Below are 72,089 nucleotides of genomic sequence, written 5' to 3' on the forward strand. Positions count from 1 at the left end.
CCTTAAAAAGCACCAAGATATTTTTGTTTTGATGAGCAAGTTGAACAGAACAATTGTGAAGACCATGGCTAACTGATTTGAAACTGGTCACTGCACACAGAGTAATGGTTAATCTTTTTTTTTTTCTTTGTTTAAGGGTTGTCTAGTTACTGACATCTATCACAATATAGTGCCCCAAGTAATACTAGTCACTACTTCAAGATAAAAATAGCTGGGTATCACAAATACTGTGTGAAAGTTTGTCGTTTTTGAGATACATAGGGAAAGGCCGTTTAGTATATACAAAGATCTGCAATTTTACAGGCACTTAATAGAATCACAGAATCAGTTAAGTTGGAAAAGGCCTCTGAGATCAATTGAGTCCAACCTATGGATACAGACTTTAGCAAGATTTTAATTTGGAACATGCTTGTGCTAAACAAGACCCAATTTGCACACCTGGAAATGGACTCTCCAAATCACCATATTATTGGTAAATTCAAGGCAGTGAAACCAAATGGAAGTATAACAAGGAGACATCCATGTCTGCACCCACAGCTACGCTGGCATGCAGGAGCAGTGAAGCCTTGGGATTCCCATATGTCAAAAGGGGATGACAGCTCTTACTCAGCTACGAGGAATTCTTGGATAACAAAGGAATTCTGCCAAAACTCTAAATATTCTTGTTTTCAAAAAAGTTTTGACAAAGAAAGTTTTCTCACATTTTAACTTTCAGTAATAACTGGCATGCAAGTACTTTCCTGACAGAAATCCCCTACTCATACATTCATCGGTCTTGTCCTCATTAGGATATATGCATACCTTCCTTCTCAATCCAGTTGATATGCCCCAAAAATGGAAAGAGTTTTGGTTTTTATATATTTACTTAGTGATCATACATTTCAGAATTATGCACACTGAGTTGCTGGCAGGTTAAGTTTACATTTGTCCTAAGTAAGGAAAACATGAAGCAAAGGAGACGAGGTAGTAATTATTATAATGACTTCTGTGTGTGGGAACTGGGAAAAGACTTGAACTCAATGAACCATGAGTTTTACTTAAATTACAATGTAAGTAGAAGTTCCTGCACAAGTAGGAGGCACGGTATTATGCATACAGGTATGTGCATAGGTGCCTGCAGACACCACGCCATAACCCCAACCATCAAAGTGTCCATATGTGGTAAATCACCTCAATGGTCTATAACCTTCTATAACTGAAAAAGCACAAACTTCCTCTCTTTCTCTTCATTTCCATCCTCCATTAAGTCTAAATAGAAACCATAAGCTGTTCAGAAAAGGCTACTATGTTTTCTACTGTTTTTTTCACAGGCACTAGGCAAATATTCAGGATTCAAAATCAATTTTTCATGAGCCATCCCATGGCACAATTCATGCATGGAGTTGTCAGAATTCTCACAAGCCATGTGATGGGAATTATTTTTTCAGTAGCAAGTACAATGCAAGGAATAGGCAAACAGATTTTCTGAAGGATGTTTCATTTAAATAGGGGCGAGGAAATTAAGGCAAAGACAGGAGGAAAAAGAAAACACTATTGAACCTGACATTACTAGCAAGGCAGAATTAACAGGAAGGCAAACAAACCCAAAATATTACAGCAAGGAAGTGATAGACGGCTCTGAAAGCAAACACGGGACACTAATACTGTGGACCTTACCCCCCTACATTTTTGATCCCCCACTTACTTTCATTGTACCAATATTTTATTGTAGTTATTTTATTTTAGTGATGTTTGCTTTGGTCCTTCCTCTGTGGTTTGTGTGAGCTCTTGGTCCCATAGAAGGTGCAACAGTTCTGCAAACAGCTATGCTACCACAAAACAGCTTTGAGACCTCAATTTTTTAACATTTCATTCAACATTTCTGATGCCAGGATTTTTTTTAAAGATGTGTAAAATTTTGAAATGAGAATTGTTAATAACAGTATGAGCCAGTGAAAAAACAAACACAGAAATCAGCTGAGCTTTAAAAGAAACATTTTATTTGGTAAAAAATAAAGGTAATAAATTATTTCAAGGCATATTTTGGTTTGTATTTGTACATACACAGTATACCCATAACATAGCTGCTATGTAACCCAGGAGTTCCATCTTTGGAAAAAGGGATTTACATATCAAGTAGTTTTAAATGAAACCAGCACAGTCCTTTACCTCTGTCAGTATTGAAACCAACTTGATGGAATTCCTTTCCCATGCTCCCCACCCCGCAAAATTATGCAGGAAAATCCATTCTGGGTCTTGTGTACTTGTAACATCCCTCATGCATCTTTTGCATCATCTAGATTACTGTCTCAACTTTTTTTAATCAAAGAGCAACTGATTATTATGTTTCCTGCCATGTTGCTGCACTAGCTTTCATTTTAAACTGGTAAAATGTTCAACTAGTAAAACATTACAAATATTCATTTGTGATTTCATCTTCTGATTTTACTTGTTTCCTTTGCTGTGTGTGAAGATACCTGCAAAATGCTTTTTAGTTTTGTCTCTTTGTCTTTTTAGTAATTCAAATTCACATCCATATCCTCTTCTGAAATCTTATGGAACATCACAGATCCATATAGTCCACTTTAAAGAAGATTGATCAAAACTCTGAAATCAGAATATTTTCACACCAGCACATGTGACATTTGAAAGAAATGTATCAGGCATGATGTCTAAATGTGGTGTTGCCATGGGTCAAAATCAGACATGACTCAAACAAAACAATATGTAGTCAACAATTACCCACAATACATCAGCTAGGATTGCACTGAGAGTTTTACTACCAAAATCTAACAAAATATGTATGTGTGGTATGCTTTACCCTGGGATGGCCTAATTTAAAAATCTAAGCATGTTTTTAATGCCTCATTGAAATAGTTCTTCAGAGTAACATTAAAGAGCTTGGGAAGCTGTAGATGACCAGTCTGAATTTTGAGTACGTTGATTGCTAAATGAGACAAGAACAGACATAGAATAGACATGTAGGAGTCCTGTGTTTGAATGCTAATTAATTAGTTGCATTCATTTCTCAGACACAATAAAATATTGTCACTGGTGCTCAGTTTTTCAAATATTTCTACTTCAACTGGCATAAATACCATGTGTTCTGGAGAGAAAAGAATTTTTTCTCCCAGCTGTATTTACATATGGAAGGAACACAATCAAAATAAGCACATATCATGGCCCAAGCATCAGAAATTGGCTTTCCCTCCAACTATCTTTTGCACTTAACCATTGAATTTTTAGATATTTTAACGCATATGGTGAAAGAAAGATGCATAGCCATCACAGAAGCTTCTTCTGAAAGGATGCCAAGTAATTTTTAGCAAACCAGATTCTCCTCCAGAAATACACAGAGATATTTGAAAAAATCAAAGATATATATATATAAAAAAATTATTTATGTCTTTTGGAAGGGACAGGCAACTCAGGACAACCACAAGGATATTGTGAGGCTTTGTAGGGAGAAAATTAGAAGGGCCAAAGCCCATGTGGAACTCAACCTGGCCACTGCCAAAAAAGACAATAAAAAAGCCTTTTATAAACACATCAGCAATGGCAATGTTGAGGAGAATCTCCATCCTTTCTTGGATGTGGGGGGGAAACATAGTCACAAAGGATGAAGAAAACACTGAGGTACTTAATGCCTTCTTTGCCTATCTTTACTAGTAAGACCAGTGTTCTCTGGGTACCAGCCCCCTGAGTTGGAAGACTGGGATGAGGAGGAGAATGAATCCCCCGTAATTCAAGGGGAAACGGTGAGAGACCTGATACACCCCTTAAACAAACACATCTATGGGGCTGGATTGCATCTACCCAAGGGTACTGAGGGAGCTGGCAAAAGTGCTTACCGAGCCCCTTCCATTTACCAGCTGTCCTGCTTAACTGGGAAGAGCCCAGGTGACTGGAAGTTGGCAAATGTGATGTCAATCTACAAGGACCAGAGGAGGATGCAGGAAACTACAGGCCTGTCCACTCTGATCTGGGTGCCAGGGTCACCATTTCCCACAGCATTCTCCTGGAGAAACTGGATGCTCATGGCTTGGATGGGTGCACTATTCACTAGGTACAAAACTGTCTGTTGGTGGATGGAATCAATTCCCATTGGGAGCTAGCAAAATGGTGCTCCCAAGGGCTCAGTGTTGGGGCCAGTCCTGCTGAGTACCTTTACTGATGGATCTGCATGAGGAGATCACATGGACCCTCAGTCAGTTTGCAGATGACACCAAGTTAACCAGGAACGTTGATGTGCTGGAGGGTAGGAAGGCTCTGCAGAGGGATCTGGACAGGGATATTGGATCAGCAATAGTGAGGCCAGCAAGACCAGAACAGTGATTGTCCCCCTGTGCTTGGCACTGGTGAGGCCACACTTTGAACACTGTGTTCATTTCTGGGCCCCCCACTACAAGAAGGACATTGAGGTGCTGGAGTTTGTCCAGAGAAGGGCAAGAGAGCTGGCAGAGGGTCTGCAGCACAAGTTTTATGACTTAATTAGTCAACATCACAAAAGTAAACTCATAACTACCAGCTTTGTTTAACAGCAAAGGAGCCCTGTTCTGAGCTCTTCAAGAGCAAACATTTTCTTCCATCCTGCTTACAAGTACAGAAAAGCATTCAGAACATGCAACATGTTTAGCATCATGTGAAATGTGAAAATTGTAGACCTAACTGTAACTCTTAGAGCTGAAAATTATGAAAGATTTCAGACACCATATAAAGGTACCCAGACATCAATCTGTAGGCACCTCTCTGAAATAAGGGATGAAATGGCAAGACAGTCTTTTGGGCATTGCAGTTTCTTCTCTTGTCACTGGGGTGCTAATGGTGTATGTACTTGTGCAAATGAAGGCAAAATTGGAGAAACATGCTTCAATTACCCATGAACTACTGCAGCTTTATGTTGCTCTAACTCTCCTGATTTAAATGAAAACAAACTAAAAAACCCTAAGTACTGTACTGTGCAATACAACATTGATATGGAGAATAAATTACACTAAGTACCATGGTAACTCTACTGATCTCTCTGCATTACACACTTGCAAAGCTACTTGTGGATTGCACAGCTTACCCCACATAATGCTACAAATGAAAAAAACATATGTATTTATCATACAGCTTAGTAAAGTAAATTTAAATTTTATTTTTATATTGTCCTGCAACAAATTTTGGTATTTTTATGATGTCTTATAAATCACAACATGTTTTAATACATTTCAGAAAGCTGAAAAATGATCAAACAGTTGTTGTCTTTGAATAGTATTTTTTCACCTATGCACATGCACAAACATCTAGTGCCTGATAAGCTTTTTGTTTTTCTCAAGGTTTGTCACAAATACTACTATCCTCATTTATTAGACAGCCGGCAATTCACTCTTTCTTGATTTATAATCTTTCTAGTTTGTGTTTGTTATCATGAATAAAGAAGGCAGTGCAAGGTCATTAATAAGAGAACAACCAACAATTCTGCAGTCTGGGAGGTAGCAAAAGCTGTTTATTACGAGGCTGAAGAAATGAAGCAATTTATTCACTGTATATTATGACTGTATGTAGGGGTAGTTTATTTATGACACAAATTGAACAAGCACTGTATGGAGCCTGCATCTCCCACCTGCACTGCCCTCTGCTCCCAACAGTGCTCCTGAGGGAGCACTGAGGGAGTTCAGCTCCCTCAGGACTGCCTAACTCCGACCAGCTTTCACAGAGATGTGTGACAGTGCTAATGGAGTTTTATTTAATGCAGGAATGACATGACATTTCTTATGGATTTCACAACTCCCAAGCCACGTGGCCAAACAACTGTCATGCATGGCAACAGCTATTACTTCACAGCCTTACAAAACTGTGTGTGCATTGGGTGTGTGCACACTGTAAAACTTGTAACATGCAATGCAATTTTAGGACACTGAATGAACTGCATCTCTTTGAAAAGCCAGAAACATCAATACGAGCTTTGGGAAAAAAGAAGTTCAAAAACACAAATTCCAACTTTTCTCCCCAGAAAACTGCACATCCTTTTTCTCTGCTGATAAAAGGATTTTTTTGCCCCCTATATTTTCCTTTTTATTTTATGGACAACTGGGATCCCATGGAGACATGAGGCAATCACATCAGGTATCAGTACATTAGACAGTACTGGGTGAGCATTTTCCCACTAACACACGTTCTGGAGAGAAGAAATGAACACTTGGTCCTTGCAGCACCTGTGGACAATGTGCTTCCCAACCTTCAAAGCTGTAGCTGCAGGCAGGGCATTAAGCTGCTCTTCCCATAGTCAAGCAGAGCCTTATCCTCCCCAAGCAGCACTGGGTCTTGTTACATTCCGAAAATAGTGATGTCAGTACATTAAGAGTCTGATCCTACTTCCCCTGAGGTCCATGGAATTCATTTTAATTAACCTCGGATCAAGTTTTAGCACAGACCATTCCTATGTGGGAACTCTGAGAAGAGAGCTGAAAATGAAAAAAAAAATGCTACTTCTACAGAGATTTTTTTTTTTTTTTTTTTTTTTGCACTATCAAGTCTATGAGCAGGCTCCACTGAAGGATCTTAATCTTCTGTGCAGGTAAAAAACAGCAGCATATACCTACAAACACAGGTGATTTGGTAAATTAAAATATCTGCCTTATGAGGACTCTTTAATTAGCAATCTACTTTGAAAAATACAGTAAATATTTCCAAATTTCACGAGTGTAGATTTCCCAAAGCTTATTACAATGTGGAAAGCACTTGCTCTTCTAAACTTGCCCCAAGACCCTTGTTCTCCCTCTCTCATTTCCTTCCCAAATATAGTTCTGCCTACAAGCATATGTCACTAGAGTACAAAGGAAAACTAAAGATCTTCCTAAAACTACCCCCATCATTTTTAGCATCAACTGCACTTCAATTCAGGTACTATCCTGGACAAATTTCCAACTGGCTAAAAATTAAGTGTTTTAAAAAGTACAGTATGGCAATGCTGTTGTCTGTGTTGCTGTGGAAGTACGTTGTGCCTAGGTTGAAAACATGCCTTGGGAACTAAGACACTCCTTATCTTAGGTCTGAACATGTTGCCTCTGTTGGGACAGAATACTTAAATATAAATGTTTGTTTGGGAATAATATTAACTATGGCATTTCATCAAGGAATGAACGAAGTGGTCACCAAGAAATTTATAAAATCTTTTGTGATCACAAGCAATGGAGAGACTTAAACTTTCAGCAGAGGATTGAGATGCAAATCTTTGTCAGTCATATAAATAATTAGCATCCCCACAATGGAACAGTTATTGTTATGATGCATGAGCCCTAATAAAGGAGCCTAAGAGATTGAATAAAAAGCTGACACTGCTTCAGTGAAATCACTGACAGTAACTGCAGTGACTTCATGGGAACACAAGCAGGTTCTCAGTGAGAAGTAGATTTCCATTTAAAATCCATTCCCAGGGTCACAGGTAGATAAGATAAATTGACTTCAAGTGGTGTATTTTTGCCTTTTTAGTATTTCTTTGTAAAGAATGATGCCAAGACCTTCATGGTGGACTCCTCCATAGAACACTGTGGGACCTTTCAGATCTAAGACTAAAGTTTTCTCTTAAAACTCTTTCCTGAAACACAAAGATCTGTGTAAGAATTCTAAGCTTTCAGCAGTGAAAATTTTAAAAAAATCTGAATTTTCAAACAAAACTGTCACAGAATATCTTACAGCTAAATGGTTATGGAGTCCTTCTAAGACACGAACTTCACACCCAGGACAGGGTAAGCCAGCTGAATGTTCTGGCTGCGCACTGCAGATGAGAAGTGGATGCCATGCTGCTGCCCAAACACATCACCACACCTCTGTTTTTCTACGCACTAACCTGTAGTCACCTATTATTGAGAAATTTTTCATGATTCAGAGGCTCAGATAAACCAAACATGTCCCTTAGACTGCAGTTAGGTGCCTCAATCCCTTCACTGAAGTTTAACACTTTCTACTATCACCCTTCACTGATAGTTCTTTGTCTTAGGAAAGGTGCCTTGTAATTTGATGTGGTGATTTTTACAAATCTCACTTTCAGCTGCCTAATTCCTCATGAGCTTGTAATAGTCATCCTGACATACGGCCATTAAAGCAACAATACCTGGCCACACTTAAAGGCCACAGTTGCAAAAATATCTGGCAACATTACAAGAGACTGTTACATGTGAAACTCAAAAACTTACCTGAGAAATGGAGGTCCACAGAAATTTTCTTTTTAAACACCAAAAAGAAAAATGTAATAAAAAAGCTTTTTTAACAAAGACATTACAGAATACTGGCATGCTGTACAAATGTAATTAATCCATTGAAATTTAAACTAATTGTAGGTTATGTTCAAGGCACCTTTTATATAAATAGGTTTTTTCAATGTTCATTCTACATTCACACTAGTTTAACCATGTAAACAAGTCCGTGAAAACTCAGATTAAGGTCACTTTCAAATCTGTGTGTCAAATACTTCAGAAAAATATCATATTACACAGAAAATTCAATAAAGACAGATCCATCTACTGCCCAAACAGTTCAATAGATGCTAGGGGGTAAATTATTAACAAGATGAAACCTAAAACAGGTTTCCAAAAATTAAAGATAAGTAACATGCAATGCATTAACATTTGTGTTTATCATTTGAAAGTGTACATAAATGCTGAAAAAATACTATTTACTATTCCTAGTGCTATCCTATTTTTGAGGGGCAAATCTTTGGAGACAGTATTATCTGAAGTTTAAAAACATCCCCCATCTTTTTTACCCCATGTTTATTAATCTTAAAATATACTAGAATGTATTTTCTTCACAAGGAAAATGTATAAAATTAATCTTACAATATCAACACTATATATAAACAACTTCCTTGAGACATCTTCTGGACAGAGAATTTCTGTGAAGATTTAAGTATAACAATTCTAGAATAATTATTTTTAAAAATATGTACATTTGTTCCAACGTCCTAAACCCAAGAAGAAATCCAAGTAACTCTATAAAAGCCACGAGTCTTTGTCCAGTTAAGATTATGTCCAGCTTTGCCATTCTTGTTGTATTTCAGTATAATCAACAAAATTATAACATTACTTGTTTTTGTGTAGGAAGTTCCCAAACTTTTGCATAAATCCTCTCAGCTTGTTTTCATTAGGCTGCAATGGATGGTAGGCAGTTGAGTTGTAGCTGACCATGTGATTACTCCTGCCGTAATTATTTCCTAAGGTCTTGCTTTTGATATCTGATAGATGAGAACTGCTGTTGGCTGCATTTCCTGCAGGTTGGCTGGCATTTTCCATCTTACAGAATGGCTCAAAGCGACTATAAACACGCCTTTCACTCAAACGAGATCTCAGCTGTTCTTGGTGCTTTGAGCTTGTCATCTGTGGTGTCACTGAACTTGCTCTTTGGAGAGCAGAAACAGGAGCACTTTCAGAAGTAGCATTTGTGGAGATGTCCTTTGCATCTTGATACTGAATCTGTTCTGTATTAAATCTTGGAGTAGATGGATCTCCTGCAGTTTCTATGAATTTACTTTCAAGGGGGCACAAGAGAGGACACTTTTTATTGCTCTCATCAGATGGAGGTTTTAGAGATTTCGGTGACTTCGGAGACTTCGGAGACTTTGTTGGACTCCCGGTGACATCTTCTTTACTTCTGTTCAAACTACCTTGAGAATTTGATGATGAATTTCTTTTTCTCCTTGGGGAAGAATCTGTCTTGTTTTCAGAAATCTTTGGTTTTTGATTCTCATCTTCAGAAACCAATGTGTCAGAACTACTACACATTCTGTAAAAGGCAGGACCTTTGTTTTTTGACAGGTTTTCCTTCTTGTCTGGTGTGAGATTAAGAAGTGACCGCAGTTTCTGGGATCCTTTCTTCAGAAAACTTGGGGAATTCTTACTTTCTTTCTTTGATGTGGAATCCTTACTAGAGTCCTCCCTGCTAGCTTCAGTGAGAGCCGCCATGGAGATTGCCTTGCTAGCAGTCGGGTTCTTCAGCTCTCCTTTCAGGTCCTTTTCCTCCTGTGGTGAGTGGTTGGCTACACTATGCAAACTTTTAGCACTCTTCAGCATGTCTTCTGGAAGTTTTGGACTAACTGGCTGCTTAAGTCTGTGCCTAGTCAATGTGCTGTAAACATAATTGGATGCATGTTTGTTGGTACCAGGATCCAATATGGACTTGGAATTAAACATGGGAAAACTTCTCCTTTTGAGCATATTTTCATTTTGAAGGTTCTTCAAATTTTCTGCATGTTTGTCTGTGCACAATGTTGTGTACAAATACATTGATGAGTCGCCAGCTGCATTTGAATTTACACTAGGTTTTGCGTCGTTTGCAATCTGAATTCTGTGGCCTGTTGGTACATCTGATTTAAGAGGAGACTTTGTGCCAAGCTCCTCTAAATTATTATCCGTTCTATCTTCCACACTCGGAGCATGGTTAGATGTCCCTTTGGGTGTTGCACTTCCTTCTGACCCAATTATAGTTGAATTTGAAGAACTTGCACAGCTGCTTACTTCCTGCTGTTCTGGTAAAGTTGGCTGAAACACCAGTGACGATCGCAAGCGAGAATGAGAGTACAGCGCGTGAGCTTTAATATTTTCAGTTGTGTCATAGCTATCATATCTGTCACCCAAGGCTGACCCATTTGACTCTACTGGATAATCTGACTGGTCATTCAAATAGGACTTTATTCGCCAGTTACGTAGGAATGATTTTGTTGTGTGCTCAAGGGTTGGCATCCTCTGCTGCAGATGGCGGATATGATTATCTGTCCCATTAAAAGACCTCCGTACAATTGAATTTCTCTCTGCAAGATTTACCTTTGGTCGTGAGAACTGATCAGCAAAACTTTGCTGGGGAATATTGTAGTTATTTGCATATCCTCCTCGTAATGATGAAACAATACTAAGGCTATCAGATGGCATTTTCCAAGTATTTTGTAGATTGTTTGCTCTGTTAATAGCTCTGTTGAGCAATAGGTAAGGTGTCCTTTCTGGTTTCTCTCCAGCATAACTATGTCTCTTCCAGTGCTCATTTTTTTCACTAGGTTGATACTGCTGGATTGGATTTTGAACATTAAAAGCTGGATTAAATGGTTGCTTATTATAGGCTTGATTTCTCAAGCCATATTTATCTATTTCATTTACTGCATATCTTCCACGAGATTTCCAAACAGTATCTATCTTGAGAACATTGTCTTGCCTACCAAAAAGGTTTCTTTGGCTAGAAACTGAAGCCAAGGAAGACACTGAATGTTGGTATGTTTCATTATCCCAAAGTGTCTTGCGACTGTTTACCCGCACTAATTCTGGGGCAAACGAGCTGGGAACGGAAGAACGGGCATACAGTGTCCTGAACTCTTCATCAAAGGATTCAACAAGCTGTCCTGTGATAACTTGAACCATACTGAGGTTGGTTTTTTCAAATGACCACATAAAGCTGAAAGAAGAACAAAGGACCATTAGATACAGTTCTTTTGAGCTGAAGTATTACACTGGTCTTTCTTGAGAAGAAAGCTTTTACACAAACCTTGTGTTTGTAAAAGTACCTTCTAAATAAGTAAGTTGACGGCATGGTTCACGTAATTTGGACTCAGAAGGTCTAATCTAACACCAGTTAAATTCAGATGGAGATCTTCCACTTATTTCAGTGGGAGCAGGAATGAGTCTATAAGTACCCTTATAGTTGCCCTTATAAAAGTATTCTAAAACATGATTCACAAATGTAGAACTGTAAAGTATAAATACCTAAAGGAAACAAATCACTTCTACAAAGTCTATGGCAGGACTAACCTATACCCACTGTATTAACTCTTCAGTCAGAGAATGTTACAGTGTGATTATGTTGTGAAAAAAATACATTTGAAATAACATGCAGGAGTATTTCAGCAATTTTGAATGTACTTAATACTAAACATTTTCAAAAAGATGCATCTTAGAATTTGAAAAAAGTTTACATTTTCTAATATGCACACTGCATTGGATATGAAAATTTCTTTTAATTGCAATGATAATGTTTTGATAATACTTTTTCTCTTTTCTGCTGTAAAACACTGACCACCTACTCAAAGCTAAGTAGCTGCAATTAATTTACAGCTACAAAATGAGATAAAATACATTAACATGTACATTAAGGATGCTGCAACAAGACTAATATCATGGAGTGAAAAACATACAATTTGTATGTTACAACAAAGAAAAAATTTGTTTTGAAATCCTATTTCAAAAAATGAAAAAATAAAGAATTTATTTATTTGCATTTTTCTTCGAGATGTTGGAAAATAGGTTAGTTTTGTTCATAAAAATAGCTTACTGATTAAGGTTTTTTTTGCTGGTTTTGTATTTTTCAGGAAGTTATAGTGTATCAAGATTAAATCAAATCATGCTGCATAAGTTTTTTCCTATTACTTCTCACACTTAACATAAAGTATCTGAAAAAAACCCCTGAACTTTAAATTGAGTTCAGTGACAGTGTTCAGAAAGACTTGTTTTTCCTGTTACAAATCACTTGATTCTTTTACCAAGAAGGCCTAATTTCTACAGAAATGGATGATTCCAGCCCCTGTGGGGCAAGGTGTTCAAGCAGTGTTGTTTTTCAAATTGGAATGAGAAAACCTCTCCCATTCTCACAGACTATGACACTGTGTGTAGATGTCAAAGCATGCAGGCTCTCCCTGCAGTCTCTTACCCTGAGTTATTTATGAACTAATCACTTACCTCACTACCATTTATACATGTCAGTCTGAATTTGGGGATGGCTGAGTCTTGGAGGAAATAAAAGGTCAGATTTTCAAAAGCTTATAGTGGTGGAAATCTATGAAAGGCAGTGGCTGTGGATCTGGCACCCAGGCACTATGCTGGCAGAAACTAACTCACTCGGGCAAAAGAGAAAAGTGTAGTGTGAAAAGAAGGAAAATATTTAATAATGTGTGAGTTAAGACTGTCTCTGCTTAAACTTAGGTTTTTTTCCAACTCTGCAAGGCTCTTCCAGCCTGTTTTGCTCACATACACTCGAATTAAAAGGAAAACAGAATACAGAAACTTAGCCAAACACAGAGACAGAGACATGGGCAATTTTTAATTTGACCATCATATACTAGAGAGCCATGGAATTAGTCTCTAATGTTAGCTTTAGAAAATTATTATATGGAGGAACTATCTTATGAAAAAAATTTGACACTCACTTCTTTGGAGTGAATGTTAAACAAGAATAATTCAGACAACATAAGAGAAATAGGATTTTTTTCTTCAGCTGTAGCAAAACCTATATCCTTTATTTCTTATTTGTGAAAAATGAAGAGAAGATCTCTTAGGCTAGTTAGCAATAAGTATCCATGAAAACTTGTTAAATTACAGAAAACATGATCAAATTTACCCATGTGATTCCCTAGAAGAATTTTCACAAATACAAAACCCCAAAATTTGCTGTAGCAGCAGTATTGAGATAACAGGTTTGCTACAGACACTTCAGTGATTGATCTTACCTGTAAGAACCATATATGACTTTCTTACAGTCAACAAGAATAAATTTTTGTTCCATTTTTCCATGGAATTTTGCTCCTGTTTTAGAATAGTAATCTTGTCCTTTCACTGTCCGCACCCTCATATTCTGAAAAAGACAATCAAAACATTTTACTTTGTCTACCATAGTCCATGTTTAGCATTCAAGGGGCTAAAATTCAGAGGAACAGTATGAGAAAAGTTAAATTATTGCATATTAATAAATTCTACAGGGAATGAAATGCTGATCAAACTAATTACCAGGGACCTAAAGTGGCCAGTTACTGTTTTGTCTTCAAGACTGATGAGATTCCCTCAGAAAATTAAATTCCACTTTTCCATAGCCAAAACTTCCGAAAAGAGGTTCTGGCAGAAGCTATCTTCAACAAGGGAAAGAGGTTTTCTACTGTAAAAAAAATTCTTTCCATCAGCTGATGCACATGTTTATATGATTTCCAAGTATCTCAGCTAATCATAGAGAAACTTATAAAAGCCAGGATCACTTTTATTTCAATTGAACAAGACTGTGTCTACAAATACATATACCCTACTCTGAGATCATCCACTGAATGATACCACTTGGTGCTAGAATCCCTTGCAGATTTACCACCAATAAAATTTATCTATCAGCTTTGCACCATGAGATCAATCATATTTTTAAGTTCAGAGACACTAATACAATGTGCATAGGTAGCACAAACTCAATGCAGCAGCTAATTTTGAATTCTATTAAGCTTTATGCTTTATTCATGCAAACTCAGTAAATGGCACTTGGGAAATTTTCCACGCTGGATCTCAAAAATGTGAGTTTTCATCCCAGACTACTGATGAAGCTGATTCAGGTAAGTCAGCATCTTGTAATTTTTCTCTCTCTATTGTCATGTGGGTTTTTATGCTCACAGAAATAGAAAATTTGAAGGAAGTTGTTACTATACCTTATGGACTGTACTAATAACGATTTTCAAAAAGTTCTTATGGGGATAGAGAAAAAAAGATACATTTAACAGAAATTGTTACACAAAAGGTGCTTACTTATAGAAAAACTAAAATTTATATTCAATGCAAACCAACCTACAAGCATCTACCTCATGTAACTATGAGACAAAAAATACTTCACAAGACATAAAAGCAGCTTGGAATATAACTGTGAACCATCACAATATTTACTGTAGTTTCTAGCCTTGGAATAGTTTTTCTAGCAACCCTAAGTTTTCCAGTGGGAGTAAAATCCATAATTTAGCATTGGCAGTAAAAACCAATAATCTGCACGATTATTACATACTCTGTACATATGGAAATGGTGGAACGTAAGACCTGTGAACAGACAGGAATGTCACGTTTCACCAGAACTGCCACAAGGGCAGGCTGCAGATCATGGCAAATGTGCTCTGTAAAGGTCAGCTATAGGTGGGAGGGCTGTTCATGAAGCAAATGGAAAACACTGTGTACATCATAATTCCAGCAAAATCAGGAGGATTAAATAAATAGAAAAGGATTAGGATAGGATAGGATAGGATAGGATAGGATAGGATAGGTCTATTTCAGGTGGAAAGGATGTACAGTGATCATCTAGTCCGACTACCTGACAAATTCAGGACTGACCAAAAGTTAAAGCAAATTATCAAGGGCATTATCCAAATGCCTCTCAAGCACTGACGAGCTTGGGGCATCAATCACTTCCCTAGGAAGCCTGTTCCACTGTTTAACAACTCCCTCACTAAAGAAATGCTTCCTGATGTCCAGTCTAAACCTCCTGTAGTGGGTTGAACCATTCCCATGCATCCTGTCACTGGATACCAGGGGGAAGAGGCCAGCATCTCCTTCTTCACTTCCCATCCTCAGGAAGCTGTAGAGATGTTCAAACTTACAAATTCATTTAAAATTCCAGTCTGTAAAGTATGACTGAGATTGCAATCAGTGACATAAGCCTTCATTATTTATGGGAGCACTTCTACATTTGCCTAAAACATATGAAGTTCTGGTAGATAAAGGCTGTAGGAGTTTTAAGGATAATATCTACTACAATCCAATGAACTTTATCTCACCAAACAGAAAATTTAAAAAATTAGGAGAAAATATCCATTACATGAAAGCACATTTCCAAATAATACATGCTTACTAAATCAGTGTATATTTCAGTGTTGGTATTTTGAAACTTTTATCAAATGAAAAATCAAACCACAGAAGCAAGAGTTACTCTTAAAAGCTGATGAGTTGGAAAATTAGGGTTTAACTCAAGTTAACAAAGTTCTTTAAACTTCATTCACCGTTAGGCGTGTTTTTGCTTTGCATTTTTGTCAAGCTTTGAACACAAATTCAACTTAGTTAAAATATACAAAGACAGCATTTAAGAATTACTTTTGTTCATGAGCTACATGTCTAGCAAATGTAAAACACGTCTAGAAAATATAAAACATAAAGTTTATCTCTTCATTAGATAAATAAGTATTATCCAGAAGTGCTGTAAAAATTTAAAAGGTAAAATTTTTAAAAGCAAAAATACAGGTGGATACTTAGGTCTTTTTCCTGAAAGAGAAAAGGATTATGAAAGGATTAATAACAACCCAATCTGTATTACTGAATGCCAGGTTAACATAAATTTGCATCTCTAACTGCAAATCACTTTTGCCAACCTAATGTTCTGTCTTTTAAGTTTTCTGCATTCCAATTAGAAATTTTCTTCTTGATGAAAATCAATTTTTGTGCTTTTCCAAAGTGATTTTATTGAACTTTGAACAAGCCCACTGAAGAAAGTAATTTTTTCACCAGCAGCTATTCAAGCTTTAACTAATTATATTAAAAGCTTTAATTTGAAAGATAAATACTGTGGAAATAGTAATTCCTGGAAAAGAAGAAAATACCAAAATTTACCCATTCTAAAGATAACCATAATAGTAACCCCTTACTTTAATAAAATCTTGTGAATTAGTAATGAAATTTGCATTTACTTTGATGACTGTTTTACACAGTTCTATATACCACATAATTATATGTGTATTTCAGACATATTTAATCATATTTATGTCACTGTAATTTGAAAAAGGTAACTTGAGAGCAGCTTATACATTTTCAAGTGCCCATAACAAGTAATGTTGGCCTAAAGACATGCCAGCTGAACACATTAAATGTTACTTAGATAATGTCTGATCAGTATTGGACAGGATATAATTTGGGAATCAATGCTGGAGGCACAACCAAGTCTAATGGCTTGCAAATTACTATACTACACAAAAAAAAGGCTTTGCCTTAGGTACACATAAATTGAAATATAACTTTAAGTAGGCATATGTAAAAAAGGAATAAAATTATTTACATTAAATTCCTGGAAGGTTTTAAAAAGAATTGTAGTCACTGTAGTCACTCTGTTCTCCTTTTTGTTTACATTCTCTTCAGCATTTTTCCTCCTGTAGCTTTTCTATCCCCATTCCCTGATTCTGAACTCTTTTCCTCCCTTGGTAGGTCATCCATTACCAGATGGGGACATGACAAGTACCAGAGATCATGCTTACCTTTCTCACATAACACTTCCTTTTCCTGCACAGTTCATCCAGCATTCTTCACCAGCTCCAAATCCTCTAATTAAGGTGCCAGGAATGCACACTTTTATTAATCACCCAAAATCCCAAATCATGCAAACCATATATGAAATGCAACAATGCATTCCACTTGGGATTAGAAGCAGTAAACATACACATACTGAATTACAAGCCCCATCTGGTATGAAATGCTGGGCTTCACCCTCCTGCCTGGTTTCATCCTCAGGCTATAGGGCTCTCCTAACAGCAGTGTGCTCATCACAGCATCACTGTGGGTAAAGCAATCATTCATTTAGGAATGGATCTTCTCTCTTGTCCAAGAGTTCACAGGACACTCAGGAACTTAAAACATCCAGTGGCTACAGTTTTAAGATAGCCATCAGTGCTATCCAGTTAAATGATACCCAATGATGAATAAGAAACAAACTCTAACCTCTTTTATGTACATTTTCTTTACATTTTCATTCCAGAGAGTGCCGCATAACCATGATTTAAAATTTTGAAGTATTATTCACCACTACACATTTATTTTCCTTAGTAAAATCTCTCCAATATGATAATAGGCACAGTGAGTATACTGGTCTCAAACATTTCAGCACTTTTTATTTGTAGGCACTGCTTTTATCAGTATTCCATTACTCGCCCTGTACTTGCTGTCAAGAATATGCACAAAGAAGAAAATGGATATCTACCTAATATTTAGCCTAACAGTTTTAAGGGAAAAATAGTCAAATTTCTCATATTGTTCCTCATTACTGTAATTATTTATTGTCCTGTGACTCTCTTCTCTAGTAAGACAAAACAGGTCATAGAATGATAGAATACCAGATTGGAAGAGACCTCAAGGATCACCTGATCCAACCTTTCTTTGCCAAAGTAGTCTGGTCAAGATGGCCCAGCACCTGCCCACTTGAGTCTTAAAAGTGTCCAGTGCTGAGGAACCCACCAGTACTCCGGGGAAATTATTTCTATTATTTTCAGAGTGATTGTTCTCACTGTGATAAAGCTTCCTCTCGGAATCTCTCCAGGAGTAACTTGTTCCCAAGACTCTTTGTTCTTTCCATGTGACTTCATGTAAAAAATGAGTCTCCATCCACTTTGTAGCCTCTTTTTCCCTGCTAGAACACAGTGATAAGGTCTCCCTTTCTCTTCTCAAAGCTGAAAAAACTCAGTTCTCTCAGCCTTTCCTCATATGGCAGCTTCACAGTCTTTGGATCATCTTTGTGGCCCTTCTCTGGACCTTCTCCAGCCTACATATTTTTTTTAAGTAGCGGAGATGAAAACTGAACATATTCCAAGTGCTGAATAGAGTGGCACAATGACTTGCTCATGTTTGCTGGTGATGCCCTTGCTGATGCAGCCCAGCAGGCTGTTGGCTTTCCTTGCAGGAGCAGCACACTGCTCATTCACACTGAGCTTGTTATGGGCAGAGCCCTAGCTGGTCATATCCCAGCCTGTGCTGCATTCCTGGACTATGCTTTCCCAGATGCAAGACTTTACCCTCATGCTTGCTGAGCTTCATAAGGGCCTTGCTAGCCCACTCTTACAGCTAATCCAGGTCCTCCTGCAGGGTGGCTCTCCCTTCCAAAGTGCCCACTTATTCACTCCATCTGGTATCACCAGCAAACTTTGTCAGGGTACACTTGATCCTCTCATCCAGATCAGTTATGAGGATATTAAACAGCATTGGCCCAGAATTGACCCCTGGATGATTCCACTTGTGACAGATTGTCTGTTTAAAAAGTAGCTATTGACCACATATGTGCTGCACAAATGCCAAGTAGTTTTCAAGTTCACTTCTATTCTGACTTTGAACATGACTCAACGACCACTCAAGACGTGACTGGAGTCTGGTCCTTATCACGGAAGTTCTCTCACAAATGCAACATCATGCTGTGAGTGGCTATTCAATAACCAAATTTGCCTTAGATGTGGAAGTACTGGCAAACTTTTGATGATTTTGGTAACACTGGTGAGAAAAACCAGGCTGCAAGCAGGTCTCAAGAGCAGCTCCTATTGTGTATTTAAACATGCATATCTGGGAGTAGATTTCAAAGAAGGAAAGTAAAATCAATTAGTGGTTTAATTTTCCGTTTCCCGCAATTCATTAAAAATATTGAGAGGATTATCAGGGAATAGACAGGTCCTGCTAAATTGCTTTCAATATCCTCCCGTAGCAAAATGATTCTTCATTAGCAGAAGAGTAAAAAAGAGGTTTCTCCAGAGTATAGAACCTCCACTGTCTCACCTCATATCAAATAAAAATACCTGTCAGTAGCAGAAAAAAAAGTGAAAAAAATTACCTATTAGCATCTGAAAAATCACCTGGTAAAAAAAAAAGTTTGAATCTGTAACAACTTTCTATCTTTCTATGAAAGGAATTGCTGACCAAGCAAGTCAGACCAGTGACAAAGTTAATCAAAGAAGCTCAGGTAGAGAGAAAAAAAAAAAAAAAAGAAACAATTAATTACTGAGGACAAATGTAGTACAGCCAGAAAACTAATGAAACTGGAAAAGAGAAATGGGAAAGTACAGGAAAGGAATTACTTGAGCTCCACTGATAGATGTGATGTCAAAATGAATATTAAATAAGAAACAACCTACATGAAAAGATGCTGCAGGAAAGACTAAAAAGAATCCTAGTAACACCCTGATTTCATAGTTTCCTATATGGAATTCACAATGGAATAAGTGGTCCATCCATTTTTTCAGTTACATGTTTCAATAAAGAAGAAAACATGCCCTGAATTTGGAGTCAAGACTACAGATGAGAAAAACTGTCTGCACAGACATTTAATGAAGATTTATGAACAAAATCCTCTTTATTTTCCATACAGAAGACTACTTAGTTGTAAATGTGAATTAAAAAAAAACAGTTTTGTTCATCACTGCATCTCGGTTTTTTTACTGATTCAAAAGGAGAGAAAAAGAGACCAATGCTGCTGGTGCTACATCTTCAGGAAAAGAAATAGACCCATAGAGCTCTATTCTCTTCTTGCCTTCACAGAATAGAAGGGCAAGACCGGATGCCAAGAGTACAAAAACTTGAAGATGTTTATCTTTTTTCTGAACCTTGAGGGATGTGAAAAAAGGAAAGGGAGAAAACATCTTCAAAATACTGGCTGTTCTTTCATAGTCACCTGCATTTCCCTTTTATCCTCTAAAAAGGCATAGGAGTTAATATGCAGGAGTAATAAATTCTTATTTTCAGAGCAACAGTCACTGGGAGTAGCCCATGGGTGAGATGACCATTAATTTGAACAGCTTTATTACAAGCTAAACTGGAAACTCAGCACACAACAGGATTATTGCTTAGATCTTTGGCATATATTTTCTATTTTCTGATAAAACTCAAAGTATTCTAAATTAACCTTGCAGAGTAAAGATGTATTTTATTTCTCCCACCAAAAACCAGAAATGTATAAAACACAGTGTCACTGAAGAGGCTACATACAAACCCCTCCAATCCACACTAATCCACACAAAATCCACTCTATGTATATTAAATTTTCAACCACAGTATAAATACCTAAAAGTCTATAAAACTACCTTAAAAGACAACCTTGAATCCAAAGAAGGTAAGCTTTTGAAACAGCTGTGGATACAACTGCATGGAATTATTTTGAAAATGCATACGGCATTTTTGAGACATCACTTGAAAGGCACAGTCCTAATTTTCTGTATTTTGGAAGGACAAAACTCATTCCACATATAGACATAGATAATTTTTGGCAACCTCTAAGGCATAATTAACCCAAGTAATCAGTAAATGGTGGTATCTCAAGTTCCAGAGTATGGAAGTACTGCCAAATACTGACTTCATGAAGGCAATCACTACCAGTGTTTATAAAACACCACAGTTTTGGTGTTTTTTCCTCAGAAGTTCCCACAACTCCGTGTATTAGGCCACCAGAGAGCAATTCCAGACTCCTATGCAAGAAACAAGCATGGAAAGTAGAGTGGGAATACTTCTGAGGACATAAGTCAATGCTCCAGAGTAAAAAAGGGTATAAAATAGAGTTTGCTCCAAACATCTACCAAAAAGTCCTCTTTATCCTCACAAATACACCACATCTCTATCTGATTCCTGGACTGGGTTCTTAAAATAGGTGCTGCTAAAAAGAGCTTTTATAATATTTTTGACTGGCATGAATGTAGCTTAACTAGTTACAGAGGCAAGGAATTTCAAATGGAACTATGAGCTAAAGCAGTGCTCAGAACTTTGCAAGCAGACTCCAACAACATCCTTGGAACTTCTTTAGTACTGTCAATAGTAGAGTAAACCTAGAAGTACTTATGAAACTTATGTCAGTTCAGTGCAGCTAATGGTTTATATTCTAATCCCTGATAAACATTTGGGCAATGCAGCACATCTCATAAAAATGTAAATGTCATCTTGTTATCTCTCTTACAGGATAAAATTACATATTTAATGTTTAAAAGCAATAGGACAAAGCATAGACATGGAAATATGGATTTTCAGGAAAACACTACTAAAATAGAATCTTGGGCCTCCTAAAGTATTTTAATGCAGAACCTTAAAGAAGAAATCATAAAATAAAGTACACAACTTATTAATTTATCTAAGTCTTATGACTTTATTTGCAGGCAACTATAGGAGAAAGGATAAAAAAAAAGCTTAGTTTTACAAACATGCAGCATTCCTAAATACACAATAATGGAAAATTATTTTATAAATTATATATGAAAGTTACAACATTCTATGAAATTATCTCGTTTTGACACTTGAAAAAGATGCTTTAAAAAAAATGTATCTGTAGAGAAAGTTCTGCTGAGAACTTACCTGTTTACACCTGGTTGTTAATTTGAAAAATCAGTATTTAATAACCACTTTTTCAATAATAATCACTTTTCAGTGGGCTGTGGAGGAGTAAGTGGTGAATGTTCTTGCAATGGAAGACAGGATGCCTTACCCTGAGCCTCTGAACTTGACAGCCTTGTTTCTCTGTCATCTTCAGAAAGTGACTGAAATTCGATTCATCAAGCAGGATATACACTGCAATCCCTCTAGCAGATGCCTCCACGATTTCTCTAAAAATATCCACATCTGTAAACATATCCATAACAATGGCAATGACCTGAATCAAACAGGAAAGACACAAATTATTGCATTGTATAAACTCATATATAGAATTCTTCACTGAGGCCTTCACTGAGCTGCTAATATGCTAATATTTTTTACACAATAAAATGTTCTATTTTCTATGTTGTTCCACTTAACCGGAAAGCTTTCAAGACCACTGGATCTTCTTTTTGAGATATCAATGACTACCTATGTGACATTTCTCACAAGTACCAAAGTCCAGCAAGATGTGTTGTGGGTTGTCTGGAATCAAGTTGATTTTGTTCCTAATAGATGGTACCGTGGTGTGGTTGGGATTTAGCATAAGAATAATGTTAATAACAAACTGATGTGATTGTTGCTAAATAGTGGTTATCCCAAGTGAAAGACTTACCAGTGTTCCATGCTCTGCCAGGGAGCAGGTGCATAAGAAACCAGGAGGAAGCACAATTAGGAGAGCTGACCCAAACTGGCCAAAGGCATATTCCATAATGCAGAACATCATGGTCAGTGTGTAAACTGAGGGGAGTTGGCTGGGACGGGCCAATCAATGCTCAGGGACAGTCTGGGTATTGGTCAGTGAGTGGTAAGCAACTGCATCACTTGTTTCCTTGGGTTTTACCTCTCTCTCTACCTTTAACTTACAGCTATTGTTATAACTACCAATAGAATCCTATTATTATTATTATTATTATTATTATTATTATTATTATTATTATATTTTACTTTCTATGTAAAATGTACTTTACTATAGTACATTTACTTATTCAATTATTAAACTGTTCTTATCTCAACCCACAAGGTTTTACTTCTTTCCAATTCTCTCCTCCATACCACTAAGGGGGTGAATGAGCAAGTGGGTGTGTAGAACTGTGTTGCTGGCTGGGGTTAAACCATGACATGGGTGTGTGTAGTGACTGGTTTTATGGGGGAAAAGGAAACCCAGTTGTTATGGTTGGACATTGTTAATGATATTTGTAGGAATCTGACGTTGTTTATTTTGCTACTTTACTCTCAGGAATTGGATTTTTCGAGCAGGTCCCTTGACCTTGCTCTTTTTGATGGTAAAACTAGTTTTTAGGAGAATCTGGATGATTTTTTCTCTTTTTTTAAATACTTCTATTGTTGTGTTCTTTTACATAATGATGTTATTAATGTATTGTAGGTGTTCTGGAGTTTTACTTTTTTTTAGTGTAGCTTGGATTAGTTTATGGTAGATGGTGGGGTTGTGTTTCTACTTTTGGGGTAGTCGGTTTTAGGTGTTATTAGGCTCTCTGTCTCTTTCCCTCTTGGGGGGGGGGGGAGGTAAAAGCATCTCTGCTTCTCTCCACCCTTCTGTCCACAGGAGCTGGCTCGGTTCTAGACCCTCAGCCCCTCGGCCTACCTGGACAAGGCCGCGTGGCTTCCCCTCCCCCACCCAGCCTGAGGCCGGGCAGGGGAGGTCTGCACTCTCTGACGACCGGAACCAAAAGAGAGAGTTCTCCTGGGAGTTCTTGCTTTTAACCCCCTGTGTTCTCAGAAGCGTGTCCATACTTTCAGTGGTCACTCCAGGTGCCAATATCTAAACCTGACCACTGATTAGTTTGACCCAACTTTCTAGAAAAAATTCACTTCTATGTCAAACCACGACACCAGTAAAAGAGAAAGGGAGGGGAAAACAGCAATACAAGTGCTGTGGAAAAACCTTCAAAATAAAATTGCAGTATGCATAAAAGAAAAATCAGATAAAATTTTTGTACACGGGGCTTCTCAGTCTTTCATCATTTTCTCTAAAGCTAATGGCTCAAGAGCTTGAAGTAGCTAATAAGCAGACACTGAAGAGCTGGAGGCACTCTTACTGGCACAGAATGTCCTCAGCTCATAAGAGCTTGGCTTAAGAAGATCAGCATGCTGAACACCAGCTACCAACACCGTGCAGTCCACAGGGACAAAGCAAGTATGTCTGATTTGGAAAAGCAATGTCCCTCTAGTGGTATTTGGGATATATAGAAATGTACTGTTGACATATCATTAGTAATTTGGGAAGAACTACTGTTGAAACGTGAAAGGAAATATGAGGAAGAACCAGTGTCTGTGTAACTTCTAAAGGTATTTTTATCCACTAGTGTTTTCATGAAAAGTTCCAACGAGATGTCTCAGGTGCAAATTCAAACCAAATAAAACCTTTCACAGATGCCAGAATAGGTTCTACCTTTTTCACTAATCTTTAAACTATCTGTACATCAACTTTAAAGGTGTAATTGTTATGTTTCAATACTCATTCTAGAACTGAAATATTTACCTCACGCAGGTAAATGCTGTTGCACACAAGTAAAAGTTATGTCTCCAGTCAGTTGTACGAATTACCTTTTTTGAATCCTACCTGCTTAGAACTAAAAGTTTCATTTATGCCAAACATATAATTAAATCACTAGAAAAATAAACGAGAGATGACTTACAAAAACTAAAAGTAAACTAAAGTAATGGAAACAATTAGAAATGGTAAAAAGACAATTCCTGAATAAGAGAAAAGGAACGAACTTGGCCTCTGCATTACATGTCACCTGGCAATAAAGTCTTTACAAATCCACCACTCAGAGAGGAAATGAATAGCATTAAAGAATTCCATTCTTTCATAAATCTTAGGTAATATGCCAATGCACTACCTCATTTTCTTTATTGACTTTTTGAAAGTAAAACCTAAATGGGTTTTTCTCCAGTACAGAATATATTTCTTTATCTAAGGACTGAAACCATGAATGTTTATCTTGACTCCAAGGATCTCATCACTTTCAGACTGCACCTTCTGCTTTGTCTTGCTTCTGAGATACACAGAGTTAACTGAACAAGGCAACCCTATATATTCATCTGTCTTGTTTCACTTGCATCTGAGAAGAAAACTGCCAAGACAGATCAAGTATGGTAGGTAAAAAGACCAAAAAATAATCTGTTCTCAAATAGTCTGTTTCATTATCTGTTTCCCCCTTCCTCTGAACTCCCTGATTTCTTCCTAGACTTTCCTTTTCTTCATATCTTCAAGAAATGGGTGCTCATTGCATTCTAGGATCAATATAAATGTAAGAGAAAAATCCTGAATGGATTCATTAGTGTACACTGATACGAGTACATGAAATATTCAAAACCCACAGCACAGCCCTCAAAAATAATTTTAACACTTTCCTATGGCAGATATCTAAGATATTCACAGGTTTGCAGCATTTTGTGGTTGCAAAGACAGCTGAACTGGAAAGATGCAGAATAAACCCCACAAGAATGTGCAATAAAAACTAAAACCCAGCATGGACTAGAATGGCCATATCTATCTTTATGAACAGGAAGGTAGAGAAATAAACACATAAGCAAGCAGGCCAGTAAGCTGGTGACATAAGAAGGATGTATGTGCACTATGTGCAGATATTTCACTCAAGAATGAGCAGAGAACCCTCTTTGTTGTCACTAGTAGAATTATTCTTAAGCCATTTATCTTATTAAATTTGGAGTAACTCTGCAAAGCATCAAGTAGTCTTGCAAGAAAACGTAGGTTTCACTTCCAGAGTTGGAATAAAGATTATCTTTTGAAACCTGAAGCTCATGCTGTCTGAAAAGTCCTTACCAGAATCTGAGTGCATAGATGCAAAGCCACAGTCATGACCTGACAACCAAATGGGCATCCATTTGTGCATTTCCTACAAACCAGAGGTGACTCTTGTTGAATGTCCTCATTAGGCTGCCCATTTACTCTTAGCAACACTCAATTGATCTATTAAACACAAACATAATCAGGCTCAGCTGCTGGAGAAGTGACAAATTTGAACAATGCATATGATACACATATGACACATACAATATGTAAAAAGTCATTAACAGTGATAAGGTAATTTCTGCATACTGATTTCCATAAACCAAAACAGATGTTTGACCATAAATTGTAGGTTTTGATTTAGAAAGAGTGGATTCCATAAAGGTCATGGAATAAATAGACTGGCCTTTCAATATAATAAACTTCCTTTTTTTTTCCATCCTTTTAATAGGGGTATGTGTACATTTCCCCAGCTTGCCTGCTTTGCAGCAGAAGGGAGTATGGCACATGGGAAAAGACAAAGCAAATATGGTATTCAGAGTTCCAAGTTTTGATTAATTAAGGAGACCAAGATTAGGAAATTACTTCAATGAGGTATTCTATAATGTGTACCTACCTTTTATTAAAGCTGCAACAACAGCTGCAGGATTACAGGATTAGTTACTTGCTGCATCACTTCAGAAGAAAATATTTCACTGCTGTGTTTTTACATTTGTTTTTGCAATTGCAGAGGTAATTTCCACACGGGTACAGTGGATTCCAGTAAGGGAGAAAAACTGATATAATTCAAACTGCAGAAATACATCAGAAAATTGCCTATTCCATACATTCTGTTTCTTTTAGGCATAACAATACTATCCTGAGTCAAGAAAACCTCCTAAAGGCAGAAAGCTCTAGTGTCATACAGGAGGTTTCCTTACAAACTGCCATTTTTTTTTCCAAAGCATATTTGTTTTCTACAGTGCAAAGATCTTTTTAAAAGGAACCACTCATGCTTTTGAAGCAAATACAATGGCCTTCCAACTATTCCAGGAAAACCGGATGGGTACAACAGTTTTTTGATGAAATCACCAAAATTCTGGGAGAACTTTCCAAACCTGATCAAAAATGACCCTCATTTGGGAACAACTAAGCAAGCATGTTACACCTCCAGGGAGGAGAAAATAGTTGGTAGAGCAGACACTTGCTGTGCATAACATCACATAGCACTGAAATTATGCACAGCAAGAGGGAACTACCACCACCTGGGTGGGTATTGGATAGAGGAGCACATTTCAGCGACCAGCTAAAAGTGAAGACAGTGCAGAAAACTGTTTTTATGCTGGCTTTCTTCTCCCAAAATTAAAATAATCTTTGATTGTCACTGCTAGTATTTTTAGTTATCTACCCATTCCTTTTTTTTTTAAGTGATGACTGTTTTTAAGCTTAAAATTTAGTTTCAATGACATCCTTACAGAACAGGAGAATCTGCTGAAGTCAATAAGCACAAAATGACTCCTAATGAATCTGACAAAATGCTAAACTTAACTGAAGGCAGCAGTAGAGCCACATGCTATTATCCTTCTTACTGTCTTGACACTAAGACTATGCTTTGCAACAGAAAAGGAAACTACACATCCTACTTTGGCATTTAAGAACATGTAAATATAGACAGGAAAGTATAATTTTGTTGAATAGGACTATTTTTATGCAAATATTCTAAACAGTATTTTTCAGTAAGCTGATTTATTTAATTTGCACGTTGATGAGGAAAGTACCATTTTAAAGCTCAGTATCTCTAAACTATCATCACTCTGTAAGAATACAGAGTATTCTTTTCTTTCTTTCAAAGTTCTTAATCTTCAATTTCAGTAAATGACTGACTCCTACAAAAAGTACCAGTGACAAGGTTCATATGAAAGACACATATACATTTGTTTGTTGGTTAAAACAAAAAGCTAGAGCTGAAATATCCTGGATATCCTTGATAAACAGGAGATTGTGTACACGGTGACATGGCAACAGAGTGGATAACATGACACAGAAAATGGAGGCCAGTGTTCAGTTCTGTGGTACCTATTACGCTGCAGGGTAATTTATTGCTAGGTTGGGCCCATCCATGTGCATTGTATTTGCTTAGATGGTTCTCACTTTCAGAAACTAACTCTATTCAGAGGCTTATCTAGAAAGAAGTTGGCAATCCCAACAGTTACACTTATCATTAAACATCTCCTGAGCGCGTCCAGGGAGGGCCACCAAGAGGGCACTTGCCCTGTGCAGACTACATGAAGGAGCTGGGTTGTTCAGCCTGCAGCAAAGATGGCTTCAGGGAATCTTACAGCAGTTCCTGGTACTTTACAGGGAAGTTCTTGAGGGACAAAGGTTCTTTGCAGTGGTGACAGTACAAAAGACAACGGTCAAACCAAAACGAGAACAGTTCTGCCTGGATATAGGGAAACCCCCTTATTCCCACAAGGACACCCCAGCAGTAGAGCAGGTTGCCCAGAGGGGTCCAGTTTGCATTCTTGGAGGTTTTCAAGACCCTGCTGGATAATGCCCTGGGCAACCTGTTCAGATACTGCCACTAGCCATGCTTTAAGCAGAAGGCTGGGCTGGAGACTTCCAACTGACCAACAGCTGCAACTCAATGATTCAGAGATCTTCACTCCCATCACTGTCAAAGTGAAAGCAAATTTTGCCATGACTGGTAGCAATTATAAACTTCGCTGGAGGCCTAAAGAAAACAAACAGAGACTATAAAAAGAGAACGCTGAGAAATAAAGGAGCTTTTCTGCTTTACTTCTTCCATTTTTGACAAGAAAAAATAAGTGGATTTTAATCTTCATTGAGTTTTAGGACATCAAAATCAATCTTTTAATAGGTGTTGTGTGCTGAAATTCAAGCATAAATGTAACAAAAAGCCTTTACTGCTAGCACTCAGTAGGTCTATTTTGTGAACCCTTGACAGTTTCATTATCTCAGCATTACCACTTCTTTCACAAATATGAATTATGATTCTCTAGGTTATATATTGCAGTGTGTGTCATTTAACAACTCCTTTGCTATAAATAGTAAAAATACAGGAGTCCTCTACTAAAACTGTTTGCTTAGGGCAGGCTTTACTAGAAACACCTACCAATATCAATAACTTAGTAAGGAATAATGCTGAAGACCTCTACACTGCAAGAGTATTGATTTCTTGTAACCCACATGCGGCTTACTTTGGGCATTACATGACAAAAATCCATACTGCTGTGCAGTGCTTTAAATGTCACCACCCTTTCTCACCCCAAGAACAAAGAACCACATCTCTGAGAGAATTATTAACTCTATTTTCATTGACCATTTCTCTGTTACTCCAGTCCTCTTTTTGCAGATCTCTGTTTTGGGGAGAATCTCCTTGAGGCACAGGCTCAGTGCTGAGTCTGGCTTTTCTCAGAGAGCAGGCAATTGCAACAGTGCAGGAGGAGGATACAGTGCTGTGTACCACGCTGTTAGGAACAGGAGGCAGGCAGCAAATGGACTGGTGAGTTTCTGGCATCAGAAGAGACAAATTTGGTGGTCAATGCAGACAACATTCCCTGTAGTAAGCTATATAATATGTCCCACAAATTATTGTGGTTCTTTTCTCAATTATATTATGTTGGTTTTTATGGTTGAGGGTTTAGATCCAGTTTATGTTTCCTGCAATTCATATTAACAGCTACCTAATAAATCATCTGTTTTCCTTACTTTCTGGCTCTGTTGCTCACACCAGAGTGCTTCTAAGACAAAAGTTCATTAATTTGGTATTAATTTGCAAAATTGAAGACAGCCCTGAAATGCTTTGCACAACACATCCTTTTAATACAATGTCTACTTTGAAACCATTTGTGCTGGATGAATTGTTGAAGTCTCACAATACGGTAACAAATGAGAAGTCTTGCAATAAAGTGCCAAAGTGTAATATAATGAGGGGAGCCTTGCTCTGTAAATAAAGCCTAATACAATAATATAAATAGTAATCAACCATCTGAGTATTACCCATTCTCCGACAATTTCTGTGGCAATATAATGGAACAAATATTGAGATGATTTATACCTATGCAACATTCATGAAATTAATATCACTACTTGTTGCATTGTCACTACTTGTATTATCATCATAATTGACCCCCTGAGATCTTATTTAATGCATTTAATTTGGCTCTACAGACACAGAGCGATATACAATAACTATGCAGAGTACTTGGAAATGTTCTCCCATTATTGCATTCTTTAAAAGCAATTTAATTAACTACAGGATGAAGTCTGGTACTTTATTATTACAGGCAGCTACACCACCTCAGAATCAGCTCTCCTAACCCTCACTTATCCTCTTTTCCTCCTCCTGCTTCAAAATAGTTCTACCATTTATTCTGAGGATAGAAAAGCACAGGTTCTCAGAACCAAGTACACTTTCTATTCTCATCACCAAGCCTCATTTTATCACGCCATATATCACCTACAAAGATTAAGAATTTTAAAGTAAAAACTAAGTTTATATGAAATAAAAAATTAACTTCAAACATGTACATTAGCAATCTTCAATAACCTTAACAATTTCTCTCTGCAACAGCACATCAGGAAAGTTCAACACCAACAAAAAATCATATATGTAAGTTCACTGTCCAGAAAACATACACTAAACTTCTGCCTATCTCCTGCAATACAACAAGAAACTATTAGAAAATTATGAAGGTGGGTAACCACACAAGGTAACTATACAAATAGTTTTAACTGTGTTTACCTGTGTAGTCCATAGGTAAAGCCTTATCTATTCTGTCCAAGAAACACACACAAAAGATGTGCAGTAGGGGAACTTTCTAGCTGTCAGTAACAGGGGAAAATGTTCTGATTCTGTTGACGAAGAATAATATGAGAGTAAAAACAGGAGCTCTGAGGAAGAATGCAATTTTACTTTGAAAAACACTGGAAAGATCAAATTTTTAAAATTAAGAATCTTCTTAAAACTACATGAGAATTCTGCCTTTTGCTCAATTTGGGAGCCTTTGTATAGCTTAATATGTCTAAAAAAAGCAGATCAGAAGACCGGCATTAGCTCTTCAAAAGGTGAAACTAAAACCAAAAGTAAAGTTCTCTGAAATGGAAATAAGTCTGTTTTCTTTGACAAGTGAATGTATAGAAGCCTTCTGCATTACCTTTCAGAAAGCTATTGCAGGCCAAGCTAGCAAGTCATATATACATCACCTTAAAGCGACATCTTCGCTGTCACCTCTTGAAATTCACGCAACTGGGAATTTTATCTTGGAAAACTCATGGGAGTGAGCTACATTAATTCTATAAATGTGATCTTTATCCATGAGTTTGGTAGTTGTTATTCTGGCTGAAGGATCAGTAAGAACTCATTGTGAGCTGACCAAATTACAGGAGACACCTTGTCACTCTGGCCAGCAGCAGAGGCAGTAATTCCTCTGAAGCTTTACTTCCACACATGCAGAATGTGAGTGTCAGCAAGTCATGGCAACGAGAAGATGAAAGGGGATATTCCAGGGAATCTTCATGGGGACTTTCCAAAGAGCATTTATAAACCTAATCCTTGGAATGAAGGATCTGCAAAGAAACAGCTGCTGGTCAGTGCTGGCACACCATACACAAGAAAATATTTACCTAAATCTGCAAAAATCTGTCATGCATGATTAAAACAACAAGCGTTCACAATGCTCAATTTTAACACTTTTCTTCCTGATTGCAGTGCTTCCATCAACAACTAAAATGCTTTTGGTATTTAGCAAGCAAGTTGTGTTCTGTCACTGAGAACAGAACCTCTGTAGGCAGAGGTCCTACAGAAAAGGACATAAGGCAGCACAGAAAATCCTTGGCAAGAAGGAGGGAACGCATTAGGGACCTTCCTCTGTCCTTTCTTCTCTTGCCATTGATATTGCTGCTGAATTCCCAGTGCCATGTGGGCTGCAGCTGGTTGGGTAGCAAGACTAGTATTTGTATTTAGCTCTTCAGAATGTTCATATTCAGTTGTTATGTTGAGAAGCTGCCAAGCTTTTTCTGAGGAAAGCAATCAGAAAGGAAATGCCAGGATTTCTGACGGCCTACGACTCTGCTATACCACAATGGAAATTCATGACAAAAATCAAAGGTACTTCTGTAGCCTCTGGCTCTCTCTATGATGAATTTCAAAGACTTCTGCTTCAGAAATATCTTTTTTATTTAAAAGAGTATTAACAGCTTCAATATGTAGGTTCTCATGGGATTCCTTAATATTTAGTGAATGTTTAGGCTATTTAAATTAATATTATAATGTTATACTTTTTATTTTAAAATTTTTATAAGTAGAAGCACTTACTTATTCATATGTGCTTATTTAGTGACTGCACAAAAACAAACAATGCACAACAGTGTGATAAGTCTTAATTATTTTATTTAAAAGTCTCAGTAGTATGAGTTACTACTGAAAGGTTAAAAACTCTTTCAATACCTGAAATTATTATCTCACACTGGAGAACAAGGGAAAGGGATACCTCAAATGCAGGGGGGGATAAGGGGAAGGCAAAAGGACAAAAACATTTTTTAAAATGCACTAAAATTGTCCTTTCAAATTACTCCTACTTAAAAATGTTCTTCATGCCACAGTAAACTAGATTGGACATTAATACTTCTAAGGGTTCTTCCTGTGATTTCTTTCAAGAAATATTAAAACAATTGACTGCTTATCAAAGAGTCAAAGTAAATGTATGAGATTTCAGCTAATCTAGATAACAATTCTAGAGAATATTTTGGGGGTTTGCCACCTTTAACAGTACATTTTGGTGAGGTTTCTTAGATTGGGAATGGAGTGATGTTCTGAGTCAGTCTGCCTTCCCACTGATTCACTTGGGTTTCCTCAAGTGTCCTGTATACATTTTCAATACTAAACCCCTCTTCCTGAGAGTTTATATATTGAAAAATGTTAGACAATGTATAAAACCCCACAATATAAATGAACATTTACAGGTTGTGGACTTTAATCTATAACAAATGCATTTCTTCAAGTATAGAATTTTGTTGGCATTTGTTAATTAGTCACTTAGAAACAATGAAAGATTCTCTTCTTCAAAGGCATATTTATAGGAAGAAGAGATGATTCAGACCAACTTTTCTAGACCAGGAAGGATAATTTTGCTTTTAAGTTTGCTTATGCAAGAGTTGTGCACTGTTTGTCATCTTTAAGACCTTAATAGTAAACTGCCTGAAATCCCTTGCTCTTGCTCACAAGAATAAGTAGGTACAGCAGAACAACTTGCACAGAAGAGAATCCAAAAAGAAAGACAGGCATATAACACAGAGATGGAAACTGCTGACTGACTCCACAGTAGATGCTGGAAAAGAATGGAGTTAGATGAAAATAAGTGTCTCAAAAGCAGGAAACACTTATTTTTGCATTTCTATGCACAAGAAATCTTGGTGTATCCAAGTCAGTAGACAAACCTGACGTGGTGTTTCAGAGCAGCTTATGATTGAGAAAGATAGACTTTGGAATACCTATTTGCAGTATGTTAGGCACAGTCTACATGGATGGCCTATCAACATTTTTACCAAGTGGAAAAATAAAAGCATACAGTTGAGGAAGACTTGTAGGCCGTGTACTGCTAAGTCCACAAGTCTTACACCAGGGTGATGTTGCATCAAGTAAACACAAATTCATGCAAAGACTAATATTTTCTAACATGGAAGGCATTGCATCCAAGAGAAAACAAACCTATTTTTGTAGGCAGTGCCCAATTTAAAACAGCAACTGCAACAACAACCAAAAAAAAAAAAAAACAAACCAAAAAAACAAATCAAACAAAAAAAAGAAGTTCAATCACTAGATTTCCAATCAGTGAAGAGTTGCAGATCAATGAGTATGACCTGATTATATAACTGACTTAATGACATTAAGAACTGAGAAACAATTCCTAATTGTATCATTAATTTTTGAAGGTTAGTCCTCTACAGACACTAGAAACTTCTTCCAAAACATAGACTGCATAAGGAACACTGGTAGACAATGTGTTTTAGAGATAAATGTAGGAAAAAAAAAGAGGAATAAAAAACTGGGGAGTCCTTGCAGAAGACATTGTTGTATGTCCATAGAGCCCCAACTGAGACTAAAAGCAATTCTGGTTAAAAACCTCCTCTAGTTCATGGTCTAGAGAAGGTAATACCAAAGTGAACAAAGGAAGCCTCAACAGAGGCTCCTGTTAATCTCTGGAAAGTAGTGGCATAATTTCTTTATCTTTAGGTTAAGAAGGAACATTACAGTCTACTGCAATAGAGTAGTATTTGTTGCAGCTGTAATTAGCAGACCTGGATGGATCACATGCATGACAGCAAAATAAATTTGCTGTTGGTCATTTTTAATTAAACTTTTGAGTATCAGGGAAATAATGCTTATAGCCACAATTCAAGAAACAGCTTGATGACCCAAGCTGGCTGCTCTGCCTGACTTCTGAAAGGAAAACCAATGAAAGAGTCAATTAATAAAGAAATTAAGGCTAATCACATATTTAGGGAAGGGTAAATGGGAAAACATCTTTTCAAATATTGCTTATTTCATCCTTTTTTTAAATACACCTTTTGTATTCAGCTTCATATGTGACTGAGGGTCAGTAATAGACACATGAGGTATAAACACTTAAGGACTGGCTATAGGCCAGATGTGTAAAGTAATTGTCCAATAAAAACATTTTGATTGCATGTATTTCTAGCAGCTTGTAAGCTCAATGATATTAAAGATTTTCATACTGCTATCACAGAAGGGGAAGCAAACGCACTATAATTTACAGATTATTATGGCCTATTTCTGTTCCCCTTTCCCTTCCTTCTGTGACTGCACCTTACTTCCCTCTTCCCTCTACTTCCCCCTACTACTTCACTCTCTTAATTCTTTCTTTCTCCCTTCCTGTCCCTTCTTCCCCCTTTCAAGGAAGGAACTCCAAGATCATTTAAATTTGAGACTGAAAGCAACCTGATATTGGATACTGAATGTGGGATTAAAATGGGTTCCCATGCATTTTATACAAGCTTAAAAATACTCCCCTTTTTATTCCACATTTTATGACTATACTGTTACAATATTCACAACAAAGCTTTTGATTCCTGCTACAACTACTATTTGCTTCAATACCACTAATTTTAAATTTTATAGCTGTACCTAAATATGTTTAAGGAGATCACCTCAATCAGTAATATGGTTAGAGTAAACCAGAAAAATACAGAACGCAGGCTGTTTAAAGTTACTGGTCACAGGTAGTGATGGGTCAGTATAAAGGAAAGCCAGTGATCCTCTGGTATACATAAGAGAGGATAAATAATGAAAAGTTTCTTCAGGGTTTAGCTCTGCCACCTATTCACCTTTAACATTTTTTCCAGTTTAGCTACATGATATAGTAAAATGCATTTATAAGTAAAAATAGAATGCCTGGACAACACCTGTAGTAATATTTATGTTGCAAAAAGAGCAACAGCAATTATGTCAGATCAGTGTTCTGAAACATTTATCACAGACATAATGTAAGCCTGCATAAGTCCATATGGCACATAGATACATCTGAATGCCAGTAAACAACCTAATCAGATGATTTAAACTATTTACTTTTTTAAACATGCTGCCAATTGAGCAGGAACCTTCCCTGACACTCGTGAGAAGCAGATTACACCACCTGCTCGTGGAGCAGCCACAGCTACTTGTGCAACATGTTGCTAATGACTGTGTGCAGGCAGACTGCATTTCAATTTCACCTGTTTAAGACAGGTTTTGAAACTAATTAATTAATTGTTGTCTGCAAATCATGTTCAGGTCCTCTGGTGAAATCCATTACCCTGGCAAGCTAGATTATTTATTATAGATTAAATGAAAAAGGAAAAAAATAATTGCAGACTTGTCTGAAAGCATCGGCAGAATGTCCTAAAGATAAGAAAAGATTAATCTTGTTAATAAGTAATTATGTGCAGCTGTTCAGGAAGAAAACCGATTCAAATTTTAATGCACAATAACATATGGAGTAAAATGTCTGAAATAGTAGGGAAGCAATTATAAAAACCCTGCTCAAACCTCCCGTGAAGCAAACTGAAATGAAGAAGGTAAGTAGTGCAATTCTTGCAGTCCACTGGAGTGAATAGTGAATTGAAACTAAACAAGGTACTAAACTGAATTTAATTCCTGAGTCAAATGCAGCACTTGAAAAATAAAACAATAAAATAATTACAAGTAAAATTATTATTAAAGAGTTATAATTTCAGTACCAATGCTATGCTTTAAAAATTCTGTATTTATAAAAATTATTTCAATTTTTAAATCTTTTAAAAGCATTTTTAATGAAACCTGACAATTCTTGTTAGAGCATGAATCTTGCAGACGTAGTGAGGTATTCGAGGGAGTTGCAAGTCAAGGGACAAGAAACGGAATTAAAAGACACAAGTGAAAAAAATTTAAAGAAACATTTCTTTCTTATTTGTCTCTGCCAGGTCTTTGCTCAAGTGATCTTTTGCCTCGATGTGAGCTGACTTTTGAATAACCATCTCTGTCAAGCAAGCAGCAATACAGCTTTAGAATTATCTTGGTGACATTATTATTTTGAAAATGCAGTTAGCATCAGCTTTCACTGATCTGCACAGCTCTTCCATGAGACTACACAAGTATTAATTCATCACTTGCAATTTGATACTACAATTATGTAAAATCAGAGGAAAGATTATCTGATCTTTGTGACAAAGTCTGGTCAGGTATTTATAATACTGCATCTTTGCTATCTACTACTCTTTCCAATTAAATGTAAAAGTTTGTTTTTGATGGTTACAAGTTTATTAAGTGTATTCATAATGTTTTCTCAAATTAGAGCCCTAGGCCACTTCCAGGACACATCTGGGAAGGAGCAGATACACAGCCAGGCTGCAAGACTTCCTTCCACGACCCAGATTCCATTTGCCTCAGCCACAGATGGCCACTGTGGTCTGCTCCTCTCATTTTTCTCATTCTCACAAGGATAGGATGCATAATGAAGCACTCATTCAAGAATCATTAAAATGAACAATTATTCAAATAGATGAGTTACCACTGTGCAAGTAACTGAACAGTTAATACTCAATTGAGTTAGTGACCAAGTTAATGGCAAGTTAATAGGGTTTTTTTAAGAAAAAGAGAAGCATGTTATGACAAGACTTCCACTGAACAGCTTCATGTATGCGAGAGCATTCCCCTTTCTACAAAATATTCCTCCTAATGTGCATTGCATGCCAGTTCACATATACACACCTAACCTCCATTTGGGTAATGATAATCAGAGATCTAATCAGGAAGCCTGCTGAACATCTGCAAGAAATGCAAAACTCCTACTAGAGCAAGGTGGTATTCTCCAAAACATCACAGCAGATACCTAAGTTTAAGAATGGAGGAAGAAGAAAATCAGTCTCAAGAGTACCTATTGCAGCTTTTCAGTATTTTCAGTACCTTCCTTTGCAAGATTTGCTGCCTCTTTGTGCCAGTGAATCCCCTGCAGCCACAAAACGTTCCTGTGTTGAATATCTGTGTACCTCAAAAGTATATATGCTAGGAAACATGAGGGGCAGAGAGGAAAATTCACTTATTTTGCCATCAAAAGCAGAACCTAATAATAAGGAGCAAAAGCAGAAACACCACGGACCAAACCACCCATGGATTTACATTAAGCCATGTTCTATTGGCAAATTGGCTCTGCTGGAAAATGTGCCAAGCATGCAAATAGCTGAATATACTAGATAACTTCAGTTGTTTGAAGTAAGGATGGAGGTGAGAACATGCAATATACATCTGTGGAGGAGAGGTGAACATTTTATTCCAAGAACACTTTGTGAAGTGTTGCTTTTTGATGCAAAATAATGGCTTTCAAATAAATATTTGCTCTTACAAAGTACCTCTCAGGTCTCAGGAAACTCATTCCCTTGAGTAACCTACCTACTCCAAGTGCATGCCAGAAAGCCTCTCCCCATCCCAGACTGCTCTGCTCCCTGTGCCTGTGTGCCTGCATGGAATCCACACTTTCTGTAGCACAGTGTGCATGTGTGCATGTAGAGGAATGCACACATGTGCACATGCACTGACTGAAAAAAAACCATTTTATTATTTGCCTATTTCCTTTAGATAAAATGTTTCAAACCAGCACTGTATCAACAAAAGAAAAAAAGAGCAATCATTGCTGATGTAGTAACAGGACAGTTTTTATTCTTTTTTCTTTCTCACTTAAAAAGGTGTACTTCTTTTCCTGCTCTTCAGAGTCTCTCCCTGTAATTCTGAATCTGCTTTCAGACACTGGTACAGTGTGCACTCACTCAAGAAGTACAGCTGTCAGAAGGAATTTTTCAGTGAGTCTATTATAATTTTTGGTTTACTGTGACTAGCAGTTGGCAATTAAAAGATACTCCAGTCCTTTTTCAATCTTAGATGTGCAATATACATAATTTTCACTGACATGGGAACAATTTTTGCAATGAAACAAGACTCATGTATGCAAAGGTAAGACTTTCATGACACTTCTGTGGATGATTGAGGATTTGCTGAAATGCAACCTAAATTAGAAACACTATTTCAAGTGAACAATGAAAAAGTTATTTTCTTGTTTCTCACTGATGCATTGTGAGAAAAAAAGTAACATCAGAAGATGGGCAGATAATGGGGCAGCGAACAACTCTGTTTCATATTTGGATATTACTGAAATATTTCTGTTTGGATACTCTAAAGCAGACAAACAATCTCATGGACAAAACAAATACACAAAAAGTTGATGCAAAAAGATAAAGTTTTAAACCACTGGAAGCACCTGAAAAAGGTAGATTTCACCGCAAGCTCTTGAAACTGTGTTACCTACCCCTAGAACAAGTACACCAATATATACGTCTTCACAAATCACTCTGAGATTATATTAATATTTATAGATGAGGAGTCTGTGTTCTACAAGGAATTTGTATACAAGTCTTCCAAGTCCTAGACCAATGTATAAGGTCTAGGTCTATGTATAAGGTCAATCAGAATTTTTTTATATTCAGCAAAAATAAAAACATACAATAAACCCCATACTTTTTAAAGGATGTAGAAGACCTTTGAATGGAAACAAATGCAGGGAACTAGAAAAACATGTAAGTCACTCCCATTTTATCCAGTTCTAGAAGATATTTGCATAGAAACATATTTTTAATAGAGTAATGTTACTTACAACCTCCCAAATCATCTCTGGAGTAACTAAAAAAAAACAGAAACGTACTGAAATCTATTTCTACTACTTCTCTGTCATAAAAGACTCCATAAGAATTACCAGAAAAGAAAAGAATCTTTTTAAAGTCCTTTAAATGCACACAGAAAGCTTTTCCTCTGTAAAGCACAACCCATTCCATAAATGCAGGAATAACACATTGCATCTCAGAAACTGAACACATACAGGGCGTGTGTATGTGCATGTCACGCTGCTGTCCTGCACAGGGACACCTGAGTCAGCCCATTGCTAATGAGCTCTGCCACTGGAACCAGTCTGGTCACGCTAAGGTGATGCTCTGAGGAGCTCAGGACACCCTGCTCCTCGCGAGTGCCCTTGTGCACTGATCCCTGCTGTGTGAGCACATTCTCAGACACCAACAGCCAGGGATTGTGGAGAGGCTGAGCATCCCAAGGTCCCTATGAAAGCAACCCCTGCAGCTACAAATCAGCCTGAGCCTCACCTCACCCTCCAGTCCTGCATTTAGAATTCTCCGCACCTTCTCTTTTGGCTGACTGTCATGTTGAGTGATGAGATACACAGGCAGAAAGCTCAAGCAGGCTTGGTCTGGGCTTGCAACCTGGGTTTCCTTAAGCAAATTCCATCAGTTAGAGAAAAGTGATTGTCCAAAAAAAAACTTATCTCCTGGGCAATTATGAATTAGTTACCCAGAAGTGCTGATGGTAAGACTAGCACCCACCTGTTTTAAGGTCAGATTTATTCTTAGTATCAGCTCTTTGAAGATGCAACACTGTCAGGCTTGTGTTGTGCAGGGAGTCAGATGCCATTATCATTACAGTCTCTCCTGACATCAAGACCTGTGAATCTCTCCGTTTCATCAGCCTCTGCTGATTTCACAGTCCAGAAATGGCTGCAAAGATGAACAGGGAGAGCCCAAACAAGCTATGTGTTTTTAAAGGCTCCAAACACTGATCACAGGCTCACATTTACCCAGCTCTTTTTTAGAACAACTACCAGTAAAATCACTTGGAAAATCATATCTGAAAAGGAAAGCAATGACAAGGCTCTTGAAGAGGACACATGAACACAGTACAAGCAGTGGTATGTAATCAAGAAGTACAGAAGACTGCTTTATACAAAAAAATAGCATTCATTAAAATACTAGAATGATCTCTTGGAGGAGATCATGTCTCTATGAATGAGTTCAAAACTAAAGGCCTGTCCCTGGGATTTTGAGGAGAATGAACCTGGAGCATAGGAATTCTCACTACATACAATGCAAAGAGCCACTCACTTCAAATTCCCAGGCACAGAGAACCCCAAAGCACACCTAAAAAATCCCAAGGAAGCAAAAACTGCAGATTCTGGGAAACACCAAGGAATATTTTACAACTCAAAAAGAAATGAAACATTTAAATTGGGATTTTCTCAGTTTTGTGGTTTTGAACAAATTTGAGAATGGAAGGAAAAAGGAGTGTACAGTTTATAACCATTAAAATCCTTCCTGGACAACCTGCTGACCTTCAAGAGCCAACCATGACTTTGAAATTAATTAAACTGTCCTAAGTAAAATACCATTCTCAATTTTCATAATGCATTAATTTAGTTACCTATGTTCATAATTACAGTGAAAGAATTTTGGCATACATCATACTCACAGGTGTTCTGCATTTCAGCCTATGGCACTGCTGACAGCAAGCTTTTCAATGAAATTCCTCTGTGTGTGTGTATTTATTTATAAAAATATTTTGTAACCTTTTAATACAGATTATTTAAAAATATGTAATGTCAGTTCTTACTTCTTTTTTTTTTCAAGTTGTAAAGAGATTTCTCTTGCATTTATATATTTTGTAAGCATAAAATGGATCAAAATAGGATGCTTTGCATTTTTACTGTTTCAGGCCAAAATTCAACTTAAAGCCACAAACAAATCCAGAATAGTTCAATGCTTACTACTTACACTGTAATTGTTTTATTCATGGCTGTTGAAAAAGAGAAAATATAAACCAGTGTATTTTTACTGTCATTTAGGACAGAGAGTGGAAGTCACCAAATTAGAAAAAAAAAAAAAAAAAAAGTAAAGTACTGGAATATTTTCAACTTTTATGTTACAATGCTTTTCATAGTTACAAATTTCTCCTCACTAGAGAAGTAACTTAATTTCTAGTCAAAGTGATTTTTTTCATAATCTCCAAACTGGAATATATTTTGCATAATTTTCAGAAATTTCTCCACTGTTAAACAGCAATGCTTCCAACGGGCATCCACAAGAAGCTTTTTTTGTACCATATTAGGGATTTCTTTTCTTTAGGGAAAATTTTAGATTCTTTACACAGATTCAGCAAAGACTGATCAAAGAGACTGCCCAGATTTAGATCTACTGAGTAAGGAAAAATTATGCTTAACCCCATGTCTGTTTCTTTTTGCATGCACTATATATATTATGAATCCACACACACAGTGTATGACAAAAAGCAGCTCTGACTAAGTTCCATTTGAATTTTTAAAACTAGAAAGTCTGTGTGAACATCAGTGTGAAATGAAAGGCAGCCAAGAGTGCCATTGTTACTTCTTTAAAACAGGTCAGAAAGATTTCTGTATTTGGAATTAAAATGCCACAGCTTTTTTTTCTCATTCAGTATCATATTTCCACAACAGGTAACTATAACTGTGCCCCTAGAATGTTTCAACAAATGTGCTTAGCTGGAAATCCCCCCAAATGTTTAAACACCTATCTTTTTGTGGTATTTTCAACCTAATTACATTCTAAAGAAAAAAGCCTGACAAGGATTATTTTCTAATAAGCCCTTCAGATAGAGTACTCAGCTTTGTAACTTCAGTGCCTATATTAAAATACTGTTATTACATATTTCAGAAATTAGGTATTTTCCCCTTTTCAAATTATCTCTGTTTTTGTTATGTGCAATCTACTACCTTAAAAATAGATGGCTGGGTTATGAACTAGACAGTAACACATTAAACTATTTTCTTTTTTTACTTTATATCTCGAAGGACTACTTTGTATAATTAAATTTAGCAAATAACCTCCTCAGACAGTATGAGCAAGTTCTCTGCACAGAATTTAGCAGGCCATGAAATTCTGATCTCTAGAATTTTTTAAACACCACTAAGAAAATCCAAAATACGTAGACCTACCTATGTACACACCATTTTGTATCAACATGTCATAATTGTCTATTTCTCAAGGTAACTGTTTTGTTTTAATTTAAGAATATGGAGCATTTAAAAAACAAAATACATAAACTATTCTGGACAGTTCTACCACAATAACTAAATTCCAGATGTTTGCTTCTTACTGGTTTTTCTTTTGGTTTTGTTACTTGCATGCCAGCATACATGGAAAAGTGCATGTATGCTTTTTGCAATACATTCTGCAATCATTTTTAAAGCCTTAAGAGTACAAATTGAGAAACTTTTCCATGGAATTTTCCTTGCAGTGTACATAAGCTCAGTAAACGTGCAATGTGGCAGAATAAAGCCTGTATCCCCTGTATAAACTGTTAAGGTTTGTTAGCAGAGGACACAATCATTTTGGTTGAGGCTATTTAAAGGAAACTACAGAATAAAATGTTGACAGACAATCCATATTGGCAAAATCTGTTCTTGCTCTTTATGTATCAACATGATAAATTAAGTCTCACTCTTGTATTTCTTTTGAAGCGACCAGCCTATCTTCTATAACATTCATCTGTGTACCCACCCCACTTCTGTGGGACCTGGGCCTGAATGCAGGGATCAGCAAAGGGATGGAATAGCATCTGGGGAAAGGAAAACATTCCATTGGCTTCATGGCTTTGCTTGGCTTTCAGATATTCAGTTATTCAACACAGGTTTTTTTTAGAATAAAAGAATTACAGCAGTCTGCTTGAACACATGTTTTTCTTTTTTTAGGTGCTCACAGTGGATGCAACCACCTGAAGATGTAGCTCATTTTGGACTACAAATGTACTGTGGCATGATTTAAGAGCAAGAAATTAATTAAACCTTCAAAATCAGATCCTTAAAGATATATGGCCATATCCCTAGGCATCAATCCTGCAAACATATGCATGTCAAGTTAATAAAACCTCTCATGTACACAAATTACAGTATTTAAATCCTTCCAGAATTACAGATCTAATTTTGCTTGAAGAAAAAAAGTGGCTTCATTGAGCAGATATTATTTTTTTTGTCTCTCTGCCCTTTACTAAATATTCCCCCAAAAGAATTGTCAAATTTTAATAGATGTACTGTTTGATAAAATGAGATTAAAAGTAATTGTGTATACAAGTCACAGTTGTAATTAAATAGCCTACTGTAATTTCTGATAACAATTGTTCAATCTCTAAACTTTGCAATTTTTGTCAGAAACCTCAGTAAGATTGTCCTGTTCAGAAAAGATACCCTCCTAATATTTAATATCAGAGATTCAATTTATAATAAAAAATCAGAAACCTGGCAATAAAATTGATTAGAGTAGCAATTCAAAAGCATTGCTGTGTTTCTAACATCATGTTAGTGCTTTACAAGTTCTTACTGGTAGTGACAGAGGACGGGGGACTGACACAAGCACCATACTGCAAGCACTGTCTTCAGGTATGCTGACTGGCACCCTCCAGGGCAGCCACATTTCTTTATTGACCTAAGAGGGAAATATTATTTCCAGATGTCCCATCTGGAATTGCTTTCCAGAAAGATGCCACAAGTGTCTAGAGCAGGCAGCAAATGTTCACCTCTGTCAGAGGTGCAGAGTGAAAGGAGAAAGGACAGAGGAGGTAGGGCTGTCCAAGGGACAGAGGTGGAGAGGGGGGGCAAAGAGAGAGGGAAAGGAAAGAGGAACTATGACCAAAAATGTGTGTATGATGGCTTCCTGTCAGGTATGTAAGTATGACCACTTCAGTATGCCCAACTTTTGTGCCTTTTGTGCCTCCCACCCCTTTGATAAAGATTTTCAGGAAGTTACCTCTGATCAATGCTCACCACCACAGAGTGGAGCCCAGCTGATTGAAACATTGGTCCGTCTGTGTATTTCTTAAGCTGTCCCCTTCCACATGATGGTCTAAGACTCCAGTAACCTCAAGCTGCCAGCATTTTCACCCTGGGTGCAGGTTCCAGAGTGTTATGGTCCCTCAGAAGGTCAAAACAGTATTTAGTTGGTCCACTGATTTCTAAAAAGAATCAACTGAAAGGACTGGCAGGATCCCTGCTCCTCTGACATGCCTCTTTCCCAAAACCCAAAACCAGCACATCTTTTCCTTCCTTTGCTCTCCTTTCTCCAAAAAGCACCTGGAGCTCTGGCTTTGAAAGGCTCTGGCATGCATACATAAAGAGCTTCCTGAGCTCTCAAGAACTCATTGCAAAGACACTGTTTAACTCCTCTAACTTCAAGACAAAGAAGAGGGCCTTTACTTGGGACAGAAATCCTGTAGCAGGTGATTGCAGTATCATATGGCACTTCACATCTAGACTGAACTGTCATCATTAAATTTATGCATAAGAAATCAAATCCTCTGACTAATGAGATTTCTGGCACAAGTGGCTTACTGATATTCAGTAATCCAGAATTCATTAACAGAATAGATGATGATGTTACTGCAATAATTTTGTGCATCATAAAACCCATTAGAAAATACAGTGATATTGATACTGGTGCTCATGTTATGCTAAAACATGAAATAGGGTGATAGCAAATAAATAAACAAATAGAAGAATCAGTCATAGTTCCCAGTTTCATATCTATGCTCAGTCTTCTCATCTTTAAAGTATATCCTTTAAGCAAAATAACATTGTTTTTGTTATGTTTTAAAAAAACTTTCTGTAGACTTCTTAGAGTACATACTGCTGTAAAAGTTAGACTTGTAGATGGCTGTATTTTTAGGCCCATCCTCAGCAAACAAAGGTTACTGATCTCTATCAAATACACTTTGTGCAGCCACATAGTCCTGTCTGTTATTTAAAAAAAAACAACCCATGCCCTTAAGAGTGACTTCTCAGGCAATTATTGCATGCCTGTGCTAATCCACCATTAGTCAGTGACAGGAAATTACCAGAACAGCAGACAGCTTCAGATATTACTGTGCTCTGTCATGCTGGATGGAAACCTAGTTGCTCTGACAAGCAGCATCTCCCTGGCATTTGCAACAAATCAGTGCTGCTGGCTTGACACTGCAACTTCTGTTTGCTGTCTCTGATGCCTCTAATCAGAAGGCACAGCTCACTAACAGGGAGTTCTGCACAGCTTAAGAAGAACTTAGTCCCTTAGTGGGCATTTCTTGAGAAAGGTCCCACTGGGAATCATAATTTTCTTCTCAGCCAGTATTTCATCTTGTCCTCAATATTATTTCTTCTGTATCAAGCACCAAAAGCCTAAAGATAAACACTAACTACAATGCCTTCTGTGGGCTGATGCCACTCAGATTCACCTGAATTCAAAGGTGATGTCTTAGTGCTTCACCTAGTGCTTAAGCCATAAAGGGAATTTATTGAGCTGAAGTGCAGCCTTCTTAGCAAAGAGTGCCTGCAGCTCCAGGAAACAGCATGAAAATAGGGCTAAGATGTTATATCTGCTGTTTGAACTGAAGGCACACCTATTTGGCTACCTGAACACACAATCCTGTGCTACTGTTTGAGCCTGATTGCTAGTGGATGATGCAGATCTCAAAGTTTTCTTTTCATCTCTAAGAGATACATGGTGCATAACTTCTCATATTATCCTATCACTCAGCTTCGTCTCTGACAGCAGGATCACTGGCAGAACTGAAAAGGCCTGAGGAGATCTGGTGCTGCAGCTAGCAAAAATCTCTGGATAAAAGAAGCACCAAGAAGCTTTCTGAAGGCAGCTACATGCCCACACTCCTTGCTGGGGAAAGCAGGGGTGACCATGGACCCTGTTTTTGAGCAATCTGTTCTGTTCCCTCTCACCATACATCTTCCGGGCAGCCAGCACAAGGGCTCCAGACCAAGAGACAGAACTGGTTAAGATAACCCGCTCCTAGATAAGGTATGAGAACACCCTGTATACGTCACACCCTTCTTATCTGAAGCTAAGAAATGCTTCATGCTTTTACAAACACATTTGAAAAGTAAGCATTATAGAGCTACAGTCTGCAATTTTTATCAGGGAAGTACTAATGTTCATCAGAAATTAGTCTGCATAATTACAAATGTACAACTATAATTTTTATCAAAAACTAAAACTACAGAGGTAAGAAAATAAAAAAAAAAGCCCCTACTTGCTCTGAGTACTGTTTGCTAATGTATACTATTCTCATACTTTTAGCTATAACTGTATCTTTAAAAAAAAAAAAAGTGATTTATATTCATTTAATGCTCAGTGTGTCTCAGTAGTCTGAGTTACAGAACCACACACACTTTGGTTATGCTCTTTGCTGGCTAAGGATAAAGGAGAGCATACAAATTCTGAATCTACTGTTTATATTGTAGTAGTGGTATGTCTGTACTGGCTGGCAGCAATCAGGGAGAGTAGACAGCAGTAATGTGTACGATACACAGACACGCAGTGAAACATAATAATGTTCACTGCTTCAGAAAACAAACACCTAAGATATAGGGAAAGATGACAAACAAGGGCAAGGAAAGCAGAGATAGATAGTTTGCTTATAATTCTGTATTTGTAATGCAAATAACACTACTATAAATTCAGCTGGCTTACTGATCAGTGGATTATATACTGAAAAATTATTAACTGTTGATCAAGCAAGCGATGGCCAGATCTTGCCATTATTTATTTTAAACAGCTTTACTGAGGTGAGTCATTTTATGGATGTCTGCAGATCCTACAGTAAAGTGGCAAGTTCAGCACCAGTTACACCCTGTTTCGGCTGGGACGCCAATGCTTCCTTCCTTCCAAAGCTTTTACAGTAGGGTTTTACAGAGCAAAAGCCCTCTGAGGTCTCAGGCATGTTGACAGCATTTCTGAAAATTTGGACTTTAGCTTCTCTTGCAATTTTATTGTATCTTTATTAGAAAATGGTTATAGATACGGAAAATGGATAGAGATACTTTATCAACAGGCTAAAATGGAAGGCATGACTACACAGCTATCTAGGGCAAGGTCTGCACTACTTTAGAGCAGCAAATAATAAAGTGTACTTTGACTCCTCTATCATCTGGGCTGGAATATTTGCAGTACTCCTCAAGGAAAATAGCACAGCATTAAGCAAGTTGTTCTGAAATAGTTACAAGTGAAGTAGATACTTCTACTCAGATCTGATATAACAGGAAACTTGAAACATGTAACTCACTGGCAATCCCACTCCTTCCAAACAGAAGAATGGGAAATTTTGAACTTTTTTGTTTTGTCAGCACTTCTCTGCTTTCTATGTAGATACTATCACACTGTATTACACAAATACTGCTTCAGTACTGCAGGTATCAGCACACAAAGCTATGCTCATTTAAAATTTTATCACAGATCTTATAATATTTTAGTTCCAAATTCTGATATATAACAAATTCAAATTTAAAAATGATCTTAAATGTGTCCCCCTCAGAGCATCACTGGCTGTGCTGGAAAGGTATCGTGAGTTCAAAAGCTATCCTAAAACTGCAAAAGATGAAAAAGGGCTTATGGATTTATGAATGTGATTAGAGCTATAGTTCTTCAGGCAAGATTGTTTCCTGGCTGAAAAAAAAAAAAAAAAAAAAAAAACAGAAAAATGGAGATCTCTTCAGGAGAGGAATTTAGATGATCAAAAATAGCACTTCAACATTACCAGTATTTTTTGGACAAGTTAGAAAAGGAGAGAGACAAAACTCAAATACACTAGTCTGGGCAGTGAAAGAAGCATTCTGCCTGGGCAAAATTATTTTAAATCAATGGTTTTGTATTTATAGCACATTTTGATCTGTAACTGCTTCAGCATAATGTAGTACAAAGTTATTGCTGAATATGATAAACACTTTAATCTACTGAATGTGCAAAAAGCATAAATGACTTCTTAATGGCACTTTTGTTTTGACTGACAAAGATTTATGTCAAAGAGAGAAAATGTTTTAATGAAAGGAACTGCTACAAAGCATATGTGTATGTTTACTTCTCATATGTATGTGAATGAGACAGACATTAATAAAGAAATACAGCTGCCTGCAATATCTGGCCTTTAATCTTTCTTAATCTATTTTTAAATTCATCATGGAGGTGTGGTATTTTGATAACACATTAGCACAGTTCTGACATAAAAATGGCAATACTTATAAATTATTTAATTACGTCTTTTAATAACAGTATTGAAGATGTCAAAAGTCTTGCAAAGATAGAAACCTGTGAATACAAAACTACCACAACTAATTAAAAATTAGTTGGAATCAAAGTTTCCCAATCCCCAGGCTCTGCACTCTGCTTGCTCTTCACTTTTGTATCCTCCCCAAGTAACAGGAGCACTACCAGGAAAAATCGTGGGTTTCATGTTTAGAGCACGTAAGAACTGGATTTCACAAAAGTCCCAGGTTTTCCAGGTTATAAAATTGCTTGCAGATGTGTCCCATCAATGGCAGTCATCTCTGCTGGCACTGCTGTGACTGCTCTGGGACTACCCTTATGTGGGGAGAGCAGGACAGCAGGGAGAGAAGAGGACAGGCAGGTAAAACAATGTGAAGACTCTGAAGGCAAATCCAAGCAGAGAAAATGCCTGAAATAATTACAAAGTAGTGAGCAGCACTACTTTGTGATGACAAAAAAATGATACTGGGTCACACAGTAGCAACAAGAGTAAGATAAGTCCTCTTCCAACACACGGCATGTACTCAGTGCAATTAGAAAAAATGGGACACGATGTCACTTTCTGAAATAAATCTAACAAACTGAAAACTATGTTTCACCTGGAAACCATACACATGACTGCCATGCTAGTTTTCAACCATCAGGAAGTCTTTTAACAGATGTTGAGAGGAAGTTAATGATGAATTCACCCTTCAGCACAGCAGCTGAACCAAAAGGCACCTGCTGAAATCCTTGTAGGGCAGAATATCTTGGCAGGGAAAATGCTGCCTATAGGTTTTCAGCCGGAAACTGAGTATTTCTATGTGTTACTCTCATCTTAAAAAATTATATCCGCTAATTATCTAACACTTTAGAGATAATACAGAAAATGTCTGAGTGGGACAACTACTGTATTGATCTATTCTTTCTCCCTGAATTCAGCAGATTGCTCTGGTTTTTGCATACAAAAAGGTGCAGCCCCTCTCTCATCTGCTTGAACTGATGCAATTAGTGAGCTAAGACAAGCACTGCCACAAGCACAATTCATTATCATTGTTCCAGTCTGTGTTCAAATTATATTTAAAATAGTTGGCAAAGAGTACTGGTGAAAGAGAAATAAAAGATTGCTCAACACATCCATATTCTACAAGTTTTCTCCTTATAGAAACATTATTCTTCATATAAGCATGTAAGAATTTGATTTTCTTTCATACTAGACTGCAGCCAGTACTAGACAATTATTATTATATTATACACAAGACCAAATGAGATTAACAGTACATAATAGTGAATTAATAATGAACAATAATGAATAATTAATAGCAAATAATAACGAATTAATAATGAATATTTTTTCCTGTAATACAACTCACTCTTGCTTGAAACAATACACAACAAAATAGAAAAAAAAAAAACAAAAGAAGGTATTTTCCTTTTTATATATTTGCAAAATGAATCAACTGATTTTATTTGATGAGGTCCACTGTTTTAGAAAACAATGCAGACATTTTGTACATAACTCTTTCTCACAAGAATTCAAAGGAACACCTTTTTGACTAAGTGCTTACCTACAATGTCCAGCAAAACTAATAACAAGTTACACTGATTCACAATGCTTAATGTCATTATTTCCCAAGGGTCCAAGTTTTGCAACTTTTCTCATTAAAAACACCAATCATGAGTATTTCAGCAAAAACAACTGCCTTTTTTTATTTTCCAAATAATAATACACTAAACATTCAAATTTTTAGTTAAGTTTCTAAGCAATTATATTTTTAAAAAATTCTTACAAATATCACTGACGTTGTGAACCCAGGCTTATGACTGCTAGTCTATCTGAATAAAATAAAATCAGTGAAAAGTATTGCATATTTTTTGAATAATGTGCTGCCTCATACATTCCATCATAAATCCCAAAAGTATGTCAGGATTCTTCAAGTGTTTTCTGGCGTGTGCTACAAGCTAGTAACCCTTGGGTTGTCTAAACAACATGGTTCTTTAAAAAACAGGTTTTAATTCTCTCCAGGAGGAGCAGATCCTTATTTGGATGTTAGTCTGAACTGTGCCTTCTCTCTAAAATGGTGTAAGAACGTCTCCATGGTTGACAGAGGAATCTAGTTACCGTAAAAAAGAAAAACACACTGCCAGAAGGTCCCTTTGGTGCTCTGTGCCTTGCCTCACCCTGTCAATCACACCTGAGAAAATAGTAAAAGCGATTTCTTGCACACATGTACAAACTCCTAACTGATGGTTTTGAGGCAACTCTTATGAAAAGTCACGGAGGGAGAGAACACTTCATTATTGAAGTCTCTGTATTACAGTGTTCTAAAAGAGGGAACTTTCATGTTAACCATGTCAACCCTCTACAACCTGGCACAGATGAGTAATAATCTTGATATCATTTCCCAGATGAATAATCTTCTCAGTAAAAACTGCTAAACATTATCAGTTGCTGTTCAGACAGCTCAGCTGTGATGAGTCAGGATGTAGGAGCACCTCAAGCCTCAGAGAAGCCGGAAACCTGCCAATGATTAAAGGTAGAAGCCTCCAAAACATAAGAGAAATAAGGCTAAACCTTGTTTACAAAAGTCTCTATCATTAAGGTCAGACAGACCTTGCAGTGCTTTTTCCTCACATGGTTATATCAACATGTGAAAAAGACTCATGTCTCCCCAGTTCAGACTCCCACAGTCACACCAAACAGCCTCCTTGTGCGAGCACAGGTTATGTTGACAGAGGAGGGTGGTTGGCAAGCTGTATCATTTAGAGATGAGGTCTAGTTACACCAACTGTAAGCCCATCTTGTTGACATCTTGGTTTTACCTAAGGCACTCTGCTAACACCACATCTATCCCACAGAAGTGCTGTAGTATATAGGTAACAATGTAATGCCATGCTGTGTACAATACAGTTTCCCTGCTCTAACAAACCTTCAGAAACATATATCACAAGCATGGATTCATCTCTTTAAAATGGTTATTAGCTCATTTTTCTGGGATTTAACAGTATTGATCCTTTTCTGTAAGAATTCCATTATTACATCACCTGTATTTTACATTGAAGGTGATGTCTGTAATTTTTATGCTGCTTGTGTATTCAAGAAATACGTGACAAGATTTTATTACAATACTTCTCTATAGTCACTGGTTTTATTCTAGTGTAGCATGGCCTTACAAATGATTTCTTTAGTCAGGAAAAAATCAGTCAGCAAGCAAGTTGCTTAATGTTGTTTACAACATCTTCTTAAGGTCAAAATTAACATACATAATAATCATTTTAAGGAGTGACACTGTGATGCATCAAGCATGAAAGAGGTCAAGAATAAGTCCACTAATAGTGTCATCTTATCCTTATATATATCCCAATATTCGAAAGCATCTAGGTTTCAAGTGGCTCAGTCTCCTTCGTGAATTTTTGGGATAGTTTATACATATAAATACACATCAGATAGGTTCCTTCATGGAGTGAATCAGTGCAGAAATATTCTCTGCCTTGCCCTTATAGGAGCTGGTTTCCTACTACACCAAGATCTCTGGTAGCCCAGGGAAATCAATGCCTGAACTCTGACACTCAGTCTTGGTGCTTGAATTTAAGTGGTATGAACATGCCCACCTCCAACAGCCTGTTTATTTTCACACAGAAGTTTGCTGAAATTCCCTAAGATTATTTTTTCCCACAGCTTAATGCTGTGTTGGCTGAATATGATTTCCTGATTTATTCTTTACAGGTTTCTGTTTTTCATGTGTAACATTATCCTATTGCCTCTGAATAGTCGCAAGACTATACATCTCCACTACTACATAACAAAGAACCCTGTTTAATATAACCACATTTTTGTAAGTGGCTTAGGAGAAGTGCACTAGGCTGTTTACAAAGTGCTTACCTACTGTAAGCATGATTTAAATACTTTATCTTGCTTAGAAATATTTCAAACTTTTCTATGCATCTGCAGACAAAAGAGGCTGAACAACACTATGTCTCAGAATTAATTGCTGGTCCCTGAAGCAACCAATCTATATCACTGTATCAAAAGTGTTATGGTTGTTGAGGTTGTGTTGATCAGCTAAACAAACCTTTCAGCTGTTACATTTGACAGTGACACACATAAAACATCCTCTTCATAAAGTGTAAGCAACATAAGCACATCAGGGAGCAACATACTATGCATTCAACCTTCTTCCAAAGCAAAGCAAGAAGCACACCTCATTTTCTTCTACAGCTGCATCAAAGGAGCAACTAAGGGGGAATGCCACTTCATGGCATCTCAAGACTTTGAAGGAAAACTGAACTAGTCTTCTCGAAAGAGTTAACAGTGTTTTAGTTGTTTCCCCTACAGTGGATACATTGGTAGGTCAGGAGCTGCAGTTGAAAGAGTATTTTGGGCAATTTACAGTCAGGTCTCACTACATACCAAATCAGAAAGCATCAAATCTCACTCAGAAAGGGATAAAGAGGGAGAGAATTAATGAACTCTTCCTTGGGCATACAGTCATTCTAAATTATAAACTGTAGGATAAAAGGCCTAGTGATAACTCTATTATGGCAACAAATTATATGCTTTATCTAAATATAGCAGAGACATTGTAAAAAGACGCAGTCCTTCCCTGCCCTGCCCTGTTCTGTTCAGTCTGTTTCTATTGCACATTTACACACATATTTCAGCCACTGAAGTGTTTACAGACGTATGTGAGATAGAGCCCATTCCACCAATTTAAAGCTCGTAGAGTCATGCAAAACACAACTGTTTTTCATGGGGAAAATTTGCGAGTGTGACATACCTGCCAGAAATACTTCTGAAACTAATACTTCTTCTGACTTTTTTAACTGACATTGTTTTAAAAATTTAAAACTTAAAAGTTTTAAACTGACACGCTGATGGCAAAAGTGGTTTGTACATACAACATTCTGTCACTAAGGTGTAAGCTGGGTGTGCTATAGGAAACTCAAGATATAAGTGCTCCTAAGTGGAGACAGGTACATTTGGAAAAATGTGCAAATTTTCTAGTCATTAATCAGAAATGAAGGCAAGATAAACAAACAAGATCTATTTCCTTGTTGCTTAGTCTAGTTTGTTTTTTTTCATTCAGAGTTTGATTTCTGCAAGGACATGCCAAAATCACAAAACCAGACTCTCAAGGTACATGAGTCGGATGAACACCAAGGTGTTGTTTCCTTGTAACTGTCTGCCATGCCAAACCAATGCATGTTCCCTCTGATGCAAGACAGAAACATTAGTATAAATCCTGAAGTTATACAGAGTTGTATCAATGTATATTCAACTGAGGTCAAAGAAAAGGTGTGCTGATTATCTACAAAGTTCTCATGCAGTGGTCAGCATCACAGTAAAATGGTAATTATTCATCATAATGGTAGTATTAATTAATCCCTCCAATTAACCCTCGATCCCTCTGAATTAAGGTTAATAACACTGGTGCATGTTGACACCAAAGGAATGATCTCAGTCTGGAAAAACCTTTCCTACTGAATTGTGAGCAACCAGATAATTTTTTCCTGCCAGGACAAAAATTAAAAAAAACCCATGTAATAAAATACCAACTAGATTAATATTATTGCCACTTTTTTCCCAATATTATTTTTCATGTTTACCTTTCTTGCATCTCGTATCATCTTCCGAACAGTTTCCTTTATGGTGTAAGGCTGTGCTCGTGGTGGATGAAAAAGCAGATCAATATTTGTGCCACCAGAAATTCCAGGCATCAGATAGGGCCAACCTAAGTCAAGATTTGGAGCTTCCACATCTGATTCAATGGGCCAGTAGGTTCCCGAGGAAGAGGTGTCATCAATAGCATGGTTAGAGGAATAAATTGTGTTTTGGGGAAGTTTGTGAACATTGTTCAAAATATAATCAATTTCCTCATCCGCTAGGAACTCTGAACATCTCTCTTTGGAAAGAAATTCTTTGTAGGCTTCTAAACCTCCTTCAATCAGAGCATCAATAGCTATTCGGTACCATTCCTTGTAATGAGGTTCAATATAGTTGTCTGATCTGCATTCATCATGTAAGGAGGACAGCAAAGATGAAGTTTCCATTTTCATATGTATTTTGTGTAAAGTCTTTTAAGAGTCCATTCATGAGCAGATGAAATGTATCTGCAAAGAGAAAATAAATAAAAAAGCAATGAAAATATTTCTAGATAACTATGGCACACACACAGTTATTAACTGAAATACTCTTCTGGTAAAGTTACTCGAAGTTTTTCTAGCATTTTCCAATAGTTTAAAAATATTTTGAAAAGGCTCAAGGACTACTATTGCCAAAAATTAAATATTAAAGAGATAGATAAATAGTAAATAGATAGATAATATTATATTAAAGAGATAAAGAGCTTTTACATAAAGCAAACACACAATTCAGTGATTTTAGTAAGTTGATATTACAAGCTGTGTCAGAGCTCATAGTACACTGAATATCCATACCAGTAACACCAATACATACCCAATGCATGTTCCAATACACTATCACAGGCTGTGTTTCAAAACCCCCTTTGCAACAACTGTCTGAGTACTGTCCAAAGAAATACTTCAGAAAGCAATTAAATTTCCTACTTTTTGATACATTACTGTCTCTGCAACACATCTCTTTCCTTTGGCTTCTTTGAAACCACAGTCATTCAGGTACTTCTCCTTATCTATCTGTTCTCCCATGCTGATCTAACCCATTTGCTGCTCCCAAGCAGGACCAGCCTACCTTATTTCAGTGAGTTATGAGGAACTCCAGAAAGATTTATCCTCCCACATCTGGGATCAAACTCTGAATCAGCAATTTGATGTCGAGTTTCCACCCTGCTCATTCCTTCTGCCAAAAGGAGCGGCTGCTTTAATCTTTTTTTTTTTTTCAAAACATTAATAACAAGTTGTTTACTGCTGATGTTTTATAAATTCATTCTTATACTTTTTTATTTCATTTAGCAAGGTCTGAGAGGGTTGCTTTGTGCTGCACATTGGAGATTTAAGAAAGAGGGAGAACAAATACCCAATGTTTCTTCCTTCACATCTTGGCAACCCTCAATAACACACAAAAAAAAAAGGGGGGGAAGGTGTTTCATGACAGCAGCATCAGCATAGTCATATAAAACAGAAAGCTGGTAGCACATCTTCCAGGGCTAGGGCATGAAGCTTAAGAGAAAGCTTCATGCAGATTTAGGAAGAACATCCAACAAAGGCAGAATAGTTAAAAAAGACTGATAGCTTGAAAGTTAACGTTGGGTTTCCCTACAAGCCTAATTAATAGTATAGCAGTATAATAGCAAATAGTCATATGGAGTTCTGATTTCATTTAATGTAACTTAATGTATAAATGTAACTTAATTCCCTCTTCCCATCAAGACCTTCCAGATATTTCTGCAAACAGTGCAATTGCTTTCCACTGTCTGTTGGGAATAGTTTAAACCTTCCCGAAAGGAAATGCAAATTAGCTATATTAACTTAAAGGAATGAAAATAAAAATCTCCATATCTACTGATAGTTCAAAACCGAATTAAATGTTCAATTAAACCAAGATTTATAAGGAACTTGGGAAGACTGAGGTTAAAAAAAGACCAAGAAATTAAAATCCAGATCTGAAGCTGGTATCAGCATGTCATATGGAATAATTCCATTTGAATCCTGTCTCTCAGCCAAGTAGCAGGGCAGATCTTCCCAGATAGGATTGCTTTCGAGCCTGGGGGAAAGGAGTGTTCCTGGCTGCTTCAAGAGTAGCTCTTTGTGGTGAACTGGAAAGCAGAACACGAAAGGGATCTTACTGCTCTCCCCCAAACTAAGAACTACATGTATTCCTCTGACAGCTACTCAGGGCTTCATTCTACACTGCTCTCACGAGAAGAAATTAATGTGATAAAACAGGAGTGACACCATTTCCCTTCTCCCAGAGGCAGAGACAGTCTGTGGTGGAAGGTGACGGAGCACTAAGCACACAGTAAAGGTAAGACAGATTCAAAGATTAAACTCTTAACATATTGTAAAATTAAAACACTCACATCAGGACTGGCCCAATCGTCTGGACCAGGTTTTCAAGACATTTTAGATACAGAATGAAGAACAACCAAGAGTACAAAATGCAGGTACTCAGCTGAGTTGTTCTCAAGAGTCTGAACAGTAATACAGGTGACTTCATTGAGATTCCAACACACCCCTCTTTTAGGGCCCTCCAGGACAAATCATTCTCTAGTCACTGCAGTAACACAGTCAGTCTTAAAAGTCAGTCTTATTACGACATGTAAGAATAAATACGATTTTACAAAGGCAAGTGAAAGATATTTCAAAAATTCTCACTACTTTGGAAAGGATATACTTCTAAAATAGAAATTTTTCCACTGACTACATATATACAGTTGTGAAATATGTGTTTATTTCAAAAGCCTGTCTGAACTGATTTTTTCTTATTATTATTCTGTCCTTTGAAAATAGCTTAAGGGAATAGGACTATAGTTAATATGTAACATTGTGCAATGTTAAATATTGAATGTTATGAACAAATAAAAAATAAAGAAATTAGTACATATGTGTTCTGCCTCACATGCATTTATTTGGTTTGGTTCTTTCATTTGTTTTTCACAACAGTACAGTATATTGCTTGACTTTTCATTGAACATAATGAATTAATTAAGTGTGGAATAGGTCAAATACAGCAACTTATGCTCAGACTTATGCTGAAAGCAGGGTATAAATATAAGTAACCGTGAAAAGGTGAGACTTCTGGTGCAACATCTTCCAAACAAGAACAGTCATTTTATAGTGAACATCTTTGAAGTTGATGTCTGATTAACAAGTGCTGTTTACAAACAAAGCTTAAAGCAGTGCACATTAATTTAAGAAAGCAAATGTAAAATTTGCCAGCATGGAAATAAATCACAGAACACTTGAGACAAATGAAAAAATTTTAATCCTGGTATTTGAAATTAAGGACATCAGCATGAGATACATTCATATGAAACAAAAGAGAACTCCCAAATTAAAACAGGGCTTCAGGTGTACTTGACAAAAGCTCTAGATGTCTTTACAGATGTATTTTTCTCCTTAGAAGGTAAGAGCTACTGTGCAGAAACTGAACCCTTGAAACCATACAATTCTGCATAGAACGCTAGAGGTTTGGACAAAATTCTTAATAACTTTTTGATGTCTTCTTCAACCATGTACTGTGATTTCCGCATAATAAACTTGATTCTTGAAAGGTCCTCCTCAGGTCAACAGTTACATTAGCAAGGTTGTGCAGAATGAGGCCCATCTCTGGAGGCTTACAGATCTTTATCACACTTTAAGTATATGATCACAAATTTTACCAGCACCAGGAAAGTTGTCGTTCATCCTCTGAGAAACAACCCTGTCTGTTAATCCCAGCCCAGCATATCAACCACCTTCTCCACCTGAACACAGGGATGAGCCACTTAAAACTTTTTTAGTAAGTGCTATTAATGGCCTTAGATTGAATTTAAACTCAAATGGAGCTGCTAAAACTGGATCTTCTGCTGAAGATCACAAATTCTGAATCCTGTATTGATGTGATCGTCTTGTCTTTCTGTTAACATGCTCAGACCTTTCTAATGCCATTACCAGGAACCCAGCAAGAAAAGACCTTTTTCTACGAGAAAGAAGTAACTATGCTTTTATATAGAAAGATTTGGAGAATATCCCAGACTTCAAAAATGCAGCAGATGACAAATGTCCACTAAATAAAATTATGCAACATTCTACAGGGGTTCCAGACTAGTACTAGAGACAAGGAGCTTCCCTGCCATACTAATATTCACAGGATTTAAAAAATTTCCTATTCAGCAACTTTAGGGAGCAGCTCTAACCTCAGGCTTGTACAGCCGGTCCTTGGCAAGGGCATGGCCATGGTGCTTTCCTCAGGATGTCCTTATCACTTTTCCAATGGAAATGTGATTACTTTGACAGTTTCTGCATAAAGTCGCAATCTTGCCAGGAAATTTAAACCTCGGGAACAGCTTGTTGCAAGCTGTTGCATACTCTCAGGTATGGTTTTTGGGGCATCCACCTGAACATCTCTGGCCCATGGCTCGACCAAGGAGCCTCCTCACGGCTTAAGGGCCTGGCATGACCAACCTCTAACAGAACAAACAGGCGTTTTATGACACCTGCCTTCCACCAACCTTTCTATTAAAGAATTGTATCAAGAATAAATAATAATTACCTTACATTAAGCACTGACAGGCAATTATTTAATTATTAATGAAATTACATTTTCTGTGAATACAAAAGGCATCAAATCCAAGTGAAAAACAACACCGCAAGCGTTCCTGATGCTTCCCTTCTTTTCTCTTTCTCTTGTTTGTTTGTCTGCTCGTTTTGCAGCGGGTTTTTTTTTGGTTTTTTTTTGGTTTTTTTTTTTTTTTTTTTTTGTTTTTTTTGGTTTTTTTTTTTCCTTTGGCGGGGGTGGCTTCGTTCGTTCAACCAGAAAGTTAACTTTCCAGGCAGAACAAGCGCAGCGGGCGCTCCGCTGGACGATACCGCACGTGTGGCGCCCCCGGCCCGGCGGCGCGGGGGCCGCTTGCGCAAGGCGGCCCCGGGAGGGAGCGCGGCGTGGGAGCCGCGGGAGGCGCGCCCACGGGCCGCCCGCCGCGCCCGGCCCCCGCGCCGCCCCCGCCCGCGGCCGCAGCGCCCCCGCCGCCGCCGCCCGAGCCCCGCGACCCGCGCGCCCCGCTCAAACGCCCCGCGGCGCCGAGCGGGATGCTGGCGGCACGGGGAACTGCCCTGCCCTGCCCCTCTCCCGTCCCTTCCCGGGGGAGACTGAGGGGAGACCCACTTACTGCGCCGGTGCCCCGCGTGGGGTCTCGCCTCCGGAGCGGCGGGGCGGCTCGACCCGGCTGCTGCGAGCGCGGCGGCGGCGAGTCACGGCGGCGCAGCGCTCATCGCAGGTACTTCCCGTCGCTCTCAGGCGCGGTGGGTGTGGAAACCAGTTACAACATGTCAGGACGGTGTCGCACCAAACCCGCCGCCGCGGGAGCGGGGCGAGGACTTGTCTGAACTGGGGAAGCCCGGCCCTCTCCCGCGGAGCGAAGGCAGCGCCTTCCCCGGGCCGCGCCGGGCCCCCCGCCCCGGCCCATCCTGCGCTGCCCTGCCCTGCCCTGCCCTGCCCTGCCCGCCGGCCCGGCCGGCAGCCGCGGGAGCCCGCGGGGCAGGAGCGACCCGAGCCAAGGCACCGGCTGCCCCGCGGCGGGCCCGGGAGCGGGGTGTGCGTGGGAGATTAAACTCAAAGTAAACGTTGGCTTCAAGAAAAAATAAACCCGTCTGCCTCGAGCCACGGTTTCCAGATTAACTCCGGTGGAGCAAGTCACGGCAAGGGAGCGATACCCGTTTGAGACCTTTAAAGTCGGATATATGGACAAGCCCCTTTTCCATAGCTCAGTTGCTTTGAAATGGCTCTTTTGCTCTTGATGTCTTGAGTGAGAGACACAGGTAGAGCCCCCCGACCTGGCAGCAATGCACCTGGGCCTTCCTGCTTCATTCTTCTCTCCAGCAGCAGGCTGGGCAGGCCGCATGGCAATGCACGTGGAGAAACCTTGGAGAGCCCTCTTTGAAAACACCATCTCTTCAGCAGCATCTTGCAACCACCAACAGGGCAGCACATCCCATGTGTATAACAAACACACTGAGGGGCTTTTTAATTTTCGACTTTTTGTAGACTTTGTCCAGATCATACTCTGGTGCTTGACTGCAGGCAGCTCTTTTTTCAGGCATTTAAGACAATGCAGTATAACCCTGACAGTTAGGCTTTATTAGCAATAACTCATCCAGTCTGGCTTTAAGCACAAACTCATTTTCCTAAACTATACTGCTTATAGTGTGTGATGTGTCCTATGCTGTGACATCTTGATGATGGTTTCTGAGAAGGAAACAGTAAAAATATGCAATATCTGCATGGCAATTTTTATATATTTATATGCATGTAAGTGTGTAAGTCTGGCCATCAGGGAGTGTTTTTTTTCCTGTGCAGTTAATTCAGGTAGTGGAATGCACAAGAGGAAATAGTTGGTGTTAACATACTCATGGACTACCCTTTACAGACAAAGGAGCATCTGGATTAAATTATTAGACTCTTCTCACACTCAAAAAAAAAAAAAGAATTTCCCTGGTTTTGATGGGGAAAAAGGGGTGAAAACCACTTTAAAAACAAAATTTTAAAATGTACATAGAACTTCATGGTTAGTATACAGCACTTTTTATCCCATGAAAATAGGTAGTCAGGAAAGAGAACCTGTTTCTGTGGTTATCCATAAGGAGGTGAGGCTATCTAAATTTTTAAAAGAGCAGATCTATTTTCTAAAATTATTTATGAAAGGGTAGGAAGGTAGATGAATGGTCACAAAACTTCTTTTGACCTTGACTGAATTTGGTTGCACTTTTATTACACAAAATTTACAAGCCTGTGTCTTCTAGAGAAGTTAAGTGGTTGAGTACAGGCTTAGCATAAACAAAAAGCTGTAATGAGACCAATAATAGCTTTCTAAATAAGGACATCTGCATAAAGGAAAGCATCTAGGTTTTTTTGCCTCATTAGTATCTGTACAAGAAAAGGTTTTTTCCCTCTCCCTTACAGTTTATCAATTGAAACCCTCCAGTAGCTATACTAGACCAGACAGTTCATAAAACCTAACTTGGGTAATGCATTTTGGAAACTGTTAGCTGTCAAAATAAAGAATGTTTTTACCTAGCAGGTAGCAAACCTCTGTGTCCTGCAGCCACAGGCATCAGTGGAAGCAGACGGTATGAGCAAGCTTAATAAGTAGTAAGACAAATTCTGAACAATAGCTATAAAACTTCATTGTAAATGTATGAGGCAGGAGAATGTGCTTCAGTATCCTTACTCCTAGAGCTGTGGAACTGCAGCAGTATGAGGGGAAGGGATTGCAGAAATTGGGCAGCCCTCATTCGCCTAAGCAGCCTTTCCTTTCGCCATTGAAAATATAGCATTGGGCAGGATCAGTTGAAGCATCCTATTGTTTGGAATTGTTTTACTGTAATCCAACTGATTCATAAAGTCTCAAAACTACAGAAGTTCTTAGACATAGCTCATTCCTAAACTACATGAGAGAAAAGGATCAACATCTGCAACACAACTTAATATGTTTGATGCCACCATCTTAGAATGATTGTCTTAAGTGACCTGGGTACTAGGGTACCCAGGTGAGATGATGGTGCTGATGGATGATCATCCCTGCCACTCCCATCCATTTGCAGTTTTGAAACTTTTTTTTGTATTGACAGATCATCATGCCAAATCTAGCTGAATACAAGCAGAAGATAAAAGATTATTAGAACATACGGAATGGCACCAGTCCAAAAGTTTATTGTAGGGATGACTATTAAGGATAAATACTTATATGAATTATATTTCTATTCCTACTGCATGCTTAGTAAGATTTCATTTAGATTTACTAAAGGGAACATTGATTTGGAAGCAGTGGATGTTTATACAATTCATGATACCTATGAGTTGAACTTTTATTAGATTTCAACAGATGAAGAAATAATATAGTCCTGAAGAGTCATACTATTTACAAATCCATGGCCATCTAATCTAAAGCATAAGCACGGAGGCTTCACACACTAATCTTAAAATTAGAGGAAACGTGCTTTTACAGATATGAATATAAAAGGAGCTGTGCTGCATTTATAACAAAGCTTGATGGGTAGTGATACAAAATCCACACCTTTCATAAAGTAGCAGAGAGAAAAATGAGACAGAAAACTACAAATTAATATGGAAAAGCAGGCATCCTACCCTCAGTAAATCTTTTTCAAATTAAGTAATCATAAGCTACTCTATTTGGAATCATATTCTTAAATCAAGAATACATTAATTTGGTCCATATAATATTAAGGAAATACTTGGCAATGTCCAATCACTGGCTAGTTTGCAAGAATAAGCCAGTAGTCAAAATACAAAGTATTAAAGCCAAGGTCTTTTACTGAGAGCATTCCTAACCCATGTATTGGGGCCTGGGTATATGTGCTATATAATATATGGTAGATTTTTGTTATAGGTCAGGCCCTGTGCTAAAGGCTTGTACAGGCCTTCTGAAATTACATCAAGAAGTTCAATTGTTTGAAGAGAATCTGTGTGTTTCCTTTGAAAAATTTTGGTAAGAGATGAATAAAGTTATGCAAAGTACATTATTTTTGAGATACAAGTAAATGAATAGAAATCCACCAGTCCTTATTTTCTACCCATATCATAAGTAGCTGAGAGGGTAAAAGAGCAGAGTGAGAAGGATGATTGAAGGTGAAGAAGAGTTGCCATCTGAGGAAGAGTCACGCAGTCTGGGACTCTTCAGACTGGAATGGAGTTGGTGATTGAGGCTTCCTGGTGTGGTTCATTACATGACATGTAGCTCCAATGTACAACAGGCCTGAATACAGAGAAGGAAACTCCTCTGAGGTCAGCTTTAATATGAAGCCAATATCTCTCTCTCAGGCAGTTCCAAGACAAGAAGTTCTGAACTGATGGAGGTTGATAAAGTATTCTTTGCTCCTATACTTCGATCCTCTCACTTTCCTCTTTGCCACTAGTCTGCATGACATTAAAGGGCAGATACAGGGCTACACAGACCTTTGTTCTGAATTCATACAGCTGTTCTTGTATTTCTTCAGAGCATGCTAAAGCCAATGTATAAAGAAATTGTAGAAGCACAGATTTCTTACTTGGTATTAGCTTCCTTCTCTATGGATCAGAGAGGTAGTTCCTCTTGGTCTTCTTAAAGGCTTGAGATATCAGTGTGTGCTATGAAATATGATTCCACCCCTGCCCTAGGGGAAGAGGACTGCACACTGGGCAGTAGGTTTCTCTGAGATTTTATGTCTTCTGAGATTTTAAGTGTCCTTGTTATTCAGTGTCCTGGAAATTTTTCTGCCCAGGTGCCCAGGTGCAAAAATTGTTGTAGCTTTCAAGACACATACTTCAGGGTGACTCTTGTAACTATTTCATTTGCCCATACTTTAACATCCCCCTTTGACTTACTTTGGAAATAGTACTCCTTGTACTATTTCCACTACAAGCAGGCAGTAATACAAATTTTGACATAAAAATAAAGCAAAAAATTAAATGCATCATACTTTTCATTTGATTGGAACACTTTCTAGTTTCTTGCTCTCCTCTTGCTCACTTTGCCAGTGAACTTTCTGGGGTATCTTCCGTACTGTTAGCCTGTTCTCCTCATCAGAAGAGAACAAGGGATGGTACACTGCCAGAGTTTGAAATCTTAACCATATATTTTGTGATCCAGATTCAGGGCTTAAGGGTTTAGAGGTTAGGGATGAATGAACTTGTGTTTTCAAGTCAGACATACTTTAGGGTAATGTGAAAAAGAAAGTCTCATACTCATTCAGTAAAAGGTAACTTTTTAAAGTATATAGATTTAATATTATAGAAACTACTATATACAAATTCACGTTGTACATAAGAATCAAATTATTAAACACAGCCATACACCAGCTGGTCCAAGATTTTGAGTACATTGAAGTCCAGTTTGCTGTTTATCCATTAGTAAAGGAAAATATCTCTTATTGTTTAAGCTGTTTCTCCTCATTACAGGTTCCATGAGTCTCCATGCCCATGTAGGAAGGCAGAATGCATGCCCTTATGGAATGGCAAGTTGTCTGCTGTTGATCTTAATGACCTGCAGATCCAGATCTTGCATTAGGCCATCACCAAAACCCCAAAACAAGTACCTCAAGTTCATAGAATCATGAAACGTTAAGGTGTTGAAATGGGCCTTAAAGATCTAGTCCAAAGCCCTCTGCCATGGGCAGGGACACCTTTTACTAGACCAGGTTGCTCAAAGCCTTGTCCAGTCTGGCCTTGGACACTGCCAGGGATGAGGCATCCACAACCTCCCTGGGCAACTTGTTTCAGTGTCTTGCCAACTACACAGTAAAAAATTTCTTCATAACACCTAACTTAGATTTCCGTTCTTTCAATTTCTATCTCCTTGTTCTCTCTACAGTTCCTTACAGAGTTCGTCTCCAGCTTCCCTGTAGACCCATTCAGATACTGAAGTTTGTTGTGAGGTCTCCACAAAACCTTCTCTTCTCCAGGCTGAACAGCCCCAACCTTCTCAGCCTGTCTTCATAGGGAAGTTATTCCAGTACTCATCAACTTCCTGGCCCTTGTCTGGACTTGCTCCCACAGTTCCATATCCTTTTTATGCTGGGGACACAGAACTGGATGCAGCACTATAGGTGGGGTCTCACAAGAGTGGAGTAGAAGTGTAGAATCACCTCCCTCGCCCTGCTGGCCAGGGCACAGTTGGCTTTCTGGGCTGTGAGCACTCGCCACCAGCTTCTGTTGAGTTTTCATCAGCCATCACCCCCAAGTCCTTCTCCACAGGGCTGCTCTCAATCCCTTCTCTGCCCAGCCTCTAGTGGTGCCTAGGTTTGCCATGACCCAGGTGTAGGCATTTCTCTTGCATTTCTCTTGGTTGAACTTCATGGACTTTGCATTGGTCCATGTCTCAAAATTCTCAAGGTCCCTATGGATGACATCCCCTCCCTTCATGTAGACTTTTGCTACTTAGCCATAAGGATCTTTGAGTCAAAAGGAGAATTCACAGCTCCTAAGATCCTTGTGATTGAGAAAAAAGGTGAGTCCTGTAAATAAATTCATGGAAAGAGAAAAATGAGATGGGGCTAGAAGGAACAAATCATTGTTTGATTTGCACATGGTTTATTTCCAAAGCTGTAACCACTGTGGCAGTGGGTTGCCACTTACAAGGACCCAATTTTGGCCTAGTATTTAACTCTCTGCTTGGAGGTGAGGTTGACAAAAGGATGAAAGGTCTTTGTCTCCTTCCAATCCCAGAAGTGCCTGAAGCTAGTTTTCCTAGAGCTGGTTACTTGGAGTCTTCAATGTTACCCTAGTGTTTGCTTGGGTGCTTGTGGTTCTCATGAACTTTATATACCCAAACCCATCTTTCATGTAAACCTTTTCTTATTCTAAAACTTGGGGAGGATTAAAGGTCTTATAGTGCCTTTGGGAGTCCTCTGGCCATCAAAAGTAATACTGGCAGAAGTAGAAGAGAAAAATAAACTGGGGAATAGACCAGCCTATATCAAGTAATAAAATCACATTGAAGTCTCAACAGCAAAGGAAGTTATGTTAATGTTCTAAAGTACTAACATCATAAGTCTGAATGCAGCTACTACAAATGGCAGATTTACTCTTTCCTGGATAGATTCCCAAACTGCCAATGAAGTTACAGCCAAGGAAGTTATTACCAATGACATAAGTGGCAAACAAGTGCCAGAAATATTCCATCCTCAAATACAAGGTTTTCTTAAGTGTCCACATATGTGTCCAGAAAACAAAAATGCTCTATGATTAGGGAATATTTATTGGCTGAATGGTACACAGCAAATGCTGGAGTTCACTTATGAGCGCTATGAACTCAGAAAATGTTTTCCCATTAATTTGGTGCTTTATAATCAGTGTGAAATTGTTAATTTACATGTACAATTAATGAAACAAATGTAATTTATTCTGCATTTATGAAGGTGTCCTCAGAATTAACGTAGTAGTGTAGTGGTGACCATCATAAACTAAGAATATCTATGAATCAGATTTTTAAGAATAGTTAAATCTTTCATCAAATTATCTAATGCTGTTGTGGAAAGCAGACAAGCTTATGGTCACTGACACTTCTCCAAACCTGGAATAGACACAGTAAACTTCAAATACAAGTATAAATTGTGAACAACTGCTTTGGGTTAAACTGGAGATGTTTCAACTACAGAAGAGAAACAACATAAAAGTACCAGAGTATCTATACTAGATCCATCTAACTCAACATTATGTCTTGACAGTAACTGGTTCAAACAGAGTATTGGGTTAAGTTTGTGGTCTTCTATCTTCATCTTTTAGCTCTTTCAGAGGCATATGAGAGTTGGGGATGATGGATCCCCATCATTGTCATCCCCAAAGCATGCTGAAAACCCAAACATATCTGAATTCCCAGGCAGATAAAATACAGAGACTCTTGTTTCAATCTGTTTCTTGCTGTGATGTTGAGGGAGGAAGGGGATACATTGTAATGACACTTAGGCAGTGCTGTCTTTGACAATGAGACACCAAGATGCAAGAATCACAGGTTGCAGCAAGAGAAATTCTAATTGGGCACCGGAAAATTCTTCACTGTGGGGGTGGTTAAGCACTGGGATGTGCTTCCCGGACAGCATTTGGGATCCACCTCTGTGGAGATTTTCAAAACATGACTGAACAAGTCCTTGAACATCCTCATTTAATTTTTCAGTTAAACTGTCTTGAAGCAGGAGGTTGAACTAGATAACATCCAGAAACCCTTTCCAGCCTAATTGTTTGTCATACTGTGATTCTGTCCTTATTTTCCTACCTGTAACAGCTGTCATTCTGACAGAGGTTATTCCATCCTTAGAATGGTAAAAATCTTAAAGGAGTTTTTTGAAATGTAATATTTCTTTATGCATCTCTATTGTGTGTTATATTATAATCCCCAGTCTTTAACTGAAATTACCTGATGATACTAAAAGTTTTGGGTTTAAAAGTTTAACAGTTTTACATTCAAAACACTTAAGAGCACTGCAGAAGTTGCTTCTAGTAAACTGAGGAGGTTTGCCAATCAATTCATGTGAGAATCAACTGAGAAACAGTGAGAAGTAATAGCTTGAGGTTATGAAATAATGGTATTATCTGATTGTGTCTAGAGATTTTATCAATAATGGAATGGCTAACTTCTCTGATACTTAAATTGGCCTTGGAATTAAAACAGCAAGATCAATGGAGACTGTTCACTCCTAACACGGGAATCTTCAGCTAGCTGTTAATGTCCTTAAGGTCTATCTTGAAATCCTGAAACTGATATAATACATAATATTTCTAAACACCACCTTAGGTCTGGAACCACAATTGTGTCATGGCTATGTGTGTTCCTTATAGCAGTATACAGAGATACCACTTACAAAACTTCAAGCAAAACAAATACTGTCAGATTTTACTGGTAATTGGTGAACTATCTGACATCAGAGAGAAGCTCTATGTAAAATGTTTATGAACAAACAAGATGAAAAGTTTTTGTACTTTATCAATAATATTGATATGGCTGCAAGAGATTGTGTTTCAGTGTTTAGAACTATGCTTTGAGTTGTCTATGATATGTGATTGTTAATCTGAAATTATCAGGTCCGTGAACAGTATCTTGGACAAAGCATACTCATAAATTCAAATGTTTATGGATTCTTTCCATTCCCTTCAGCTTCCTGAAATGGAAAACCTGTGTGATGAAGGCCTAGAGGTGGGTTTGAGTTGTCATCATATGTTTACCAATTATGAGATGTCATGTGCTAGCAATTCATTTAGGTTAAACAAATACATTAACATTTAAGTGGCAATCTTAATCTGACTTGTACTGAGTTAGTAAATGAATAAAGATAGTTCAACTAAGGGCAAAAAATACATAGACTAAGGAGTAATTGAGTAAAAAGGGCTGGGTTATGAACATGGAAATTAGCAGTTGCCCTCGCCAAGAATTGAATTAGTTTTAATATTGAGTCATTTATACGGAAAAAAAGAAAGATAGAAAATATCTTAAGTTCAGTCGTGCTGAACTATAAATGTATGGCAATCTAGAATGAGGCAGACTATAATAAAAATGTTAGCCACCATAAAATCTTTTCCAAATGAAGTAAATACTATCCTTCCATTTTTGTATCAAAGCCTAAGGAATTCCTGAATGAAGTAGCCAATATGATCTCAACTATTACAAGGGCCTTTAAAGATTAACACCGGATTTCAGAATCCTGTCTTGAAAATTGCTCATCAAACAAACTTGTAACTGTTATTTAAACTTGCTCCAGAGAATCTTCTTAAATTCTAGTGTGCCTGTTGCTCTGTGCTTGTGTATACAAAGATCTTGGCCCTTAACTGCACCTTCACATCTAACTCTAAGCGTGATCAACTCCTGGAAGCTTTGAATTCCTCCTCTCACATCCCACATGATCAGATCAAAAGGTTCTCAGGTTCGCTCTGATCCTCTCAACTACATTTCAGACTTCAGTTTTTATTTACTGTGATTTGCAGTGAAATCATAGAAAATGCTCCCAATTCAACTTGCTTCATGAAGTCAGCTTTGGTTCAGGCTCTTAACAAACAGCACAAATGTCAACAGAGTCGAGAGCAGAACTCTCAGCAGAGGAGGCTGGTGCACAGAGTGCAGTGAGTAAGGAAGGCTTCCGGTGACCTCAGAAATGTCAGGGGCTGGTGACCTACAGCACGAACCAGAATGCAACATATCCACACCCACAGGAAGAGCAACAAATGCAAGGTCATGTCCAGTTGTTATTCTGCATATCCTAGTAGTAGGAAGCAATAAAAGAACAGTGGAGCTAGAAGACAAGTAAACAAGATCTTAGATCTTGATCACTTAGGTCTTGATCAATAACCTCTAAATTGGCAGTTACATTAGGCATTAATTGCTTATTATTCATAGTAGAAGTAGTTTTTTTGTGAAGAAGGGTTATAAGGACTCATGGTCTGTTTGGGAAACTACTGCCCATATCAGAAATAACACAGTGAGACACAAAAGGATTAGTGAGAAATACTAATACAAGTAATTGAGATGTGATAAGAATAGAAGTATTCCTTACGGGTTAGTTCAGAGGCAAATTAATAGCATCCTCTGTTGTCTCACTTACTGAATGTGTACATACATACTGTTTTAATATACCTTCTCAGCAATGTAGTTTTCACTGTCAGAGCTTTGCTTGTTTCCTTGTCATCCTGTAGTTTCCCAATAAAACCTGCTATTCCTGAAAAAAAAAAAATCTCCTTTTTTCTGTGAGTTTGTTACTATTGCAAAATGTTCCTCCATAGCCTAATAAAGTGCAAAAGTAGCTCTGTAGAATGTCTGTAAGTTTTATTTGACTTAATTTCATATTGGGCATCACAGAAAGCCAGATACAACAACTAATGTATAATAATCAAGAATATTTGTGGTAAAAAGTGCCTGAGTGATTACGAGCTTGACTGAATTGTTCTTACTACATTGCCAGGTAGAAAATAGCACCATGGAGATGATCATGTTGTCAGCAAACACATAGGAGTCACACTGTTCATAGAAGAAACCTTGAGAGATTTCTGAAAATGCCTGGCAGTAAGGGTGATCCTGGCTTTGAGAATGGAAATATGAAGATAGGGAGAAAGGAGATTTGTACAACATTTAATTCTGTGTAGTGTAAAATTAAAGTTCTAGTTCAGTGTTATTAATCATAACGGCAACTGGAAACTATTTTGATAGTGCATTCATTTTTGATAGTAATTCATGTATTAACCAGGATGCTGAGAAATGCTGGCAACTTTGAGAACAGCTATCACAGTGGAACTGAGCAGATTACTCCAATGAATTTCTGGCATCACAATAAATGGAAATACAGATGAAAATACAAACACTCCACATGGAGCGTAAAATATCCAGGCAGCAAATGTAACACAAAAATGAGGTACGTAGCATATTTATTGAAAATTAAGGATTAAAAAGAAAATTAGATGGAAGTGATATTTTATTTAGTAAGAAAAAGTAAGTAATTTATGCATAGAACTAAATACATTTGTCCAAAATATGGTGGTGCTCATACTTGGAATATAGCTCTTGTTCAAATTCAGATTAGTTATTAAGAGAAGAAATAAAGATGTTAAAGCAGGAAAGATTGTCATGAATTAAGATCAGTATTTTTCTTTATTTGAACATTTATTGTGTATTTACATTGGACAACTTTATATTTCAGATATTGTACCCTGATTGTGTTGGAATGTCTGATGTTAAATGACTTTTAGTGCTGGTAAACTTATTTAAGTCTGAATTCATATGTATTACAGTTTGCATTTAACACTCTTAAACAAAAAGCATGTTACAATCAATACAGATCTAATATCTTATCCTTCATAATTTCCTCCATCACCCCGCAAAGTTTTGGCTAAGCCTTGCCAGTGGTTCATGAAACAGCAGGTACAATTCCATCTGTTCCTTTTTCTGCAGAAGGAAAGTTGTTTACATTTTATACTGCTTGTTTTTGTAGGATTCTGCAGGAAGAGTTGGGGATTTAAAAAACAAGCAAACAAATAAGGCTAACAGACAAATACCTGGTATGTCTTAACAGGAAAATTTAAGACTGAAGAAATATGAATTGCATCTGAAATGCAAATTGCTTAACACACGATGGTTATTATTTTCTCTCAAAAATAATTTCACACTTCCTGGAATGACCTACAAAAAATTCCTTCTCTTGGAGACTCACTTTACTCTTAGGCAGAAAGCTGGACTGCTGTACACATAGATTCATAAGAGTATTGTATTGAACAAAGAATCACATTTACAGCTTTTTGATATCAGCTGAATCTTTTTTGAATGAAAGGTGTTTTTTCAATAATGTCAGAATTCTATTTTTCCATTGATTTAATTGATTCTACCTCTTCATGCATTATATAATGAACTACTGAACTTCCTGATAAGATTTCAGCAACAATAATGAAAGTAGTAAATTATTTTATAATGATAGAAAAATGCTTACAAAATCAGAAAATACACATGAAAAATAAAAACACTGTGTGAAAATCAGAACGTTCAATCTTTTAAATTATTTTATGCAATAAACTCTTCATATAATTAAAGATGCCTACAGGGATAAACCATATCAAAACAGTGACTGGAAAGTGAGGTGCTTTAAATGTGAGGAATGTAAAAAAAAAACTTCCTGTGCAAATTTCAATCTGGCCTTCTTATGTACACACGTTATCAGATAGCTTTTAATTACATGATTGTATCAGTATTGTTTCTTCACATTTGGAAATCCTGCCTTATTCAGTAAAGGGGTAGTTATTCCTTATTTCTTCTTCCTCCAGTATTTGATATCAGATCTTACTCAACATCCAACAGGCAGATCCTGCATCAAATTAAAAATTATCTAATATCTTCATGGATGATTGTGCTGTGCTCTTGCCATAGCATGTAAGTGCTTAATAAAATTCATTAATCTATGGTTCCCTACAAAATTAAGTGCCACTATTACACACATTTTATAACTGAGAAATTGAGACACGTAAAGATTAAGGTCAGAATTGTCAAAAACATTCCCTAATTTTGGATGCTGAACATGAGATGTGTCATGCTTCATTTTCAAAGCACAATATACTTTTATCACCCTTTTTATCTTCAAAGCACAGCGTTCATCAACTTGATCAACTTGAAGAACAGTATTGTAGCTGTGTCTCTGCCTGGGGAGACTGTGATTGGGTGTTCAGCAAATGGATTTATTAGCTCTGTATCTAAAGGTGGGGTACACTGAGAGTTGCAAATGGGCCTTGCCAGAAGAGGAAAATGATGCTTCATGTCTGTTGTAGGCTTTGGAGGGGATCGTGCTCTGATACTTTAGGGCACACATTTGTGTGGAGTGGGTTTTAGAGGTACTAAGGGAGTGCCACTCGAGCTGAAATGTCCACATGATGCTGTGCCTATCAGGAAATGCAAGCACAGTTCCTGTGCTGGCAGGTAAGTGGTGTCTTTATATCGGCATGGTGACACACCTCTACTAACAAGCCCCAATTTTCAGAGGGATGAATTAGCTCACACACAGCAACTTAATGGCAATAGTTACCTTGTTTGGGAGCCATCTCACTTGTCTAACTCTGCAAACAGGGCAGGCTGCTCACAGAAATATATGTGCCTGCTTACCCTAATCATGACTGATGCCACTGTTTACCCTATTTTTTCACAACAAAGAATCTGTATTCCTGCCTCCCAGTCTTCCATCAATCCCAGAAATCATGGCCCTTTCTACTATTACAGCTGCTCAGAGTCCTGTCAAGGTTATCTTCTCTCAGTAGGACTTAGGTCCTTTATTTTTGGTGTTGAGCATATCAGTAGCAAGACCAGAACCTGTGCATAGGATAGATACAAAAAGGTCTCCGCCATTCTAGAAAGTAACTCTCTGATATTGAAAATCCATTTATTTCTAGGAATCAAAAACAAGGTCTCTTATTCCTTATGAATGAC

General features: G+C 37.6%; 1 protein-coding gene across 1 annotated transcript; it reads right to left on the reverse strand.

The window, feature by feature from the left end:
* Positions 1–8,100: 8,100 nt before the first annotated feature.
* Positions 8,101–58,912, reverse strand: FAM83B (family with sequence similarity 83 member B). The gene is made up of 5 exons (XM_053974538.1): positions 58,824–58,912; positions 53,644–54,147; positions 21,931–22,095; positions 13,445–13,569; positions 8,101–11,400 (listed from the first exon to the last, which is right to left on the reverse strand). Exons 2-5 carry the CDS (start codon positions 54,091–54,093, stop codon positions 9,045–9,047), a joined length of 3,096 nt encoding a protein of 1,031 aa, XP_053830513.1. The 5' UTR covers positions 54,094–54,147; positions 58,824–58,912; the 3' UTR covers positions 8,101–9,044.
* Positions 58,913–72,089: the final 13,177 nt, after the last annotated feature.

The sequence above is a fragment of the Vidua macroura genome, chromosome 3, assembly GCF_024509145.1.
Source record: "Vidua macroura isolate BioBank_ID:100142 chromosome 3, ASM2450914v1, whole genome shotgun sequence".
Taxonomy (NCBI): Eukaryota; Metazoa; Chordata; class Aves; order Passeriformes; family Viduidae; genus Vidua; species Vidua macroura.

Excerpts from the sequence above, each read along its gene's own strand:
- FAM83B (XM_053974538.1), bottom strand. The coding sequence starts at position 54,093 with ATGAAAATGGAAACTTCATCTTTGCTGTCCTCCTTACATGATGAATGC. Across the intron at positions 22,096-53,643 it reads TGATACGAGATGCAAGAAAG|GTCATTGCCATTGTTATGGA; the intron begins GTAAACATGAAA and ends TGTTTGATTCAG. Across the intron at positions 13,570-21,930 it reads GTCAAGTTCAGAGGCTCAGG|AATATGAGGGTGCGGACAGT; the intron begins GTAAGGCATCCT and ends TGTCTTTTTCAG.